At 36.9% G+C, this 72,089-nt stretch overlaps 3 protein-coding genes and 1 long non-coding RNA gene across 5 annotated transcripts; 2 read left to right on the plus strand and 2 right to left on the minus strand.

Annotated features, from left to right (window-relative positions):
* Positions 1-3,191: 3,191 nt before the first annotated feature.
* LOC118433078 lies at positions 3,192-6,399 on the minus strand. Its single transcript, XM_035844655.1, has 7 exons — positions 6,145-6,399; positions 5,926-6,087; positions 5,686-5,850; positions 4,882-5,614; positions 4,382-4,807; positions 4,002-4,277; positions 3,192-3,932 (listed from the first exon to the last, which is right to left on the minus strand). Exons 5-7 carry the CDS (start codon positions 4,489-4,491, stop codon positions 3,488-3,490), a joined length of 831 nt encoding a protein of 276 aa, XP_035700548.1. The 5' UTR covers positions 4,492-4,807; positions 4,882-5,614; positions 5,686-5,850; positions 5,926-6,087; positions 6,145-6,399; the 3' UTR covers positions 3,192-3,487.
* Positions 6,400-12,207: 5,808 nt separating this feature from the next.
* On the plus strand, positions 12,208-15,721 carry LOC118433107. Its single transcript, XR_004833184.1, has 2 exons — positions 12,208-15,445; positions 15,523-15,721. It is a non-coding gene; the product is annotated as an uncharacterized LOC118433107 (long non-coding RNA).
* An 8,567-nt stretch (positions 15,722-24,288) lies between these two features.
* LOC110861413 lies at positions 24,289-25,864 on the minus strand. The gene is made up of 2 exons (XM_022110521.2): positions 25,551-25,864; positions 24,289-24,831 (listed from the first exon to the last, which is right to left on the minus strand). Exons 1-2 carry the CDS (start codon positions 25,793-25,795, stop codon positions 24,399-24,401), a joined length of 678 nt encoding a protein of 225 aa, XP_021966213.1. The 5' UTR covers positions 25,796-25,864; the 3' UTR covers positions 24,289-24,398.
* A 714-nt stretch (positions 25,865-26,578) lies between these two features.
* On the plus strand, positions 26,579-31,990 carry LOC110861412 (plancitoxin-1). Of its 2 annotated transcripts, none has more exons than XM_022110518.2 (6): positions 26,579-26,902; positions 27,307-27,713; positions 28,704-29,096; positions 29,489-29,716; positions 30,158-30,622; positions 31,228-31,990. In XM_022110518.2, the coding sequence occupies exons 1-6, from the start codon at positions 26,699-26,701 to the stop codon at positions 31,391-31,393; spliced, it is 1,863 nt and encodes a 620-aa protein (XP_021966210.2). In that variant the 5' UTR covers positions 26,579-26,698; the 3' UTR covers positions 31,394-31,990. The 2 variants fall into 2 exon arrangements, with proteins under 2 accessions (XP_021966210.2, XP_021966211.2); XM_022110519.2 differs by having other exon boundaries at positions 29,609-29,716.
* Positions 31,991-72,089: the final 40,099 nt, after the last annotated feature.

The raw sequence follows: 72,089 nt of genomic DNA on the forward strand, positions 1-72,089 counted from the left end.
CGGAAGAACAGGATTTAACTAGCTGTGATTCTCCTGATTATAGGTTTCTGGATATCAGTATTTACAATACCAAAGCTGTTGGACAGGGCGATATGACAACCGTCATGCTTCAACTCGCTTTTAATTTGTATTATGAGAAGGTATTAAACATTTATGTGAACGCAGTTATTTTGAATTTTAAAATGTATGGTTCTTTGTAGACGAAGCGAGATTATCTGTCAAAGTAAAGATCTCGAATGAAGAGGGGTCGTCCACAGTGGGAAGAGGTAGTTTATATTTATTAGGACTACTTTCATTTTTAGTGTGGAACATGACGTCTTTTGTTATTTCGAGGTTTTCAACCATCTTGATCAAACAAAGCGGGGCAAGGTGACCATATTCTATTGCGGGTAAGTTTGCGAAAACTTATAAGTTACGAAGATGAAATTAGTGTTAACATTTTTGTATTTTAGGCCATCAGTGCTTGGTAAGAAGCTTAGTTCTATGTGCCTTAGATATGGATTTCATTTTCAAAAAGAAATATTTTAAGTACATTATAAAAACAGTAAATTATCAGTCATGCCAATCATGTATGTGCATAACGACAATAAACATAATTTTATATTTTTAAAAATATGGACAGTGGGTCTAAATAAAGCAACTTCTGCCTAATTTAAGGGATTACAATTAAGTTGCGAGTCGATTTTTAAGTTAATATTGATTTATTAGTTTAAACCAATGAACAATTAAACATAAAAAAATGTTAACATGTAAATTACAATAAATTCTGTAGTATGATCCAGAGGTCAACGCCGCCGATCTCGCGCCGCCGAGCCGCCAGACGCCGACCGTATTTTCCACGCCGCCGCCGCCGATACATCTAATTCCCTATTCCTTTAACATTGAGACGCCCCGCCGCGCCGCGCCGCCGCGCCGAAAAGTCCCTAAAATTGGCGCCGCCGCCGCCGCCAAATTGGTCGGCGTTGACCTCTGGTATGATCTTCTTCGGTAAATGAGGATATCATTGAGTCGAGTATTTATTTTATTTGCGAGCTATCAATTACATACAGTATGAGATAAGGTCTACGTAACTCAAAGGGTACCCTGCCGACTACATCTAAATATGCAACCTTCGACTCACCAATACCCTTATTAATTACCAGACCATGATTCCAGTTCCTTGTCCCTATTTGAAGATGGTCGACATCCTTCCGTGCGGTGGGAGTGGTCGTGATGATGATGATGATGGTTTATTAGTGATGGTGGTGTGGATGAGAAATAAAGTGTGAGTGGAGACTTGGCAACTTATTTTAGAGGAGCACATTTATTTCGGACTGCACTCGTCAGTCGCTACTCCAAGACTGACTCTCTCTCCGATCTCCGCTCTCTCACTTACAATACTTATTCCTTTCTCTCGACTTTTCTAGAACATTCTCTCTCTCTATATGTATTACATGGCTATATATATATTACGGTAGTGGTATGCCTATACGTATACATATGTACATATTTAAGAAGGACCAAGTCCTGATAACAGTTAATCTTCATCAGGCAAAAACTTATATTATATAAGTTTTTATAATATAATAATATTTATTAAATATTATTATACATATGTAAATATTATATACTAGCCCATAAGCCCGTCTTAAAGACGGGCCGCGTTGAAAATGGGCGACCATTTTGCTAAGTAATTTTTTTAACGTTGCTAGGGAATTTTTTTAACGTTGCTAGGGAATTTTTTTAAGGTTGCTAGGGAATTTTTTGTAAGGTTGCTAGGGAATTTTTGGTAAGGTTGCTAAGGAATTTTTTAAGGTTGCTAAGGAATTTTTGGTAAGGTTGCTAAGGAATTTTTTAACGTTGCTAGGGAATTTTTTTAAGGTTGCTAGGGAACTTTTTGTAAGGTTGCTAGGGAACTTTTTGTAAGGTTGCTAGGCAATTTTTGGTAAGGTTGCTAAGGAATTTTTTAAGGTTGCTAAGGAATTTTTTTAGTGTTGCTAAGGTATTTTTTGTAAGGTTGCTAGGGAATTTTTGGTAAGGTTGCTAAGGAATTTTTTAAGGTTGCTAAGGAATTTTTGGTAAGGTTGCTAAGGAATTTTTTAACGTTGCTAGGAAACTTTTTGTAAGGTTGCTAGGCAATTTTTGGTAAGGTTGCTAAGGAATTTTTTAAGGTTGCTAAGGAATTTTTTTAGTGTTGCTAAGGTATTTTCTGTAAGGTTGCTAGGCAATTTTTGGTAAGGTTGCTGAGGAATTTTTTAAGGTTGCTAAGGAATTATTTGAACGTTTCTAAGGAATATTTTTAACATTGCTAAGGAATTTTTTAACGTTGCTAAGGAATTTTCTTGACGTTGCTAAGGAGTTTTTTAACGTTTCTAGGGAATTTTAAAGGTTGCTGGGGAATTTTTTGTAATGTTGCTAGGGAATTTTTTGTAAGGTTGCTAGGCAATTTTTGGTAAGGTTGCTAAGGAATTTTTGTAACGTTTCTAAGGAATGTTTTTAACGTTGCTAAGGAATTTGTTAAGGTTGCTAAGGAATTTTTTTAGTGTTGCTAAGGAATTTTTTTTGATGTTGCTAAGGAATTTTCTTGACGTTGCTAAGGAGTTTTTTAACGTTTCTAGGGAATTTTTTTAACGTTGCTAAGGAATTTTCTTGACGTTGCTAAGGAGTTTTTTAACGTTTCTAGGGAATTTTTTTAACGTTTCTAAGGAATGTTTTTAACATTGCTAAGGAATTTTTCTTGACGTTGCTAAGGAGTTTTTTAACGTTGCTAGGGAATTTTTTTAAGGTTGCTAGGGAATTTTTTGTAAGGTTGCTAGGCAATTTTTGGTAAGGTTGCTAAGGAATGTTTTTAACGTTGCTAAGGAATTTCTTAAGGTTGGTAAGGAATTTTTTTAGTGTTGCTAAGGAATTTTTTAGTGTTGCTAAGGAATTTTTTTAACGCAGCTAACGCATTTTTTAATCAATAAATACTTATCAATAGCACTACGTGAGTAAGTAAGGTCAGAAAGTGCTAAAACTCGACCCTCCCAGTCCGGTAATATTTCCTTGGGAACCATGTCAGTTACACTCTTGAAACTTGGATGAGCACAATTTTACAGGTCAGAGCTTCTAATATTTGCAAAAATGATTTAAAAATTCCAGCTGGGTCGCGCAATATGGGGCGCCAAAATCGGGTAAAACAGAATGGCTCAGCGATAGTATTTCTCCTTCAACTATGCACTTATTTTTTTCCTTTTATTTTCCGAGGTCGGCATAAGCATTGGACAAAAAAAAACAATTATATTTTGACTATCACAGAAGTGAAATATTTCGCGTTTTCAATGTATTTTGTGAAATATTCTAAAATATTTCCTAATGTGTGTTTCCTAATGATGATTTCGTATTTTTCATAAATGTTTTTTTATTAACCTGGAAATTATGTATTTAACTCTATTAAAATTATAAAATATATAATTATGTATGTATGAATGTAAAATAAAACATTTGTTTAATATCCTTATCGGGCACATCACTGCTGAGCACACTGGCCCATGCCATCGTCATCATCTTCTTCCATTAAATTATCGTCAGATTCATCAGTTGAGCCATCGTTAGAATCCATCTCGTCTTCCTCCGCATTAGAAGAATCGTCACTTTCAACGGAATAATTATTGTCTTCCCTTTCCTGCAAAATGTCGAGGTCTCCGTGTTCCTCCCGCACGACGAACTCATTGAAATTCGAAATTCGAAATTCTTCGTTCGGCTCACCATCATCTCTCAGCAGGTGCCAATCCCCACGTCTGGTAAGGACAAATCTTTCTTGATCAATGTTCGCATTGGGAAATCCTATGCTAAGCTTTTGCATAAATAATGTGTATGCAGGATCCTTCCCAGATCTCCCAATTTCCGGGAGTATAATTGTTTTCACGGTAAGGCAAGGTTCCTCTTTCGGAGGTAAAAAGGGGACGAAAGACCTGAAATGGTTCATTTAAGGAAATTAAGAAAGTGATTGATTTAAACGGGAACTATGTAAGGTAGCTCACTCATTCTCAGCCAAACTCAAAGGATACTTGTATTTCAAAAACTTCTTTTCACGATCAAAAATGATGGTTTCCAAAGCGGGGAAGGAAACCCCGATCTTCAGGACCCTCAATTTTGGACAGATGGGATAACCAGTAGTGCGGAAAAAGTTGGCAGGATTCTGAACTCCTAAAGTTAAATGCTCTAAAGTTTCTGAATGTTTCTGTACCAGGTTGAACAATAATTTTGGCGTTCTAGAATTCCCCAAAGGAACAGAGGCATTTGTAATTTCAAGTTTTCTGTAATCAGAAAAAAATTCTTGTTAATTTCGGCTAAAATTATATTCTGCTATTAATCATGGCATTGGACACTATTTTTTAAACAGCTCAGAAACCCTACATACCTCAACTTCTTTTTAAAATTCACTTTCGCAAGTCCCTTAATTAACGAGTCGGGATCCAGAGAAGAGGTGCTTATATTCGTGATCGAGAACGAATCCACGTTTGCCATCATATCCCCATACTTTTACAGTGTTTTGAAGAAAATTGCATTAAAGTTTGTTAGCCGTGCTCCAGTGAATTTTATCCCCTCCAATTTGGGAAACATGAGTAAAATATTTAAAATAAGCTGGGTATATTTCGTCTCGAGTGACATGCCTTGCCCTCTCCCAACTATTAAATCTCTCTCCTCGTACTTGAAGCTTAACTGCTTGACGGATAACAGTTTTAAATCCTTGGTAAACTTTACTGTAGTCGCCCACTCTTCCGAATTAAGTGATGAAGTAATCTCGAGCGAGAGAAAATTCAGGTTTTCCAATTTCGGAAGTATGCTAAAATAAGAATTAATTGTGCAACAATTTAAGTCAAGAACTGTTGTTATTTTTTAACCACACAACAAACTTACCCCATGAAAACGCTCCACAAATCCGCTTTCAGAATTAGCTGTAGTGTTTTCACGGTTTTTCCATAAGTTTGGAAACACCACGTCAAATTTTGCAAATATTTTGTGCGTTCGTAATCCCACATTGTTCCTTCTATCGACTCCCAATCATCCATTCCTGCCTTTATACACTTTGGGATTGGATTGAGATCCAAGGTTACATTTTGAATTTGCAATATTTCTTGAAATGCTTTTAAGGTTGGCCAATGAGGGCACGCTACGCCAGGAATGTCGAAATGTCCCAGACTACAGAAGAATCTGTTGCTTTCTTTTCTCCACTGTTTGCAAACTTGGCGAGCCTTCTTCAAAGCAGGGAGAGAGAGATGGCTAAGGATTTTCGAAAGTATCTGCAATAAATTATCCAAATTACTTAATTATTCGAAATCTCCAGTTAAGACCTCAGTTAGCTCAGGCCAGCAATTAACTATCTATTAAATTGCCCAATTCCAAGTTATAAATTTAACAGTTTTTAATGAAATTTTTATATACACATTTGTAATAAATTTGTGTATTTAAAAAAAATTCGCCACACCAGGTAAAATTATACATTTCTTTTAAGCCTTACGATTGGATTCTGAATCACACTGAGAATAAGAAATTACGAAATATCGCAAATATCCACTTCCTTTTCTTCTTGTCCTGTTGACGGTTTAACATTTGCAATTCCATTGTTTTTTGCAAGTAGGCCGGATGCCCCCTAAAAAAATATAAGTTTGAAATATTATTATAAATCTTGATTCCAGAATATCATTAAACTTTTCCACATACGAAGTACTTAAACATCGAATCCGGAATTGGCCTCCTTTCGCGTTCCCATTGTTTGAACCATGGATCGCGATGGTCTTTTGGGAATGAAATTATGTCCTCATTTGCCAGCCTCCTTTCCTCCCCCTCCATCAATTTCACGCCGTTCACAAATGTTCCCGTGAAACTCTGTGGAAGAAGGATGATTTTAATTTTATAAATTCTCCCTCCATTATTTTCCTCTGGTACTCGTTATATAGTCACCTGCAAATCCTTGACGAAATAGCGTTCCGAATCCTTCAGCCAAATTTCCGCGTGTGGGTTCATTACCATGGCGATATTGTTATCCGACACTTTCACCTTGAGTAAGTTCGCCCTTCCGTGTGAGCAGCAGGCGTCGCGATGAAATTGAGTGGTTACTAAGAGCTGCAAAAAAATTAATTAATTAACAATTTATTGACGACAGTTTTTCTAAGTACTTACCGGCTTATCAGTTGGTAGGACCTGCTCGCTAATTTTTTCCCATCTGCCACCCACGAATTTGTGCTGCCATAATTTCGCAGGTACGGAAAATTGATCCGCATTAATCTCTTTGTCCTTCGACACTCCCCTATTTTTAGAAACTTTGGAATGCATAATTATAATGTTGATGACTAAAACAGTTAATTTTTGTGAAAAAATCTGTGTGCTTTTACTTAATTAATTAATTATGTTTAGTATATAATGTTAAACATATGAGTTGTTGGCAGTCTTGTTTTTTTTCCGTTGGGCATAGGGACCCGCGTCCTCGTTCGCTCCACCTTTCTCCTCACCACCACCATCTCAACGTTCCACTCTATGTATGAAGTTCCATGTAAATTTCCATGCAAGCATCTTCTCTATGAAAAATGCATTATGTACAATACAAACCAGTCAAGTTAAAAAATGCATAGGTTACAAACTGTTACAAAATATGTAATTCATAATGTTGACTATGCATCATATCTATGTACTTAAAATGAGGTTAAGTGAAGTGTAATTTTTAAAATTTGGACGCGACTAAATTCATTTTCGTAAATAAATTTAGCTATAACTGAAGTGACGATCAGTTGTCTGCAGGGTCACATGTACCGCATATGTGATTAATATAAACTATTGATTTTCAATTTGTAAGTTTTATTTTAATTCTCCGTTACTAATTTGTCAATCTCTGTGGAGAAGAGTGCCGAGGCGGAGTGGCGATCGTGCTTCCCTGCTAACCGGCCATCTGAGTGGGCTGAATGGAGGTGCTGGGTTCAATTCCCAGTGCCGGCATTGGGTTTTTTCTCGTTTTTCCCCCTTTGCCAAGCTCAGATACTCTTCTCCCTCCCTGGGTAATGGCCCGTTAGCGGGGTCCAGTGGTTGTACTAAGCCCTTTTTTTTTTAACCTTTTCCTTCGGAATGAAGGATATATCCGTCCTAAAATATTTTGCGTTGCTCCGGAAGGATGGAAATATCCTTCATAAAAAATTAGGTTATTGCGGACCGGAGGATATTTCCATCCTAATTTTTAAGGCGTTGCGACGGAGCAACGGATTTATCCGTTGTCTCATAATTCGGCATAGTTACGGAAGGAAGGAAATATCCGTTCTTCCGGTCATTGACTTTACTGCGGAGTGAAGGATATTTCCTCTCATTGGAAAAATAGTTTTTCCACGGAAGCGACGATATTTCGGTTTCTTCACAAATCCGAAATTTGAGCCCGAGCCAAAATTTAAATATGTACCCAATTTTCGCAATATCTCTGTCTGTCTGGTTATCGAAAACTTTCGTACATTTTATCCCATTGGCTTTAAATTTTGTACTTCAAATATGCAAAATGTAAGTTCAAATTCGAAGATGGGCGAAATTAGTCCACTGATTGATCGGTGGGGGTTATATATAAGGTTGGAACATTATGCGGCCAAATTTCCAAACGTGCTAGAAAGCTGAAATTTTGCATGAATTTTGTAGGTAGCTACATTTTGCTTAGAAGTATGGAGTGAATATAGAAAACCATCATAAGGATATGGGGCGACCCATACCGATTTCTAAAAGTCGTCCAATCGAGTTGTAACTTGGTATGCGGATCGCTTACCATTGTAGGCAAGTAAGGTAAATCCGAATTTCTAAAAATTTCAACCCCAGAAACTCAAGAGGGTGACCCACACCAATTACTAAAAGTTGTTTGATTTAGGAGGGGTGCTTTAGAATTTTGAATTTTTCCGACCAGGGGTGTGGCTCGAAAATTTTTACAATTTCAAAAAAGTTGAGATAGCTATTGGATATGATAGAGCAACTATCTGGGATCACGAAAATGTAAAAAATGTGAAAATCTGAGCAAAATTGGATTTTTGGTGAAGGTTTGAATGAGCAAAAACGGGGCTTTTTTCGCGTTTTTCAGATTTTCAAGGGGGTGTGGCGGGCGCAAATGGGGCCGTGGCATCAAACCGCTTATTGGTTTGAATATACTCCTACAATACTTCAAAATACCAAAATGGTTTTCGATTTGGTGAGTCACATATGTGAAGCACCCCTCCTTAGTTGAAACTCGGTATGATGATTCCACTGGAGGTGTAATCTTGGAATAAACAAATATAGTACACGAATCCAACCATTGACCCACTAATATGACCCCCCACCGGTCCAAATATTTTGATCGAACCCGTATTTGATTCTTCGTCATGTTATAATTGTTCAAAATTTGAAGTAGATAGGATATGTTTTACGAGGGTTGTCGCAATGCGAACGGAAGGACGAGCAACACGGATACATAAGTTCTGGGTCGGGCTAAAATGTTTCCATATTTACGCCATTTTTGTAATGAAATGCTTCCGTGGAAAGGAGCATAAATATTGGAAATATATCCATGGAACGTATAAATAAAATTTAGATTTGTTCCGTAAGAATGCTAAAAAATTACAAAATTCCTACGCCACAAGCTGTGGTTGCGAGGCGTTGCTATTCCGCAGCAACGGGATATTTTAGTGAATTTGTCTACGAAGGAAAAGGTTACATAGGCGGTGCAGGTCGCCTTCAAATTCAAAATTTTCAATATTATACTATATAATTCCTAGTTTCTACTATGATTGGAGCCATCATATTGAATTTCAGCCATGTGAAATACATATTTCCGATTAGTTAGCGTCAAGCTAATGTACCAACCCTAATCCTACAAAACCCCCCACTGGTCAACCACTCGACCTATAATGCCCATCTTCGAAATCGGTGTTATATTGCAAATGTGCACTTTCCACCAAATTTTGTTGAAATCGATCAACGCATTCTCGAGTTATTAAAACACATGCGCACATGATATTGTAATTTTTGTATTCGTTGGCCTGGGACAAATTGGGAACAAAAGTTTGGAACTTAAGATCAGTCGTCACCTTGGTTAGTAATATTTTATATAAGTTCCCCAAAATTTAAATCTTTGCTTTTTTTCAGACAAAAATTTCTGGCGTTGTCAAAACATGAATCCAGGTCTTCTCTCCTATCCCAGGATAGAAGACGAGCAACTAGTCAGAAGTGAAGGAGGAATTGATGAACGTATCGAAAATCTTAACTTATTTATAAATAAATCCGGTAAAATTCAAACCCTGGTCAAAATGGAGGCATTCATCAAGCGGCTGGATGCTAGAAGAAGTACGGCTGGTTGTTGAGATTATTGAAACTTGTAAAAGAAATTTCAAACATACAAAAATGTAATTTGTCTTACCGAATAAAATCATATAGTCTGCTGCATTTTTGTAAAATGGATGAATATTAAATAATGTTAACTTTATTCACATTCAAAGCTTTAGCGACAAGGCGACGTAGAAAACCGGAAATAAAAATTGGATATATATTTAATGATAATTAACTACATACTCTGTAACCCCATATGTCATGACTAATTCCTTTAAATGCATCCGCGCAACATTAATATTCGAGGTAGTCATATAAATGTTGTAGAGTGTAGGACCAACAATTTTTCGATAAAATTGCAAATAAAATTGAGTGTTTTTCCACTTTCTTACACCACTAAACTGCAACATTGCAAAACTCCATTTGTATCTGTGGGAAGAGAAAGTCAAAGGAAAAATAAGGCAACCACAATCAAAACTAAGGATCGAATGAATTGACACTGTCATGCACATAATATGCATGGATGAGCGTCGTACTCAAAACAAAGCCAGTGGGGCAGTCGCCACCACCACCACCAACTCGGACTGTTGAGCATGACCGGCGAGAAATGTCTCGACACTAAATATCAGATGATTAGGCAAATAGTCTGAGATTTAGCAATAAAACCCCCGTCCCAAGAGCGGTTCGGAGCTGATTGACTATACTAAACTTGTACCAGTTACACTAAGAGTCCATAATAAAAACCTCAGTTTTTGCACATTAAAACCCAAGCATTTGTCTCACCTTGCCTCACTTCATTTATCATCCGAAACAAACTTTCCCCAGCCTGGCATACGGCTGCGGAGGTGTGTACTTTCCCCGTGTTCTCTCTTACTCTTTCATCCCACACTCCAGACAACGGGCTAAAGAAAGCGCATAACAACACTACAAAGTATTTATGACCAAAATGGGACGACTTTTCAAGACTTAAGTAGAGCGGAGAAGTTGACCAAAGAAGAATATGCATGGGTCCGGGAAGTAATAATAACTAGGGTATTGGTTGGTGCATGCTAAGCGCTGCATCATTGCGAGATGGGTTTGGACAGACAGACAGATGGACAGAGGTGGGTAAATATATAAGTTCATATAAAATATAATAATATGGTTATCCATCTTTATCTATCTGTTTGTCTGTTAGAACGTATCCCGCAATGCTGGAGAGCTTAGTATTCGAAGGATACTATGTTCGGAGCATTTAAGCGGGATCCAATTGTGCTTTAGTGTTGCTGGCACACCACTTAATAACATTGAAAATTCACTGCTCAAAAAGTATGGCGTGCATATAAAATCGGTCCATGTGAATTACGTAATTTAGTACGAACCGGGTCGAGTTATTCTCGATTCGAGAATCTTGAAGAGGAATGTATTGCAAAATTTAATCTATGCTCCCCAACTTTGGAGCATGTTCGAGATATGTGAAATGTTGTCCTACTGAGAGCCATTTATCCCTGACCTTTGTATGCTAATCACCGCATGATGAGTACCATTGTGAGAATTTTTGGGAGGATGATGTCAGTTATGACTTGGATAGCGATTAAAATTTGTCAGTGAGAATTTTGGCCTATCATGAATGAGGGATGACGCATCCTTGTGCTCTTCCAAAATGAATATTTAGAATATTTAAAATTTAATTATTTACGACCACTCCCCCTTAATAATTGTTATAAATAGTGTCGTATTTTGATCATATATATATTTAAGATAGGCTGATTATGTATTTTTTATAGATATGTCGAAATTTTGTTGCAATTACGACTTTAAAATTCATCGATTCAATAATTAGACATGACTACATATACGCATTACATGACTCGACTAGACAAGACTCGACACGACATGACTCGACTTTGCAGCACAAATGTATATATTCTGTTGCAATAAAATATTTCAATATCTTATCTGTGTGACACAGACTGTGTCAATAAAGGCAATTTCGGCTTATCAGTGTTGGTTGACAGCGGGATTATATTTATTCCACATCATATCTGGAAAAACATATATTCTGCTGCGACTGAATCGATCCCGTACAGTTATTATTTGAGATCGGAGCAATATTCATTGTACTTTTATAATTATGGGACAGTTAATAATTTTGATGACGTTGTGTGCCATAACGTTTCGTGTAAGTCACCAGTTTTCACAAGTTGACCCTAAATTTGTTCCGGCACTACCATGCAACTACTCTGCTTGCTACTTACCCGATTGTCGCTGCAGTTCTGACTTACCTCCAGGAGGGTTATATGGACCTAACCTTCCACAGGTTAGTATACAAGCACATCCTAAATGCAAGTACTCTTTAAAATTAACATGATGCGTAGATGGTGCTATTCACATTCGATGGGGCAATCACACCTACAAACCATCCATTTTTTTACCAAGTTTTCAACAACAGGAGAAACCCAAACGGAGCACCGATGTCGGTCACTTTTTTTGTTACACACGAGTTCACCAACTACTCGTTAGTCCATGATTTATGGGCCAGTGGTACTGTTAATGACTACATTATGTAATCACGTAGTCATGTAATTTACATGACTAGAAAATTAGTTGAAACCCTTACATATTTTTTTCAAAACTTTCATTTTAGGTCACGATATTGCAGCCCATAGTATAACGTACGACCCAAATATGGCATATTGGAGGACGTTGAGCGAGTCTGGGTGGCGGTCTGAAATTGTAGATCAACAGGAGCAAATCGCTCGTTTTGGAAGCCTACCTTCATCACACGTACCCAAATCCATTATAAAAATACAAAATCACTTACTCACCACACACGGTTACTTCCTGAGTTTCGTGTGGTTAATGCCACACTGGACGGGCCGGCGTCCAAAAGCCGGTTTTAACCAGCATTTGGACACTGCGATTTAACAGTCAAAATGGTCAATAGGTTATATAATTAACCAACATTTGACCACTTTTGACCATTTTGACCACTTTTGTCCATTGACCAGTAGTTTTTTTGACGGCTAAAAAGGTTTGGACGTCCAAAAAGAAACCTGCTTACTTTCAGATAAGAGGGATGAGAGCTCCCAACCTTCAAATGGGTGGGAATACCATGTTCACCGCAGTGGGTGGTTCTTTTGAATGGGAAAGCTCGCGACCAACCTTTAACCAAAGGGTGCTTTCACCATTGTAATCCATCATATTTTTAATTTTTCTGGGGAAGCTGTCGGATAAATTTTCCAACACGGTGCGCGAAATATTTTTCCACGTTTTTTGAAATCTTCGAGCTAGGGACACATGATCGCGAGGAATCGGGTCCTCATATGCCGAACTTTTGAGATTAGACCATAGGTTTTCTATAGGGTTCAAATCCGGACTGTTTCCAGCCCAAATACCTTTCCCCCAGGGGGTTAAAGTTGCTCCTTCAAAAATCGCATGGTCACATTTGCAGTATGGGCTGGGACCCCATCCTCCATAAATGTGACTTTGTTCTTATTCGGAAAAAGAGACTTGTTGTCTATAGTTTCGAAATAGATAGGCACTATTTTTTTTTATCGTAATACTCTGACCTTTAAGAATGATATGCACTGTTGCCACTCCTTGAAAAAAATACCTACCAGCAACCATCACTTGGAGTCCTTTTCTTGGTATCCTTGCACCTGGGACTTTGGATCTTTTTTCAGTTATGTACCTGATGTTTGGAGGATTTCCATGTGAGTGGGCGTATATCCTGGTTTCATCGGTGACGAGCATATTTCGACTCCTTTTCCCATCAGTCAAATAACCGATTTCTCCGGCGGTTTATATATATAGGCACCCTGCACGGTGTTAAATTAACACCGGATTATTTGCAGTGTATACAGTTAAAGCAGGGTAAAAAAATTGTGTTATTTTCTACCCTCAAACAACTCTGAGTTTCGCAGCACGTAGATTTCAAATCGAGTTGCATGGTTCTAGGGAGGACAAAAAGTCCTCACATCTTGGGCGAGTGGAGCGTGCACGCGCTCTTACCTACTTTACACGGATTGATGTGAAATTTTAAACTTTGTCCTAGAGATGTGAAATTTGGCATGTACATGCACCAACATATGCTGCATCATAATATAGCATCAATTCCCGTTCCGTTCGCTATAAATTTTTCAGTAAAAATCAAAAACCAAATGTCATCCGGGCTCGAGTGCGGTCGTGACCCTGTACACAGTTAGTGTAGCTCTGCACTCCTCTGCAGAGGCCTATCGCAGGGCTTTAGTTAGCGTGTGGAAGAAATGCATGTGTTGAACGCATCCATTTACATACATAGCAGAGCTCAACCAGCTATCGCAGCCAGAGAGAGAATGGTGAAATACAGAGTTGGTTGGGCTTTTATACCCGCAGCAGTCAATCCTGACTGCTGGCTAAACAAATGTAATCTTAATTCGATAATTGCTTATATGTTAATATATAATTAAATCAAATGATGATGATTCGGGTGGCGTCTGGCCACTCACTAGCCAGTTAATGTCTGTCTCAGTCCTTACACGTATTGTAACCGTGGCCCTGATGTCGAGAGTCCGAACAGCAATACAGTTTCGTATCTAGGTTACTACTGCATCCCTGATTTCCTCTGCTCTGCTCCCTGTATCCGTAAGGACATTGGACCGAGTAGGTAGAGTCGCACAGGGTTTCGATGCACTGCGGGAGGAGGTCTTGACGACAGCACATATTCCGTTCACGACCGCTTGGACAAGCTAAGATTTTTGTAGACAGTAATTTTGAAAATCTTGATAAAGATTGGACAGTTAGCATTTCTACATTTTTAACATTCTTTCAGTACCTCTTGACAGTGGGCAAAATTTACGGAACAAATTTGTAACTTATGTATAACGGGGGGCATAGTCTTTGCATTATTGATATGGATTTTGAAAATTTATTTAGCCCGCCCTCAAGAGCTACGAAGCTTTACGGAAATTCTAAAAGGGTAGAAATGCTGTCTATTATTTATATTTTTTTTATGACAAACTTTTTCTGTCGGTGAACATTTCTGTATAAGATAGCGGACATCTGGCGTATTGTTGACAGTCTGAAAATATGCACCCCTCCGGTGTTCAGCGGGATTGTTGCTGGTCTGAAAAATTAGAACGTACATAAGACCTTAAAAATTGTAAAATTCGTTATTTTTTAAAAATTACTTACCATAAAATCCACCCTGTGACGAGGAGAGTCCATCCCTTCCTGCAAATTGACCATTACCAGAACGACAACAAGTTTTTCGCGACATTCTCCACCCGCACTCGTTCTGTCGTTCCCCTGAGCGAGAGTTCCCCTCTGAGAATCCCGCCGGGCAGGTGGGGTTATCTGCGCCGGTCGTGTTAAAGCTCGTGGGATACTGTCCCTCGGCGCAGCAGTGAAGCTTCTGCTCGTTAGAACCACAGCCAACCGTATCCCGGCTCCATTCCCGGTAGTTATTGGGGCACCTTAAGTTCGCTCCAAACTCACAGGACGTATCGTAGCACGGGGGTAGTTGTCCGGGGCGACAGCAAAGTTTCCGTTCCCGGCCTTGTGTGCAATCTAAAAATATTTAAATGCGGGAATTTTTTTTTGCAATTTTTGAAAATATTTATGGACCAAGTTTTTTTAAATTTCCGTACAACTTTTGTCCGGTGATAGTTCCTGCGAGTGTGTGACGGGGCATCGTGGATACGTGTCACAAATAGTGTACTGACAAGAGTCTCGAAAATCGTGGCTACCTATAAGAAATACTAGGCAAATCTGTATACGTGTATAGGTATTATAGGACGACACTATGAAAAGCTTATACATAATTTTGAAAAAATTAAAAAACAAATTTTTTTTGAAAAATTTGGTAGTAATTAGCTACCATCGTGTTTAAAACAATTTTGGTGTTCAAGTAGGCTATATTCGGTAATAATTTGAGGTGAGAGAGTTTAGGAAATCTTACCCTGGTAATTCTGTTGCTGATTAAAATTTGGATTCTGCGTTGGGTAATTATTATTTTGGGGACAATTTCTGTCGTAATTTTGTTGATTATTTGAAAATGGATTGTTTCTCGGTTGGCTATTAAAGGGATTCTGATTCTGTCGGTTTATATCGTATCCAGATCTGCAACAAGTCCGTGATGGGCGGCGTTTACAGAAATCCAAAACTTTGGGTATCTCGTTGAAAACAAAGGGAGAAAAATGTGAGAGAATTGGAATACACCCAGCGTTGATTTTTAAGCAAAAAACCAAATAATTAACAAGAAACTTGCCATATAAGGCATTTTCACATGCCGAAAGGAGAGAGCGCCAGCAGTGCGCAATCTTAAAGGCCCTGCTCTCTCCCGATGTCGAAAAAACGAGGGATGCGGCGCGAGCGTGACAAAGATGTGGAATCCTTTTTTATTTAAGTACAATCATCCACGTGTGACAACTCTAAATAAATTGGAATTTGAATATTCATTAACAGATCTATCGAACTATGTATTGTATGATACCTACTATTATGAGTTTTTGCTAAGTTTATACATTTTTTTAAAACCTAATTTAATTTACGGGAGTTAGTGACTGAAAAATTGGATCTTTCTTTCTCCTCAGATGGAAAAAGCGTAAATTATAATTAAAAATTCAAATAAAATATTTAAATTGAAATTTAATTTATATTCCAATCGTCAGTTTTAGTTTAGTTATTTGTTTTGAACTCTGTATTAAAATTTTTACCCGTGATTTTATTTATTTATTTTCTCATTTGTACCCAAATTACCTAGAATAGTTCTTTTCCATATCGATTAGAGTGTCAGAAATCAAAGTAATGAATAGCTCCAAGATAAATTTCTTCCTGAAATGATCCTTTGACATTTAATTTGCGGTTGATAATTCGCATGAACATAACCCCAAGACCAAGCAACGATTCCAGATAATGAGTCGTTTCCTCCTGTACAGCCCATATGTTTCCAAACTCCACCACTTCCTACCATGGTGTACATAGCGCAGCATAGTTCGGGAGGGGTAAAGTGACCTTGGTTGATTTCGTAACGAACTATCCCATCAAATGGTTGCATAGTGATTTTCGAGGTACAGTCGAGGAGGAGGATGATGCAAAACAGGTTTCCCCATGGGTGCAAGTGACCAGGAAGGCGAGGTAGACCAGGGCGAGTAGGTAGGTAAGTTTCCTTAAATAGTTGGTCATATCTAAGGAGAAATAAAAGTAGAAATTTTTTTAATTAATTTAAATTAATTAATTAATTTAATTTAATTTAATTAAATAATATTTAATAATAAATAATTAAATCAATAATATGTCATCTCGTCCCCTCACAAAATTTGAAGAACAATTGCTCAATTTAGGACTTAATTTCTAACTACCAGTAAAAAATGTTGGCTACGCAATGTGCGACACTGCGGCTACAATAGAACTTCGCATGATGAATATGGAACTGACTGATAATCAGAAAAATAATATCAGAACCGGAGTAGCGAAGATAATGTCTCAAAATATGCACAAAGAGAAAATAAAACAACGCTGGGAAACATGGATAAAGAATTCCATCAAATCACTGCTAGAAGATGAAACAATCTGTATCACCAAAGCTGACAAAGGAAATTCTGTAGTTATCATGGACAGAAATAAATATATGGAAAAAATGTCAACAATGATTAGAACAGGACCATATACAATTTTAAATCATGACCCAACTCCACTTTATGCCAAACTGGTAGCTGAAAAATGCCAAAGACTCACAGAAATGAAACTTCTGCCAGAAAATTTGCTGGAAAAGAATCCGAGGTCACCAATTATCTATGGAGCCCCAAAAATCCACAAGAAAGATATTCCTCTTCGCCCAATTGTTGACTACAGATGCTCTCCGACGTATAAATTGTCCAAATACCTAGCCAATATTTTAACAAAAGTTGCATCACATCATGAATACACCATCAAAAACTCTACAGAATTTGTTGAAGAACTAAAGAAAAAAAAATCTAGATTTGGTGATAAAAAAGTTTCCTTCGACGTAACATCACTTTTCACGATGGTACCAATTCCAGAGACTCTTGACTACATCAAAGAGAGATTAGAATCATATCCAGACCTTGAAAAATGGACATCTTTACCCATTGATGATATCATGTCACTTTTGAAGTTATGCACATCGTCATCGTATTTCCAGTTTCAAAACAATTACTACAAACAAAACGACGGTACAGCGATGGGATCACCACTTTCTCCAGTCATCGCCGAATTCTTCTTACAAAAATTGGAGTTAACCAAAATCAAAAATAACCGGAGTATTTATTTTTGGAAACGTTATGTGGATGACGTGTTTTGCATAGCTAGAAGCAGAAATCAAGATAAAATCCTGCAAGACATTAATAGTTTTCACCCCTCCATTCAATTCACAGTCGAAGAAGAAATTAACGGAAGACTTCCTTTTCTGGATATAGTAATTTATTCTAAAAATGATTCTTCTTTAGGTCATTTTATACACAGAAAACCAACCCAAACTTGCCAATACCTAAACTTCCGATCATTCCATCCACGAGCGCACAAAATCGGAGTAATCGACACCCTGCTAACTCGAGCCATCAGACTTTCCGATGATGAACACGTGAACGATGAAATTGAGCTGACAAAAATAATTCTAATGAAAAATGAATATCCTCCATCCTTAATCAATGACAGATTAGTAAGAGTGAAGAACAAATGCCTACAAGCTCCTAATAACAAAAAAGATGAAGAAATCAAACCACGTTTCATTCTTCCTTGGGCTGGAGACGTAACATCTAAAATCGCTTCATATTTAAGAAACAAAATGGATGTGGATATTGGCTACCACCCTGGTCCAAAAATAGGATCAATTGTATGCAATGCCAAACAGAAATTTCCAAAACCAAGAGCAGGAGTGTACAGTATACAGTGTAATTCTTGTCCTGCTGTTTATATCGGTGAAACAGAACGAGACTTCATGATTAGGATTGCTGAACATCAAAATGACATCAGAAGAGGAAGCGCAACTTCGCCTGTCGCAATCCATATGTTAGAAAATGACCACCAACTGGACACGAACTCTTTTAAACTCATTGTCCCAGAAAACAGAAAATTCTTCAGAAAGTTTAAAGAAGCTCTGCACATTAAAAACCTACCTAACAAAATTAACATTTCCAACGGACTCAACGTCAACCCAATATGGTGCTCAACACTACTAAATTTTTTATAATTTTACCGTGGCTAAGTAACATAAATTTGTAAATTACTCTTTCCAAAAAACATAATTTGTCAAACGAATGAATGTTTAGATTTTATCCGAAATCTTTGTATCATTTGCCTGATGAAGATGACAGTAGTTCATTGAAAGCTAGCAATTTTCAAAATAAAATCAAAGTAATAATCCCCGATACCGCAGAAATGTCTGATCATAGAAATTTTTAATTGATATTGCAAATTTATTCTAAGGGCATCTCCATTGGAATTATTTTGATTCTTGTAAATTTTAACTTTGAACCTTAGTCACGACCGAAGTGTAAACATTTAAATCTATTAAATCTATTAAATGAAGTTAATAAGTTAGTGGTATATCTGAGGTTTGGATGATGCTTGTTAACCATATCATAAGGTTAATACGCATCTTCAACTTTCTCATAAGATTCCTTACGAGAAAGCTGAAACATGTCAACAGTTGTGACTTAACAAAATAAAAAATGTACAAATGTTCCAAATTTCGCATAAGTTACCGTAATACGTTCTTCTTATAGATTCTCGTTTATTGCTTATGGAAATATTTATTAAAAAAATTTTAATAAAAGTTTTAAATTTTAATTTTAAATTTTAAAATATTTAGAAAATTTAAAATGTTTAATATTTAATTTTCTAAATTCGTGCAAAAACAACTTAGATTCTGTTATACATACTTTAATTGTCTAATACAATTTAATATAATGCAGCAAAAATATTGATACCTTCGAAACCAGATGTTGAAATAAGTTGTTTAATATTTTCAGATATCACGAAATAAATCTTATTGAGGCTCATACTCCGTTATGCGAACTCATTATATACGAGTTTCATTTATTCTGAGCTATTAAATAAATCTCTCAAATTTATGATGGCGTACGATTACTATGAATGGATTGGATTAGAATATATTTTCTTTCCAGAATTGGGCACATATACAAGGCATTATTTAGTTGATTGCAAAAAGGTAATGCTACGCTTGTTAACACCATAATTAATGTAAAACTGTAAAAATTACATTTTAATTTTCTAAACTTTGTCGGTGCTACAGTGTAATTAAAATTAAATTGCAGGATTAGATTTATTAATGTTGATCCTTATGACATTAAAATAGTTTCTTTTGCAGTAGAATATTTAACAATAGTCGTAAATTATATACATCCTTTGACCAAATTTTCATGGCACCGCTTATAAAACCACTAGGCTGGCTTTAATGCACAAAATGCCATTTTTTACAAGGAAAAAAAAAAGAAATAAAAAAAGATAGAGGGTATTCACGGGAGGTATAGTCAAGATTCTGGGGCCACTCCAAGAGCCTGACTTAAGCCGAAAAAAAAGAGTTTAAACTTTATCCGATTTTTTTGCGTCCCGGAGAAAAGATTAATCCTTAATTAATTAATTAAAAATAGGGGTACGGGTGACCTGACAGTTTCAAAGTTTGATATGGACTGAAACTGATACTTCCACAATCTAATATTGAGCCGTTTTACCGCATAACTTATACATTGTCCGCAAATATGTCAGAAACAGGATGAACATTATACACAGCTAACTCGAATGGAAAAGAGACCATTAATATTAACGTGGAATCTAAGACCCTAGTTGGACAAGCAAAAATGGAAAACGGTTATTCTTAAGTAATATTGTAATTAAAAGAAATGAAACTTTGGATTATTTGAATTTTACATGATTCATTTATTTGCATTAATGTATTTTTTGCAAGTTATACATATGTAAAGGGTGTTAATAAAGTCCGATCCCATTTTTCCTATAAAAAAGTGAAGGCTAGTATAAAAAAAACTACCCGTGATACTTACAAAAAATGTTCGACATATTTACCTTAGTATTTGGTCTTGTTACCATTTACTTTAACCATGCCCTCAACTCTTTGTTTAAGGCTCTGTGCTAATTTTTCCAATGTGTCTGTGGGAATCGAATTCCATACATCTTGAACTTTTTTTACTAGCTCTTCCCTCGTCCGGGGTTGTGGTTCTTTGTATACATTTTCCTTAAGTATGGACCACAGGTTCTCCAGGGGATTCAAATCTGGGCTGTTTCCGGGCCACACCCCCTTGCTCCAGACCGTTGAAACTTGCGTCTTGATGAGACTCAAACTCGCTTTTGCTGTATGGGCTGTAGCACCATCCTGCATGAAAACTATTTTTCTTTCATTCGGAAATATTTCCTTGTTCCCCATGCTATCGAAATAGATAGGTAATATTTTTTCCATATAATACTTTGCATTGACTGTTTGGCCTTTTGGTATGATATGTAGAGGAGTCACGCCACGTGCACAAAATCCACCCGCTACCATAACTTTAAGCCCGAATTTTGGGACTGCTCTTGATGGTACATCCGATTTGTTTTCTGTCCTGTAACGAACATTTTGTTGGTTCAATTTTGGATATAGCTCAATAATAGATTCGTCAGTCCAAAGGATGTGACTGCGCAATTCTTCACCAAGTCTTTTTTCACTCAAATGGCCACTTTTCTGAAGGAGTTCTCCAAATTTCAGACGGTCATCGATATTTTTTTGTGACATGAGAGGTTTTTTGGTTAGTTTGTAAGCTGTGTGACCCCACCTCGTAGATTTCACAAATTTTTGCACGGTCACATAGTTAATTTGCTTCTTCTTCTCTTTATAGCGTTTTGAGTCATTTAACTCCCTTGCACAATTACGTAATGAACTACCGGTTTTCTTGTAAAGTCTGTTTTTAATCATTCTCTTTGTGGTAGGTGACACCTTTCTGGGTCGCCCGGGTCGCTTTTTGTCGTGGACAAAATTTTTGTTCTTCCATTTCCAAACAGTTCTGCGGCTGCAGCCCAATTTTTGCACAATTTCTGCAGGTTTAAACCCCTGCTGATGCAATGTTTGTATCTTAACTCTAAGATGCTCATGACTTACACGTTTAGTTGTTCCTCCCATGGTAAAAATTTGAAATAAATAACTTCACTGGTTCAAAAGTTCCAGCTGAATTTGTAACAACCGCGCTCCAAAAAATTCATGGGATCGGACTTTATTAACACCCTTTATGTACTTATGTATCATAGCTTGCAGAAGGATATTTATTAGAATTAAATATGATGACACTGTACAACTCGTTAAATTATTTAATCATCTCTCAACTCCTCCGTCAGATCAATCATATTTTGGTAAAATTTTAATTCATCTGTAACCTTCTGCCAACCTTGGTCAATTTTTGCTTTCAAAATCGCAACAACATTCCTTTCCTCGTTGGGAAGACTTCTATGAAACACTTTTCGAACATACTCTTTATCCAAGACAATCTTGTTTTCTATCACCATGAAATCCATCATTCTCACAAAGTGACCCCATTTGACCAAAATTTCCCAAACATTCTCCCCAGCGGCATCCTCCTCCGCAAAGGCTGCCGTGATATCAATTTCATTCGCAAGTGCGACATTGACCAGACTTCTGACCAAGGGAAAGTCATCCACCCTTGCATTAGCGGCGACATGGAATGGACCCTGATTGTTTCTCATCTTCAGAATTTCTGCTTTCTGGCTGGGTGTTAAACAAGTGTTAAAATGTTCCATTATTCCATCATGCAAAAGAGTGTTTCCCGGTCCCGCGAATTTGATTGCCATTAAAAATGCGGTATTGTCAGAATTATCCGTCCTCTCAAATAAGGCCTCATTCAGTTCCTCCACAGTTAAATTTTTAGTCATCCAGGCCCACAGTGCATTACTGGAAATGGGTGGTGAGTTTCTCTCAGGAATTTCATAAAATATTGCGACTCTTTTAACCCTGTGTTCGTGCAAGCGTCGGTAATAACGTAGGGGATTGCGTATGTAAATAGGGAACGGTGAGAGAATGAGTTTTTAAGAATTGTCTCCAGTATCTTTGGACAATCGGATGTTGCGGTTTGTAATAATGACTGAAGTTCTAATATTGCTCCTTGTCTCGAAGATTGTCAAGTTGTCCTTGTCCAGTCCATTAATAAATGAGTTGAAAAGACTGAAATAATTTGAAATCAGTTGCATAATAAATATAAAAATTACCCAGTAGAACTTGTTCCTTTTCATTTGTAGGTAAGACGATTTCAGTTGTATTTCCGGTACAGGCACTACTCAGGTATAACTCTTTTTTAAGAATATTATCTGGTAATGAAAGTTCGGTTGTGCAGAAACCGTTTAATTTCTCCCATGCCTCGAAATAACCTAGGCGTGCGGCCGTGTTCAAAAGGGAAATTTCACCCTCGGGAAAAATGCAGGTTTCAAGAGGTTCTATCACTCCACGACGTTTTACTTCTTTCAAAATAGAATCTAAAATCAACCCATTCGTCGCCCAGATACAAAACAAAAGCAGGGTAGATCCCCATTTGTTCTCGGAAAAGAATAAGTGCGAGACTTCTTCATCTTCTAAAACTCCTCGAGTCTGAGCTACCAGTGCAGTAAAGGCTTCGTCACGTCCAACGATGGCAGAAAAAGAGGACAGGTAACTGAAATTGTCTTCGTCAAGGCCAAAAGTATGCGTTTTTTCTCATCCAAATCTAAACAGTCGGCGTATTTGAACATAGTATTGACAATGTCGGCACTCTCTGCATCCTTCATTGGTGCCTGTAGAAAACCGCACCTGCTTCCCAACAAATTTTTGAGGGTATCCACCCCCTCATCCAAAATTTTCACACTTTTCACAACAAATTCCAAAATGTTGGCGTTTCCATCTTGATTAATGCGATGAGTAAATGTGCAACCTTCGGACCAAATCCACTGAACGAGTGGATTCTGACAGTTTGGTAACTAAGTTTACGTCAAACTTGCGATTCTAGGATCGGCAAATTTTGGGAGGGCTGGAAATTATTTTTGATTATTTCAGCCAAGAATATATTTAAATTTGCTCAACTGGAATAGTTTATTTTCATTACTTTTATCCTTTTTCCAAATATTTTATCAAAGTTTCCCATTAAATAAAAATTCCCCCAGACTCCCAATTATTTCTTATAGAAAATAAATTAACTGCAAACTTTATTTAACAACCAAAGTTTTCTTATAGAAACTGACGAGTTTTAAATTTCCAAATTTTTACAAAAAAACTCGAAAAATCCAGTTTTTGCATTGGTTGATATAGGGAAAGTTCCAATATTTATAAGGTAAAAGTCCACTTTTTACCAAGGAATTTTTCCAAAAAACAACACTGAAAATTTCATGAATTGAAGTTTTTATAAGTTTCGGTGTCATGGAAATTTTTGTGGGTCCATGAATGTCATGGAATCGGGATTCAAGTGATTGGATATTAATTACATGACTGTCGTGGATACGGGATTAAGAGAAATATACACGATTCCATAACATTCATGGACTTGGGCTCCTAAAGGTTAACCATTTTAACTACTTTGCCCCTTTTGTGATCATACTTATGCAAATTTTCAAACTCTGTCAGCGCAATTATCAAACCTGCACTAAAAAGGTTACCAAATTATTTGAGATTAAAGTTCGGTATTAATTATTAAATTATTGTTCAATCTGTCAAAATTATGACGTGTTATTCATGTCTCGGATCATTGCGTGCCTAATTTGTTGTATAATCTTGATTCTATCCATCTTGGGTTTAAGTAGCAAATTATTTTAAAGATTTTTATTGCAAAAATTATGATCCTCTACTTAAAATAAAGTGATGACTAGTAGAATTTAAGTAAAATAAACTTTTCTCTTATAAACTACAATCGTCATTATAAAAATAAATAAAGTTCTTAATCACTTAATTACCAAGTCGTTTGTAAATGGAAATATTCAATTCAAGTTGAAAACCTTGGATGTAGTTTTTTACGATAGTGAATTACGCAACACATTAAATATCAAAGAATAATCGTCAATAAACATTTATTAATTAAGAATGAATTACAAAATGCATTTTTCAGTGATACATAAATATGTCACTAATTTGAATTTGCGCGCCTTCCCTGTCAACCTGCGGGGCAAGTATTGCTCCCAGTTTTAGGGCACAAACTCATCAAAGTTGAAAACAACATGTTGGACACTCTAAAGTTTTGAAGACCCTGAAGTTCCTTGATAAGGGCGAAGTGGTCGACATCGATAAACATGAGCTGGTCTATGGTCGGTGGGGTTGAGCAGGTAGATATTTCCAAACGGTTCACGACAGGCTTATACGTCACGCACAGGGTCGTGTTTGAAGATAGCACGATGGAAAAATAAAGTTGGGACCCGGTCGGATGTTTGCGCATTGAAGGATCCATTTTGACCGTCCAGAGTTCCGTCAACAGTCCAAGGCAGGTGCTGAGCACGATTTTTTTGTTATATTTGTTTAAGTCCATGCATCTAAACTTCCCCCCAGAAGTTCTATGGGCGGCGGTGTCATTATTTGCAAACTTGCGTGTTCTGAAAAAAATTGAGCTTTTTAAGGCTGTTAAATTCAAATTTGATCATTTTGATATAATATTCACGTCGCAAACCTAAAACCTAATTTTTATCGCCAAGGTTATGCCATAAAATACGATCGTCAAAAGCACTATGAAGTGGTTAACCACTTCATAGCTGAATAGTTTGATAAAAATTTCCATTCAGTACTACTACGTTCCCAATTAACATCCGTTAACGACGGAAGTAAATTTTCACTATTTTCCAGTTTGGAATTTCTGGATTTTTTCATGCAAAACTCAGAAGTTCAATTTTTAACCTTGGTTGATATAGGGAAAGTTCCAAAATTTGTCAGGCAAAATTTCCAAAAAATCCACTTTTCATTATAGAGTTTTTCGCTAAAAACAAAAGAAAAACTCTAAAATAAAAGTTTTGAGTTTTCTCGATGTCATGGGAGCATACGACACAGTCGTATATCGGCGTGAAGGTCGAATACGCCACATAGTCGTAATCCGTTGTCAAGGCCAAATACGACACAGAGTCGTAGCCGGGGCGAAGAGGTCAAAGCACCTTAAGACTTGTGAGACGATTAAAGATGCACATGTAACCGAGCTGAGTATACTACAAAAAGCCGCATGTCGAAATTAAAAAACCTGACGCAGGAAATCATATTTGAATTTACCAATACGAAAACATCATCTTACCAAAAATTTGTGCAATTATTAAATGAATTAACTTGCCTTATCATAGGGCCAAAAAATTCCCACATATACTCATCTTCAATTGTGTTGCCCGTCCCCATCTCCCATGGACCCTCATCATCCACCGGGGCATGAATTACGGGAGCCGGGCCATCCCAGGACGTCATTATTGGTTGAAGAAATCTGCCATTTGCTGCCAGGCGCAGCATTACACGGGCCGGGTCTCCATTAACAATAGTGGCAGCGGTAAAGAGACAAAGTAGAAAATATGTATTTGTTGCCATATTAACAAAGATTTTATTTCACTGGGAAATAATGATCTCGGCCAGAGGGACGAGTTCTAATTGAGCAGGGAAATGATGACTGTTTGTCTTAAATGATAGTTGAATTTGAACTATGGGGACAGGAAATGGGGACAGGATGGAATATGAAGATCTAGTAAAGCAATCAATTTGCACATCCGGTATTTCATAAACAATAAATATCTGGTACCCAAAAAAAGAGTTAATCGCGGGACAAGTTGACTTGAATTACGACCACGACCACATATGCATATTTTATTTTCCAAAACCGGATAAATATTTGGGCACCTAAAGTTTGATAAATGACTTACTAAGAAATTCATAAAATGTGATTCCAGTTTCCGTTAGTGCGCGCTCTAAACGGGCCATCAATTTGCTCATCCGGTATTTCATATAAACAATCTCACACTTGCATATTTATCTGCTACCTAAAAAAGTTAGTCCTTATCGCGGGACAAGTTGACTTGTATAACTAACGGAACTAACTGGAATCACATTTGATGAGTAATAGTAAATCATTTATCAAACTTTCAGTTGCCAAGTATTTATTCGTCTTCCTGTTTTGCAAAATAAAATATATGGCTATCATTTCCTGTCAATATTTTTTTCTGACTTATTCTTTGGTATGCTGTTTGTCCCACTAACGTAACGGTATATCATTAATCTCTGGATATGTGGCAGCTGAATTGATATTGCCGACAATTAATGATGGGTGTTTCCTTTTCCGGCTGAAATCTTGCCTAAATTATATTTCCTCTAGAGGTTTTATAGTGATGTGGTTTACATGGAGCTGGATAGCAAACTTTGGTCAATAAGCCACTCTTTTTGTGCACCATTAAAAAGTTAAAAAATATTTTGAAATTTTGTTTGTATTTATTTCGAAGTATGACGGGAAATATGGCGACGTGCAAAAATTATAAGTCTACTTTTTTAAGAGTTGCGCAAGTGTCACTACTTTTTCTATTATCAAGCGTCAATTCGGCATCAATTAATCAACCTGTGAACAATGACCCGGCAGAGAAAGGAGATGATAACGTTTCTAGACCCCGTCGGCAACTGGATACTCAACAGTTTGGAACGGTTGATCAGGTAAAAGCATAGTTCAAAAAGTTATGAAAAAATTAAAGTGGACGAATAGACAATCGAGACATGATTTTTATTGCGCTCTAACGATTTTGACCTATGTTATCTTAAAAGTTGCGTAATTTTGAGTACATGAAAAATCCGCAATAATACTGGAGCGGGGCGGATGCCGTTTTTGCACTACAAGCCAAAATGTGCGTATTTTTAGATTTTTAAACTTTGAGTGAAACTCGTCTAAATTTGCCCAAACACGGCTGGAAATCGGTCCTAGAATTATTTTGGACAAATATTTGCACACTGTATCGAATTTGGACACCTATTTTGTGTTTGGGCGAATTTTGGGAAATAGTCGCATTTTGTCCCATTCTACCCAAAGTAATTTCATCATTTATTTACTTTGATTTATTTAGTTGCTGCCGTTTCTACAACCACCCATAAAAATTCCACTACCGACCGGCATCTTTCCAGAAACAACTATTCAACAATACGGGGTAGCAAGCTCCAAAATATGTTTGGCATTTGGCTCGAGAATTCTTGACTATGTGGATAGTCAATTCAAAAAATGGCAAAGTCCAACCTGGTATTCATTAACTGGTAACAATCCCGATGAACCGGGGGATGAGGCAAGTGCTTCAAAAAAACCTCGAATTGAAATGGATTTATCCAGTCTGGTAGGTCAAATGCAGCTTCCATCGAGTTCCGGAAGTGCAAATATAGGAACAGATAATGATGCCATTACAAACGCTGTGAGAGACTTGTACGGTCCTAGAATAAATCCTGAGGAAGAAAGGAATCAGACAAAACACTACAATCCGGTGTAAATTGAATACTATTTGTCAGTTTTTGCTTTAGGGACATTACCCTGGCCTTTAGCATTGTAGACTGAACCCCATAGCTTTTGAGGGGAGGAATTTGAGGCAATTTTCAACTTCCCCCAATTTTTGTTATGATTAGTGTTTCTTTTTTGACGTCCAAAACAGTTTTTGGCCGGATAAAACCACTGGTCAATGTCCAAAAGTGGTCAAAATGGTCAAAAGTGGTTAATTGTATATTGATATAACCCATGGTCCACTTTTGACCATTTTTACCATCAAATCTCGGTGTCCAAAAGGTGGTAAAAACCACTTTTTGGACTTTCTTTTTCTTTTCTTTTCAACCTTTATTCGAGTGTAAATGGATATCAGTTTAACAAGAAAACTGGTTTGAAAACCATGACACAAAAATAGCTATAACTCTATAAACTAGACTACATACTAGCATACAATACGCCGGCCTGTCCAGTGCGGTTTTAACCACACGAAACACTAGTTATGATGTCACATGTTGAATATTCACCTCACAGACCTTCGGCAAAGTTTAAGGCTTCAATTAGAATTTAAAAGCTAAGTTGTGGAAGGATTTCTAATTTGAGAATGTTACGCTCCAAATAATTTTGTAACGAATTATTTCCCTGCGGAGTTACTAAGACGCTCTACTATGCTTGTTGGAAATTGTTGCGGAATGATAACAAGAATTTTTAAGAAATTCAAATTTTTCACCGATCTGTACAAATTTGAATTTAGTGGACATACTTGTTACCATTCTGCCATAATTTCTTATCAACACTGTAGAGCATCTAATACCGCACGGTAACAATTCGTTACAAAATTGTTTTGAGTGCAATTTTTAAGTATTTTAAGTTTAAAATTTTGAACTTGAAGTCCGAGATTTTGTAATATTTGCAAAAAAAATTGAACCTACCACAATTAGCTTTAAAATTCCAAAGTGATAAATTCTTGTCAAAATTTTGTAAACATTTTTTTCCCAGGTGTAAGGATAACTTCAACAATTTCGTTGACTGGTTTGTCGTCTACAAGCTTCCAAAAACCATAGAAAAATACAACCAGGGTCATTGGGACGAGTTCAACTCAACCGGTGGCGAATATGTGTACATTACAAGCGAATCGGTTAAAACAGTGAAAAATTTTATTCATTCCGAGTACAAAATAAACGACCATATCAACATGATCGCGTACACGTTGGACCCAATTTATGACATTGAAGATCGACTGGACATATTTTTCGCAATGTACAACGACCAACCACCGATCGGGAGCAGCAGAGATTTCCACGCACATTCGAAAGGCGTTTTAGCACTTGGGATGTTGACCGGGTTTTGGATGCCACATTCCGTACCGAAATTCCCTGCCAGCAGATCCGAGTAATTGGGCCTGATGAATAAAGTTGAACAAATGCTTTTACTTCAAAATTTTCATTGGAAAGGAAATTTTTTTGGCTTCAAATTTTGAAGTAAAAGCATTTGCTCAACTTTATTCATCAGGCCCATTGTGATACCGATATTTTAGAGAGTTAACATTTCTACGTTTTTAGAATTTCCGTAAAATTACGTTTCTCTTGAGAGTGGTCAAAATTTCGATAACAAATTTGTAAATTGTAGCGAGTGGTAGTGTTGACATTTTTAATGGGCATTTTGAAAATTTTCCCCACTATTAAGAGATACGGAGCTTTACGGAAATTCTAAAAACGTAGAAATATACGTCTAGCAACTCTCTATTTTATAAACTTTTTATAATTCCCTCCTAATTTATTTAGGTTTGAATATGGCAGCCCTAAAAATGGGCAGACAATTATGTGCATATCCATAATGACGGGATTGGCAGGGAAACAAATGTTGGACATTATAGAGACAATAAAACCCTACATTTATTTTAGCAGTGCGGACCTATTTGACAATTTTGAAGATCCTGTACCGGTACCGGGTGAAATCATATCTAATCTTGGAGGACATCTTTCTTCCTTTCTTAGTGAAATCAATAATCGGTATAGCAACAAATTTCCTAATTTTTGACGACATAATGCATTTTGTTAAAAACGTATCTTGTCCATCAATTTTAATATGAACATCGACATGCGCTAGATGTTCGATCAAATAAGGAATAATTATTTATATAAATCTTCGACTGTTTAAAATATGTTGGAATTTGGATTGCTGCGGAGCACACGTTTTAGAATCATTTAGAAGCTAGTTGGAATGCGGGGTATTATTTTCGCATTAACACCATTAGCAGATAATAGGGTCTCCCAACTTAGGTGATTTTTTCGCTTTTCCTGATTTTCCCATAACTATTAGCATTGCCAAACCGGAAAAAGCGAAAAAATCGCCTAAGTAGGAAGACCCGAATACACTCTTTATGATTAGCTTTACTCATTTTTATATTATTCCGCAATGCAAAATTGTATCCTTGCATTGTTTTGTTTTAGATCGACGCCCTGCAATTCCATCTCCGAAACTATCATGTCCATCCATCGAATGCCGTTTGACGTGGTGGCCCATTCTCGGGATTTTAACGTCAACATTTTCGACCACCTGTTGTACAATTATGAGGATAATTTCATAACTCAGACTTGGCGGAGAACTAGAACTCTGGCACCCGAAATCAGCTTGATACCTCCGAGAGACAACTCCAGTAATAAAATGGTGGTCAACATTTGCGAAATTGGGCTCGACTATTCTTTAGAAGAAACTGGGGTTGGGTTATTTGTCGATTATAAGACCCTAGCCGTACGAATATTCAGATGGGGATACACCAAGGATCATTCGAAATGGGCGGTCGCGGTGGAGCAAGAGATTTTCTGTGCGGGAGATTTGAATAGGGATGAACCTCAAAATAAGAGGGGAGGGTCACTCGTTTGTTTCCGGGAAAAGACAGTGGCCGAGTCGTTCAGGTGACACGTTATTCATATTTAGCATCAGTGTTCCGGGTGGCTTTAATTCTTATGGTTAAAACCGGTTGTGACCGGCCATTTAGGCCGGCTGAAAGTGAAGGCTATTAGGGCCGGTCAAAACTTCGCCAATATGAAATACAATTGGTTCTTATTGCGTTCCCCTAGGTGGCGTATTTTTGACCACTTTAAGCCGGCCAAGAGGTAGTTTTATCCGGCAGAATCGGAACACTGCACTCAAAATAATTTTGAGACAAAAATTATTACCTCGATGGCGTAGTACCTACAAGGCCGGAGACAAGTGACGCTACCGGGACGAAGACGAAATTGTATACGTGTAGTAACAAAGTCGTATCCGGATAGTGATAGTTTCTTACTGCGCAATTATAAAGTTACTATCGTACAGTAAGAAACTATCACTATCCCGATTCAAATTTGTTACTACACGTATACAATTTCGTCTTCGTCCCGGTAGCGTCGCTTGTCTCCAGCCTTGTAGGAACTACGCCATCGAGGTAATAATTTTTGTCTCAAAATTATTTTGAGTGTGTTTATCGTAGGTTAATTCCTGCAAGTGCAATTTAAAAGGAAAATACTTATTTTTATAGATATACGGTAATGTCCATTGCAAAGTTTAGTGCTTGTAAGGCTGGAAGGTGTCCGACGCCTTGGAGTTTAATGTTCTACGAGGAATTGGTCGATGTACATGCTACGTTCGATCATTGGTGTGACCGCACTTTGCAGGGTGAGATGAGGGATGGTGAGCTGGAGTGAAAATTTTGCTTTCGTTTTTTTTCACGGCGGTTGATTCAATAACCAAATATATTGCAAATATTGTGTATTTATAAACTTTATATGGATGATGTTGAATGTAAGCATAATATGTAAAACAAGATACAATTAATAAAATATCTCAATATCTAGTTAATACATAGTTAATTAAAAGTTAATTCTTGGAAGGACTACTGCTTCCAAAAAGTATAAATCCACTCAACAGGTATACTGGAATGAATATCAACCAGATATGGTCTTCGACTCTCCTCCCATTACTACCCTACCCCCAGTGATCGTTGCCCCCAGTGATTATTTACAATCAATTGTGTTTTCAAAAAGATGTCTACGGTGTGTATGGAAATTATTGCGAGTCAAATTAAGAGCGTAATAAACTGTCAATTAATTCCAAATCCCTTCGTCTTGGAATAAAAACCTTTTTATATTTTAATACCTTAATATTTAGTGTGTCTACCACCAAATTTCTGCATTTCTGCTATTCGGGGTTTAAAAGATTTTGACAGCTTCCCCAAGAAGTCTGGCGAGAGCATAGGCGTAGCCACGGCATGGGCAGGGTGGGCATGCAATGCAAATGCCCACCCTGGAAAATTCATACGTTCCTCAAAGTTTCAATAAGAGTTTTAACTCGATTTAAATTTCAAAATATTCCGCAATATTCTTTATTTTCGTACCGTAGACCTTTCCCCATCTCGATTTCCTTCTTGCTAGTCTAAATTGATAGTTAGTTTTACATAACTTAAAATTTGTCATAGAATATGAGCTTGTAAAATTGCGTGTTCGCGAAATATTTGGCTAGAACGGCAGGAAAATGGGCAATTTTGGAATTGTTGTAATGATTTAACATAATCAACAACTTTTGTAATGATTAAATGAAGTTTATTAATTTTATCTTTCCAAATTACCCATATGTCGTACTATTATTACTTACTATACGTATGTATGAAATGTATGCATGCAGGTGCTTAAATTTTCGTAACTTCTTGCTAGTCGCCAGCATGCAAAACCAAGTGCAAGAATTTTCCATTTTTTCACAAATTATTACATTGTCAAAAGTTTCTTCAATTCAAATATTGTTGTTTTCTAAATTGAAATAAAATTTACAAGTTAGATTTATTGTACATAAATAGTGTGCAGTGCACACAGGTTTTTAAGTCTTATTGAAACAAATTTTTCAGGCCAAAAAAAGGCCATGTTCATTTGCGCCTACGTATTTTCATACAAAATTGTAAGTTTAAATTTTCGAAAATTTTTGTCATTAAAAAATAGAAAACTTGCAAGTTTGTAAACATGTTTACGAAGAACAGAACTTTTAAACTTAGGAGTAGCAAGTCAGAGGTTGTCAATGCTAGATTTTGGTGCCTTTTGGATATGTTGTAGTACTATATGAGTGTACGAGAAGTGAAGAATGGTTTTACTCCATGGCCCCATTTGTGCCCGCCACACCCCCTCAAAGGTACGCGAAATGCTGAACTTGCCGCACTAAAACCTTCGCCAAGAAGCCAATTTTGCTTGGATTTAAAAAAAAATTACATATTCTTGATCTCAGATAGTTGCTTAATCATGCTCAATAGCAAAATCAACTTTTTTGAAATTTTTACTATTTTCGAAAATTACCTGAGCAAGGGCTTGACTTGAGTAAATGTAAAATCAGTGTTTTAAATTTTACCACTTGGTTTGATTTTTACCATCACAGTGGTAAAAAGTGGTAAAAAGTGGTATAAACTGGTAACAAGTGGTAAAAACTCAGGATTGGTTGCTTTAAGCCGTGGGAAGTTCAAACTAAATGGTATTTTGAATAATACGTAAATAGTTAATAGTTTAGCATAATATTTCTCATCTTTCCTAGCATTTCTCTCTTATGTAATCAAACATAAATTACAAATAACACATATTTTATTTAGTTCCCATCAGAAATGCATATTTTTTGTTACGCGTTTGTTCATAACATTTTTTGACTTTCTTGTAAACTAAACCGTGACATTTAAAACAAACCGAAATTCATTGCCTTCGTGCGACAATTGACAGAACCCAGGGTTTTTTAAAAATATTTCGCTTGAAAACCGTTTAAAATATGTACTTAAGTCTGTTTTTCATTTAATTTTTTTAAATTCTTACTAATGACTTATGAGTTTTATAATTGTGACCAATGAAAGCACTCAGGTTCATAAGAAATGGTGGTACTACCTGGAGTAGTGTGCATTTTGGTGTGCACTTGGTTATAATTATCAAGTTTAACAAAGATTACAGATATGTAAGTACATATGTATTCAGTGTGTCCATGTATTAATCTAATAATTATTGGTTGCAATTTTTTGTTAAATTCGTATGGCAAAATTAGTCTCACAATACCCCAAAATGTTTATACCACTTGATACCACTTTTAGCTCGGTGGTAAATACCGGTAAATACCAGTTTTTACCAGTGGTAAATACCACTTGGTAAATACCACTTTAAACACTGTGTAAAATATCTTGTAATAAAACCCTTCTTCACTTTTCACACACACATATGGTACTATGTACAACATATCCAAAAGGCATCAAGATCTGCGATTCTGTCGGTCAAGGGTTGTCCTCCTTAGTGAAGGTTGACAACATGCGACCTTCCACTCCTTAGAAGGTCGCAATTAAGTTTAAACGAACAAGATTCAAGTTTAGAAAATTATGTACATTTACATAATTTGCACAATTTGCAAAAATAGTTAGCAAATATTCCCATCGCTTTCTGGTGATGAGTATGAAATTACGGCCAGAAATATAAATAATTTATAAATATTTCATCTTTCCGAAGGCTAAACATATTTTAAACATCTATGTTAACAGCATTTGAAAAACTGCCCCTTTTGGTGCACTTCTTGTCAATAATTTTGCAAAAAGGTGATTTTGCAACGTATGATCTATGACAAAGTTTAAGTCACACTAAATTGTCTACCAATTAAGACTACACGGCAATTAGCCTATAGTGTGCTACCGCCGCTGGCCTGGCTATATTTTTCAATGAGTAATCCGATCAACCCACAAAGTGCTTATGTACACAGACTGTAAGGGAGGAAGTCGAGATGTGAATGATCTACATCATGTGAAAGTAAGTACTTTGGGCTTTCTTGAGTGTGTAATTTTTATCATTACAAATAACCAAGCTTTTGCATGTCGTAATGATTATCAAATAAACAATAAAGTGAAAAGATGCACACCCGACGCAGTTATATATTTAGTTACAAACTTGTACAATGAGAAGTAGATATTGCTGATTCTCAAGACCAAAATGTAACATATTCTACTCCATGCTTTCTAATTTATAGAAACCGTATTTAAATACATAATATGTACATATATAGTTAGGTGTATTTAAGGGAAATAATTAAGGTATATATATATATATATTTCGAACAAAGTGCCCACCCTGGAAAAAATCCGTGGCTGCGCCTAAGGGCGAGAGAGAATCCCAATTTTTTGGAAATCGCGTAATTAAAGTCTGTCAAACCTTGGCATTTGTGTCATAGTATGCCGAAATTTTGAGAATAGTTCAAAGATTCTCGATTAGGTTCAAATCCGGACTGTTTCCTGGCCAGGCACCCTTCACCCAGACATTTGAAACAGCCTCCTCCAAAATGCTGATTTTAGTTTTGGCAGTAGGGCTGGAGCACCATCCTGTAAGTAATTTATTTTTTTATTAAAAAATTTCCGCACGCACTTACAATCGGAAACACAAAAATACGGGTACGTTTATTTTCCAGGAATAAACTAAACTTGGTCCCATCAAGATCGAGGTGCAACACGTCACGAAATCGTATTATAATTAATTTTACAGATCAAGTTTACCAATCTTGTCGAAAATGCTGTACCGCTTGCTTCTCCGCATGGCATGGACAATGTCGGTATCGTAGTAAACGTGCACAATGGAAATTTCCGTTTTGCTTTTAAGAAACAAGATAAAAATCTTGATAATTTAGTCAAAATTGATTCACCACTTACTCCTCATGCCAATTGTATTTATAGTTATATTCTTTTGCAAGGCTTTCTTCAATTGGGCTCCAATTTATTCCCGTCTTGTAATTGGTATCCATACAATTAGGGACGCATTTCGGGCACTCCTTTGTCATGCCGGCTTTATACATCGCCCCTAAATGTATATTTTTAGTTTTCTTAATATTACCAGCTTGGTAACGATTCTGATTACCTTCTTTTTCATGAGCACACGTAGTATTCTGCCGGTTGCATAAAACTCTTCCAGGAAATCCTTCAAGCTGAATAAAACTTTTAAATTGTGGATGGATTTATATATATAAACATTTATGTGCCTACCAGGAGTATCCAGCATGCTTCAATTGCACGTTTTATATATCTTCTTCGAAATACACTCGGGCAAACAGTTTTTTCTTGAGTATTTCTGATATTTCTGATCCATCCCGGCTTTAGCTACCTCATCACTGAACAAGCATTTCCGCTCACTCTACATTAACAAAGACGAATTATGTCGTCAAGTGGCCTGAGATTCGATAAATCAAGAGACAACTTTGTATAATTAGTTAACTGCTAACCACATCGACTTTTTTAATTTCTGCATCTGCAAGTAAAACCTCAGGTAAGATGGCGACGGAAATATCGCTACCGAATGGCAAAAGCTTCCCAAATTGCTTGATCTGGGGTTCATCAGAAGGTCGGTTTACTGTCAACTGGATTAATGCGTAACATAATTATTGATAGGCTACAGTAAAACATTGTGAAGTAAAGTACGTTCAAGATAATCATGGGAAAAATCGCTGTTGTATAAAGTCACTTTTTGATGCTCTAACGGGTTGATTGAAAATTATCGAAGAATCGTAATAAGCATTTCCTTGAAAATCTAAATTTCATGGAAAATTTTGTTTCCCATTCCATTATAATTTATTTTTAATATGCGTGAGCATCATAATATCTCCTTGCAATAACGATTTTTACTAATTTATTTACCATGTACCATAAATCCATTCCCATCGGAATGTGCACAAGTCGTATAAGTAAACTTGTCGTGTTTTATAACAAATCGGAGTCCGGATGGTCGGCCGGGTGCATTTTGTCTCCAGGGTATTGAAACATTTTTGTCAGTAGTATGTTAAGTATGACACTTTCGTCATCCCAGTTCACTTTTTTCCAGTGATCGATCTCTTTCTGCGAGTTACTCACGACAGACTGTAGGGTTTTTAAGCTAGATAAAAGCAAGACCGATTTCAAATAACCTTTGCATACATTGAGAAATTTGTTACCCATGTAGGGGTAACTTGATGGGCCTTTTATTTTTTGTAAACATTGCGAAGATTTGTATAAAATTCTAGAAGTCAGAAATTTGTGATTTGCCAAGTTAGGAATATTCTATGGCTAACCTTCGGGTAGCTTCGCTTGGAATTCCGTTGAAGACGCAGCTGCTCCCCCACTCGGTCAGATGCTGGCGAAATATAGATCCACAATCTAACTTCACCATCGAGAAAGCAGCCATCCAAGAGTTCAGAGCAGTCGATCATTCCCTAGTAATTGATAAGTAAATTACGAAGGGTTTGCAGAATCACAGGTTTTTGTAACTTACCTTCTTTATAATGGGTACAACATGCACAGCTATTCCAGGATGGGTGGAATTATCACGTGTTACTTCCGATAAAGTCCTATAGCTTTCATATTGTGGATTTACATTTTGGTGATGTTAGGCAAATCAAGAAGACAATCATGGCTGGATGCAACATCTTTTTCGCAGCACTGTTCATCAGCTTTGTTCTCATAAGAACCTCGAATACTATGCCAAAGGAAACGAACAGATGGGGTCTAGTCCCGCGAGAAAGTATAGGTAAACCAACAGGCTGTCAATGCCCCCCCATCGAGAAAAATACCGACACTGGCAAGATTTTTTGTGGCCACGCTATGAAACCAATACCTGGAAATAGTAGCAACCAGTGTTACCCGAATGCTAGATACTTTTGTCGAAATGGAGCTGTGGATGGAATTGTACATGTGGATTGTGGAACCACAGCAAAGTGCGTACAAGAGGACGAATGTAAGGAATGCAAACCCATCAAGAAGTACAAAAACGAATGTAGCTTTTCAATCAAACGATAACAAACAAAACAAGGAACATATTTTAAGAATACAATAATTAATTGTGGATAAAGGTTATATCACCCAACCATAAATCAAAAGAACCCAACCATAATTAGTTTTTTCACCAATACTTTTTTCACCAAAATCCGACGAAAATTTACCCAACCGTGTTATTTCTTGCTATCATTTGTTATTGACAAAAATATTATTTTTGTATAGAAAAGTACCAAAATTGATTGTAAAAAAATCCATTTGCTGCCAAATAAAGTATTGGTATATTTATCAATTTTGGTTGGGTTCTTTTGATTTATGGTTGGGTGGTTTTACCCTCACCCGTGTCTCGCGTTTGTGAAATGAATTTGAAATAAAATAACAGAGATGGTTATCGTTAGAGATGGACCCAATCTGTCACCACTTTGTTTAAATTTGTCACCAGCAGTGACAATGATGACAACAACTGCGGTTAGTCACATACATGCAGCTAAAAGCAAATTTATTCGACCAAGATTTTTCCTAACTTCAATTGATTATTTCGACATAAGTAATTACTGGAGCCATACCAATTTTCCATACGTTGTATATAATCTATTGGGCTTGACTGTGTCAACAAAGGTTTTGTATACGAAACAACATTTGCTTGATCAGGCCAGCGAGATTTGCCAATTCCCATTTATTAGCCCGAGCAAGGGCTTATGGAACCGGTGTGTCGGTCTTTGTGTCTGTGCGCACGATAATTCTCTTTAAAATTACTCGATCGACTTGAAATTTTCCACAAATGTATACAAGGTCAAAAGTAAGGAAGAGTTCAAAGATGAGCAAAATCGGTCAAGTGGTTGACCGGTGGGGGTCATTTAGATAGTGGGGGTATTACATATGCACAAATTTTCAAAATTGGCAGAAAATGCTGAAATTTGATACAGAGGATACTGATGGCTTCTCATAAAAGTAAAATCACAAATTATGGAAATATAAGGGACCCTATGGGATGACCCATACCGATTTTCAAATTTTGTGGTATTGAGCTGAAATTTCGCATAGTTGTAGTAAACCACTCCCTAATAGTAATTATGAAGTGAAACAGGAAAATTCATCAACCATGTGTGCCACCGGGATAACCCATACCAATTTATGTAAATGGTGGTAATTAGGTTAGAAGAGAAGTGAATTAATTAACTAGAACTAATAAATTTGGTACATGATGACTTTTAATGCGAGAATATTAGCTAAATTGGAAAATTAAGCCGGAGAGAATATGAAATTAGAATGCCAAAATGTTTCTATAAAAAGACCAAGAAAGGCCATCACCTATTTTTAAATTCAGAAATTTGCTAAGTTAAAATTTTATGCAAATTAATCTGGTAGTGTCATAAAATAGAGTCCAACCCTTGCTAGGGCTAAATTAAGTCTGCACTGTAGGTTTTATAGATTAGAAACAACCGTCCATAAATCACGAACTTGACATAAACTAAAATGCTTCAGATAAGTATTAAATTAAAGATAATTTTATGCAGGTTGATCCGAGATATAAAAAACTTGATAAAAAATTGCATCACATTTACCATTTTCTCATAAATATTTACCTCATCAATATATGGATCCCACTCCGTGCAATTTGTCGAAATCCGGGCAGCGTTTGAAACATTTTGACCTTGACCCATCTTGACTCCTCGTCAGGCTGACATTTCATTAACCGCTCAAAACAAGAATAAAATTTTTTGGCACATTTTCCCAAGACGTAGCCAACTCCGCGTCGAAAGGTATGAGTCACTCAAAGTCACACAAAGTTAAATAAACTATAGAACAAAAATAGAAGGAAATGAAAAGGTTTGCAAATTCTAAGGAAAAATTTCTGAAAACGGAATAAAATCGATAGCGTTTCGTTATAAATTTGCTAGTTTTAGCATTAGATGCAAATTTTACTGAAAATTTTCAAAATTATTCCATAAAACTTTATACAAATATAATTTATCAGAATTGACGATTAAAAATGATACACCACAATGTACACATGTAAGAAGTTAACAGAAAAACGTATTTAACATTAGATTTTGAGACACAAAATAAGCCCCGAGCAGATCCCACATACCCAGAAATTTTCTGAAATTCCGCCCCTATATGAGTGAGGGAAACGGGGCGGATACGGACTCGATTTCGAGGCATTTTATATAATTTTGAATTGGGGCCCGGGAATCTTAAAGGAATATTTATTTATTTTCTTTACATTCTTCATGAAAAATTCTTCCAATGAAGTTCCATATGTACAAAATTCCCAGCTTACTTTACTCACTAACATTTTCAAAGATTTCTACTTCTCCAAATGTAACTCACTTTCAAGTCATTTAAAATAATTAATTGAATCTTAATTAATAAGTTTTTTAATATCGAAAACGCACTTAATTTCTCTACAAAAAAGTCTACTGATCCACTTAACCTAAAACTTCTAACTTCACCCACATCCACGCCCGTACCACGTTCACCCAATGATATTTGGCTTATCAATGACTTGAACATTAATTGAAGAAATGTTAATTTAATCTATCAATTAAGAATCTTCACTTGTATTAATTTACACCAGCAACGGAGATTGGCCATGTAAAGTGATACCATGAAAAGCACAACTAGGACAAATAGTATCCAAAAGTAAGAAGGTGAGGAGGCGATGTATCGATTAAAAACTGTCCCATGACGACGTATAATAAGAACAAAGGCGTTTATGCAGAACAAAGGGATTTTTAATCAAAGCGGTGACGCATCTCGGACGCTTACCTACATACAACCTTTCATTAAGGGATCAGCCAGAAAAGATGCCACGCAAAAAGGGATCGGGGTTTCATTTCCCTTAAATGGGGCACCGTTAATCAATGATGAGGAATGACTTTAAATTTGTGTATTAAAAACCTTCATCATTCATGGATGGCTCTTGACTTAGGTTACCCATTCTATTAGGGGACCATACATAAAATAAGTCATGCAAAAAAAGCAAGATTTCTAAACTATGGAAGGTTAATATGCAAATCATGTCCAGGAAAATTGGAGCGATAGTGTGGGAAAATGTGCGTCTTAAAAAATATGGTTCTCGAGTAAGATTATTTTTGGAAGGACCCTATCTCATTAAATGTACGGATTCATGCAAACATTTTTAACTTCCATTTATTCCCCACAACCTTGCATGAGAAATATCGCCCAGAAAGTATTTTCGTATGTTACACATTGGACTTGAAATCCAGCACACAATTGAATCATTACAAAATCACGATTATCAAACTAATTTAAAAAATAATTGCATCTAAATGTGTCTTTTGTTTTGAGCAAACAAACAGAAACAAAACAAGTATTATCATATACATATTTTACGCTGGAAATGTTTGTCTGCAACGGAAGTGAAAGTAGATTTTCTGTGACGGAAGTGAAAGTGGAGAAAGTGATTGGCTTATTAACTCCCTTTAGGGAAAGTCGATAAGTCACTTCAGACATATCAATTCGGACTGATTTTGAACGCTGAACACGAATTTGATACTCAATTTGACCTTCGACACCCCCGTGACCGTCAGATGGTTTCAGCTTATAAAATCACAAGTACCGCCCAGCGGGAGATCGGCTTATTCGCTAGTTAAACAATATATGGCTTTGATGAATGGTTTATTCATAGTTTGAAAGGAAAACAAAAACAAAAAATTGAAAATTCGCCATAATTTCGCCAAAAATTGAAATTTCCAAAAAGCGATTTGGTGTGATATTTTACACCCCATAAAGAATTAGTATAAAATTTATGAGTACGATCTGAGGTTTTTGATGATGCGCTATCCCTCATCAGTACTTGAAAAAAATGGAGCCCTCTGTGTTTTGTTTTGAGCAAACAAACAGAAACAAAACAAACGCAAAGTAAACTAAATTGTCCCATAAAGGCCCCAATTACCCGTGGTCAGACAAATCGGCTAGAAATCACCAAAGTACCGCCCCACAGTTATAAACCAACCGCCCAGGACACAAGGAAACATCTTTATACTGCCGCCCGATAACCGCCACAAAATTATAAAACAACCGCCCAGGACACCACGAAACAGCATTGCAAAGCACCACCAAATTGACGCCCCGTGATAATTGCCCGAGTCCAACTTTAAACTACTCAATCAATCAAACTGACGCCCAGGATTCCGCCAAAAACCGCCCCAAATACATCAAGTACACCCTCCTCTTTTCAATAAGTCTGACGCTCAGAGTAGTAGCGCGCAGGAACCGCCCCAGCCTCCAACTATATAATACACTACCAACAAGTATACCCTGCTCTTCTCGACACGACTGACTGACGCCTCGAGTACGAGCCCAGAATAGCTCTCCAGCATCAAACTATATACCCCGCGCTCTCTTTTCTCAATTCAACTAGTGTCCCGACTACTTTACGATGGAACAAGGTGGGCCGGATGCAGCTCATGATGAAACGGTAATTCATTAATTATTTTATTGCATCAATTTAATTAAATATCCTCTCTTTTTTTAACAGGAATTGAAAAAGGTACTGGCAAAGGCCCAATGTGTGAAACACATTACTGCCAAGTTGAAGATAATCATGGGTACCGTCAAGCTCGACTTTTCGGGGCAGCACACGGGGCGCGCCATCTCGAAAGCAATAATTGAAGCAGTCCTGGACTTGTGTGCAAAGCATGGGCCAGACAAGTGGCCATTCATTTTTGAAAAAAATTGTTGACTGAACAACAACCAATTATGAGCACTGTACGTTTTTTTTTACTGAAAAAATTTTTTGTTTAATGCATAAATAGTCAGTCAAACTTTTTTGTCTTTTATACTTTATACGCAGTTTTTGAATAAATTTAACGCCACGGTCTCAGTTGTTCCACCTGGCGCAGCCTCACTAACATCCCTCCGTACAATGTTGGTCTTGCCTGGCATAAAGGAGGTTCTTGGCGCGTTAATGTGCAAGCTTTATGGTAATTATTTTCGTATCCCGTATCCTTTTTGTATCCCGGTAATTAATTAAAGCATTTTTTACATGCATATAGATGCCTTTTTGGATAAGGAGATGATGCAACAACCCACTGATGTACCTGGCCTAGCAGCAGCAGCAGCTGAAAACCCCAACACGGTGGACCAGCAACAACATCAGGAGGAGGTTCAACCCGCAGTAGCAATAGCGGCATCATCATTATCATCATCATCCGGACGATCTGTAGTAGAGCTTCAAGAGTCTTGTTTGCTCCTACAGCAAAAATTGGAAATTATCAAACAAACCAAAGAGGCTGTGATTCAAGAACAGCTGGCCCTGTCAAAGCTCCCTGCAAGCATCATGACCAAGACGCACCCGGATACGGATGAGCAAACATCTCGTCTAGATGTGATGGCCGCCGCGGAAGCTGCGACGGTTGGTGGTGGTGGTGGTGGTGAAGCTACTACTGCTGCTGAGCTGCTTGTTGTTGGTATGCTCCTCTCTCATTGTATTGTTGTCTAGTTTGGCATTACCCTCATCATCTCTATATTTGATTATTATTTGCACTTGTGTGAAGTTAGAAAATTTCAATTTGGACAATAGCATGGGTCGTGAGACTGCCGACCATGTGTTTTCTGATGCGGATGCGATTACCAGTATTTTGGAAACAGACATCCAACCAACTTCTCCCCATTTGGACACACCGAGTGTTTCAACCCGAGAATCAGCTCTGGGTTCAGTTCTAATATCTGGTAAATAAACATTATATTTAAACGATATTTAAATGATTATCACAAAGGTTAAAGAGACATTCGTTGATTTTTATTTTTTTGATTAAAAACAATTTGCAGATCTCGACTGTTCCCCCGACGTTAGTGATGCCGAAACTGATGAAGTAAGAAATACGATTCATACATTCGCGTTGTCAGATATGCGAGGCGAGGAGGTAGATAACGGAGCGAGTGAGAATGATGATGTACTCCAGACTGACTAATGATTTAAATCGAAAATATATATTTTTTTACTACTGCATTTGACTACCATGTGTGATACTCTCTAGTAAGTTGTACTGTTGGACTTTTTTCTAGTATCGTATAGAATTTGAATAAATAAACTTTTTTGATACTGACAAACTTACGATATTTTATTGTACACCATTATCTGGTTATTATGATACCTTTATTAAACTTAATAATGTTTACACATTAACAATTTTTTTACAATAAGGGAAAACGCATAAAAGTTGATTTAAATTTGTTTTAGAGAGAAATTAAATTATTTAAAATGAATACCCAGTCGCATCAATCTCGCTAAAAGTTACAAGTTCCATGTGATTAAATAGTTGCCCCGTTTGGCAGAGCGGGCATTTGAATCGATGTCCAATAAAGATGTCTCTAATTATACAAGAGCAGCAAACAAAAGTCTCACTGGAACAATCGCATTTAAGACATGTATTTTTGTGGTGGCAACATAGTTGGCAATAGTAGGGCTTTTCACGACGTCTGTCAGGGGGCTCCACCACCTGATCCTCCTCTCCCTGGTCTGCCACCACCACACAATGGGGCCGCCCAATGGTGGAAAATGCCATAAATTCTTAGATTACCTTTTTTGAAATATTTGTGCCTAATGGGTGGGTGGGGGTCCGAAAATGCGAATATTATAGTTCTAGTGCGACCACACCCTCTGTGGGGGGAGTTATCCCCACACGATGGGGTGTGGCTTTGAAAATTATTGCATTCGATATATCTTTGAAAGCTAACCCAAATTCATATAAATTATACCAGCGTACGATGCTCCAGAGCAAAGTTATCGGCGTTCAAGCATCGAAATCTTGAGTTTTGCGCCGACTTTGCGACCTTGTGGCGCAGTGCGCGACCGCACCTATGGGTTCGTAGATATCTCATAGGACTGTACCCAATTTGGGCTGTCAACCCGAGAAAGCCATTTGATGAGGACACGTCCCGTTTTCCGACAGGATTTTTTTGAAAATCGTCAAATATATAGCCGAAATAGCCTGAATTTACACACTAAAAATACCCAAAAGAATCTCATCATTGAAAAAAATGGGAAAATGATACCCTATTTTTCAAAACGTGTTAAGAAATGGGAAGAAAGGCTATTTAGTGATTCACTTACTGCAGAAAAAATAAAACGACATTGTTTTCCCATTTTTTTCAATGATGAGATTCTTTTGGGTATTTTTTAGTGTGTCAATTCAGACTATTTCGGCTATATATTTGACGATTTTCAAAAAAATCCTGCCGGAAAACGGGACGTGTCCTCATCAAATGGCTTTCTCGGGTTGACAGCCCAAATTGGGTACAGTCCTATGAGATATCTACGAACCCATAGATGCGGTCGCGCACTGCGCCACAAGGCCGCAAAGTCGGCGCAAAACTCAAGATTTCGATGTTTGAACGCCGATAACTTTGCTCTGGAGCATCGTACGCTGGTGTAATTTATATGAATTTGGGTTAGCTTTCAAAGATCTATCGAATGCAATAATTTTCAAAGCCACACCCCCTCGTGTGGGGAAAACTCCCCCCACAGAGGGTGTGGTCGCACTAGAACTATAATATTCGCATTTTCGGACCCCCACCCACGCATTAGGCACAAATATTTCAAAAAAAGTAATCCAAGAATTTATGGAATTTTCCACCATTGGGCGGCCCCATTGTGCACCACTGCTGCTGCTGCCGCTTCCCATCCATTTGGCAACGGGGATATAGACATGTTGTTGCTGCTGTTGCTGCTGCTTCTGCGACAGGGGTCGTTGGACGTTTCCAGAGGAGTTGTTGTTTGAACCAAGGGCCTCCTCGTCGTCCCTTCTTCTCTTGACCATAGTCTAGGCAATCCCATTGTTTAAAAATAAACCAAGTCTCTACAAAATTTTTTGTATAATAAACTAAACAACCTATTATAACCTACCTTACCTCGTCTTCATCATCATCCGTGCGGCGGCGGTTGGCTGAACTGTAGGGGCTCAAGAGTTTTTGTTGAGCAACAAGTTGACTTCATCCTCGTGGAGCGCCAGATTAAAAATCCAGTGGGAGGATGGGCCGACGGCTAGCGTAACTAGACTATTACATCCCGTTACAAACCTAACAAATACGACACTTTTTTATATATTGTATTCACTCTTTATTATGGCATAATTACAAACGTCAACTTACACAAACTCATTTAAAAGTATAGTTTTGGTTTGCTCAAGATTCTCATCGTTGATTATGTAAATCGGCAGCCCAGGCGGGAGTCGGCTACAAGTATAGACAATCTCATCATCCGTCCCCTCGATCCATACTTGCTCTTGGTCTCTAAAGTTTCTCACAGTCAAAATCCCGCCATCATCAGCCCTCACAAACTGGTAGAACCGATAAAGGTTGTCCCCCACCTTCTTTACAATGATGAATAATCCAGGCTTAGCTGAAACGATTATTATATATAATAAAGTGCGGCAATGCACGATACATAAGTATCGCAATAATGCTGAGAATGCATCACAAAATAAAACAAATAATTCTCCGAGTCATATTTTAATAATGCCCAAACATCAATTAATTAATGATAAAATAACTTTTTGTACTTCTGTCACGTAACTACCTATTTTTTGATTTTTTTATTGTTTCCCCAAATTTTCGTAATTTTGTGTACATTAAGAATCTGCAATAATATTGGGGGGGTAGGCCAGCAGTTTTCGAGATAATAGCTGAAATATGCGAAGTTTTTGCGAATTTTGATATTTTTGATTTTTGACTCTAAATCGTCAAAAATGGCTCAAATATTGCTGGAAATAATTTTAAAAATTATTTTGCACCCGAATTTGGCCACTGCCTCGAATTCGGGCCCCATTTTCCAATTTGCAGGATTTTGCAAAATAATTGCATTTCTCGTATTAGTTATTAGTTATTAAGTAGCGCAAGCTACTTTATGCGATCGGTTAGTTAGTCTGTCCGTCCGTCTGTCCGTCAACACTATAACTCGAGAACGCATCAAGATAATCGAAATCGGTTTGCGGCATCATACATATGACCCCAGGGGGAGGATCCTGGAAACTTTTGGACCACACCCCCTAGGCGTCAGGGGGTGCGGTCGCAGTGTGATCGGGGCAAAATGAGATTTATAGCGAAAATTAATCTATGGATGAAATCCATTTAAATTAAGTGTATCTAAGTGGTGCCACACCCCCTCGGCGTCAGGGGGTGCGGTCTCGGTGTGATCGGGGCAAAATGAGATTTATAGCGAAAATTAATCTATGGATGAAATCCAGTTAAATTAAATTGTTTTTGGCTTAATTTCGGCATTTTTTGGGCGATATTCATGAAATTTAGGCAAAACATGTTTTTCTGTGTTGTCGACGTGTCGCAGTATAGAGCATGTGGTCAATTAATTAATCAATCATTAATCAATTAATTAATCAATCAATCAATCAATCAGTAATTAATTAATTTAATTAATTTGAGCTTTATAGCGCAAATTAATTCTCAGCATTCTCAGCATTCTCAGCATTATTGCGCTACTTATGTATCGTGCTTTGCCGCACTTTATTAGAATATATGTATACCATCTAATTGTCAATTTTTCATCTCCCAACGATTTTCAAGTTTGGTAGCTTAAAATTTTCGTAATTTTGTGTACATTAAGAATCTGCAATAATATTGGGGGGGGGGGGGTAGGCCAGCAGTTTTCGAGATAATAGCCGAAATATGCGACTTTTTTGCGAATTTTGGTATTTCTGATTTTTGACTCAAAATCGTCAAAAATGGGTCAAATATTGCTGGAAATAATTTTAAAAATTATTTTGCACCCGAATTTGGCCACTGCCTCGAATTCGGGCCCCCATTTTCCAATTTGCAGGATTTTGCAAAATAATTGCATCTCTCGTCTTAATTAGTACACGATCGAATTGCGGAATTTATTAAACGTTATTGACGTATTGTTCAATGATAGACGTAATAAATGATAATCAGGATGAGCTGCTGTCAATTTGAACAGTAACTGATGACGACTTCTTGTTAATAATTCAAAATTTTGTAAACAACTCAAACTTTGTTAATAAGTAATAAGACCTTTGGAATGATTCAAGTTACCAATGACTGCGTGAATTTCCTAATTGTTGTATTTTTATCACATCAGCTTTCTTCTTGAAAGAACTAAAGAAAATTTCGTATCAAGTGTTTCTTTTGAATGTTATGCTTTTATTTCTAAATGGTTTAATTGAAATAAAATCATTTAGCCAATTCACGCAGTCATTGGTAACTTCGTGCTGCAATATTTTCAAGCATAATCTACACAAGTTTAAAATCGAGGATGGAAATGCGATAGAAATTTCTACCCAATTATTAATATAATTCAAGATGGTTGCAATCGTGTAAAAAACTTGTATAAATTTATTTCTTCGTACAATTTTCAAATATTTGGTTGCAACTGCTTATTGAAATTTGTATGGAAGTATGCAATTCACGTGGATGTTTGTAATCCATAAAAATCCAAAAAATCACAAAAGATTTTTCACCAAGTTTGTGTTGAAAAATCTTTTGTAAATAAATATAATAAGTTTTGGTTTTAAACTGCAAGACTTCGGGGATATTTTAATCCACCAGACGTTTAACTGAAATCACATAACTAAATAAACTGAAATTCCATAACCTGAATTCACAGTGCTTTAATTAAATTAAAAAACTGTAAAACTGAAATCTGCCAGACTTTACATAGTTATACATTTTATTCATTTAAAAAAATAATGGTTAGAAAATTTAGGAAAACATGAATTTTTTTGTGAAATTCATAAGGGAGTGTCCATAAATCACGTGATCGGTGGAAGGGGGGGTATGAAAATTATCACCTCATATCACCTAGGGGGGTGATCCTCTGAGAGCACGTGACAATTTTTTAGTGCCAAGATAAGGTGGGTCGTCGAATGTGGTTCTTGTCCCTGACTGACTTCCGGTACCTCATAATTTGATCGTTTCGAGCAATCTTAAGTGCGTAGAAGTTAATGAGGATTTGCACACGTGAAGAAAGTGTTTAAGGAACATTGTCAGAAAAAATCTGTACCGACAACACAATAACAAAAGGGTTTCGATATTCTGTGCGCGGGGGAGAAGATATTTTAGCGTAGCGTCCCTCGCCGTATAAGTATTTCTAATTTCACTTCAAGATCATTATGAACGGTGCTACACAATACAAATATTTGTACCAGACTTCCATTTTCCATTTGTACCAAATGGATAAAGTTCAACTTTAGGCAACAAATTTGTAGTTTAAAACAATATACAACTAAAATGCTTGTCATCATCCATCAGTCAACCACTACACCGATTTTCCCATCTTTCGCTTCTTGTCCAAGGTTTGCCAAGACAAATCATGAATTTCGTGATTTGTCTTGATCAGCTAATCCGTTTTGGCAATTTTATGATGCCGACGTGCGGCGTGCGTGCGGCGTGCGGCGTGCCAGGTACCCGGGCAGGCCTTCTTGCTTTTTAAAGGAGCTCGATTCTTGTCGGTGCTCCAGTTGACTCACTACAAAAACAGCGGTTGGGTCTGTAATTCTTGTAAAACAATGAATACGAATAATATAAATATTTCCACAAATACTAATATTACATTGTTTGAGGAATTGACTAATCTGCGAGACGGGTCCCTATCCAGAGACCACCCGGATACAATTTGCTTGAGTGTCACAAATAGCTCACCAAGAGGGAGCCGTTTTCTAAAGGTGTTTTCGTTCTTAGGGTACGTAACGCAAATTTTTGGTTTTTTGGACACCCACCCACCCCCTTCAACATGTGTCACATAGGCACGATATCATTGGGCCCTGACCCCCCACCCACTCTTTGTGTTACGAAGTTTACGAACGTCCCCTTAATTGTAGCGTTGATTGATTCAAGCCCATAATTCCTTCAAGTTTTATACGAGCTTTGGCTGCGTCATAATTTTCGAATGTTTCAAGTTTTTCCCAATTGTTTTTAGCTTGTCGTCGCCATTTGGTGGGTAGTGGCATCGCCTCATCGCCTTCAAAATCATTAGATTCGCCTTCGTAATAACTCAAAGTATTTAAATCCGTGACCATTTCAGTTAAAAATCAGTTTTACTGAGCGAAGTGTGAGAGATATATCCTGCCAGTAATCACAATATCTCAATGTCTATCTCAATATCTGTCACAATATCTGCATATCAGTAATAACAGAAGTTATGAAAATACTGGTTGGTCGGATTCAGTTATACGGAAGCCTTCATGGTATTAAAAGTACGGGAAATTCAGGTTATGGAATTTCAGTTTATTTAGTTATGTGATTTCAGTTAAAAGTCTGGCCCATTAAATGAGACCCCAAGACTTCGACGCCTCAGAATAATTTTGATTAAACTGTACATACTTAATATTTTTAAGATTTCTTCTTTCGTTTCGACAAAATGTCATAAAAAATCTTTATTAAATACAAATTGCAAAGTTTTTGGGAAATACAAATTCCAGCTCAACGTCCAAATTTTGACTTTTTTATTCTAATTATTTTCACAATTTTAAAAAGAAACTATGTAAAAAATTGTTTTCTTCTCAACGGAATTAGTTTAAAACTGGATTCATCATTCTTCTACGTACCTAAAATTTAAATTAGTATCATTGCAAATTCTCATTTTGTATTGGAGTCTCGTAATTTTACACGATTTTACCAAAATTGTGTTGACTTGTGTTGGAAACTTACTAACTTAGGGGCAATTCACGAACTCGTTAGTAACTTTCTAAAATCCATAAGTTTTATAAAATAATTTTACAAACTTGTGCAAAAAAAGACTTACTTAATCTGAGTAAGTTTACAAAAAATTTTAGCCTAATTTTCCTTTGAAATATCTATTTGGAAAATTTTGGAAAAAATTGTAAGCTTTGATATAATTTAAGGGTTTTACAATGATACCAAGGCCTGAATTGTGCAAATTTTTGCAAATGGCTAAACCGATAACAAATTATTCAATCTTAAACTCAGAAAATTAATGGAAATGGAAGACTTGTTGACGATACTAACAGCTATCAGGATACCAGTTAGCTCGTGGTCCCTCTCGTGCAACAATTTTACTAAATATATGGGGTGACTATTAATGGGCCCTGAAATTGTCTTAAATTCTCCAGTAAAAATGTCTTAATTCGGCTTATCTTAATTTACCCCGAGATTAGGAAAAGGTAGCCTTTAAGCTATCTTAATGAGCCATGATTTAATTTACATATGCTTAGATGATGAATCATGCCAAAGTTAAATTGGAAAAGTAAACTGAATGAGTGATAGTCTGAGGCAAACTTCCACCATTGAACCAACGAAATAATTCTACTTATTTTCAAATTCGAAACAATTTCAAGACATGGATAACAACGGTGCAGATTTGGATTATCGATCTGAATCAAGTGAGTCTGAAGAAGATAGTCAACCTCCTCCTTTGAAAAAACTAAAAAGGGTCCCAAATGACTGGGAAAAAGTAGAAGTATTTGAAACTTTTGAGTCGGCTAAGTGCAAAATCAAATCGGAAAGGAAATTTGTGTACAAAAGTTCCACTGACATATGCAATGGGAAGAAAATGTATTACAATTGTGCAATCCAACGCTGTCCGGCTAAAATTCATTTGTATCTTCCAGGTGGAGTCTTTTTTTAAAGATTTTAAATAAATTTGTATAATGCATTTGCTACGTGTTGAAAATTATAATTCTCATTTCACACAAACAATAGGCGACAACCTCACCGCTATTTTGTACAAAAATGGAAAAGATCACGACCATGAGCACGCATCTACACATGGAATAAATCACGAAATAAACACAACAATAGATGCAATTCTTGCGGAAGGAACTCAAATGCCTAAACACATTATTAAGAAGTTGCGTGAAATGGGACTAGATCCACCTAGCAGAAAGCAAATAACAAATAGAATTTTTTACATAAATTCGTTTGGTTTAGGCGTCGCTAGTGGAGAAACTTCCGAAGATTTTGTAGTAATGTTTCGTTTCTTAAAAGGGGAGAACGAGGATTACATGCCTAACTAACTTCTGGCGGATTGTGCTGAAGCAATCACTAATGGATTTCGGACGGCTTTGTCTGAAGAGTTTAAAAGAAGTCACTGTTGGTTTCATGTGAAACAAAACGTGAAGAAAAATTTGTCAAATAAAATACCTCCAGACGATATCAAGAGCATTATAGAAGACATTGACTTCCTCCAGTTGGCAGACAACGAGGACGAATTTGAAGTGGCAAAGAAGCTGTGGAACAAGAATTCGACTAAGGAATTTTGTGACTATTTCCACAACAATTACCTAGACCAACGGTCCGGATGGTATGAGGTCTATGCCCCGGGATTTCCAAGCACAAATAATGGCCTTGAGTCTCTTAATTCTACAATTAAAAAAGAAAACACTCTTCGGAGTAAATTGCCACTGGGAGATTTTTTCTCTACTATGGAACAGATAGTCTCCGGCTGGTCACAAGACAGGAATTCTGTAGTACCCTCCTACACTATCTTCTCATTGTCACCGTCACACACCCTTAAAATTCAAACTAAATCTTTCATGTGGAGCATCGACAAAACACGTGCACCAGTCAAAACCAGAGCAAGAGGAGACGGTTTAATTGACTACTATGTCACTCCTACCGGTCATGATCCCTTAAAAAAGGAAGACGTTGATGGGTACATTAAGAAATTGGAGAGAAAGTCGTGGACAAAATTTGACACATACCGAAAATGTAAAAATAGTCTCTGGCAGGTGACGTACACTACTTCAAATTGGATGACCTCACAATGTACATGTCCATCTTTTAAAAAAGATGGAATATGCAAACATATTATGGGAATAGCTATAATACGCAAAGATTTTATTGTTGAAGACGAAGAAAAGGCGATTCCAATTGGTGGGAAGAGACAAAGGGGTCGACCAGCAAAAGCTGAAAAGGCATTATTGACTGATTGAGTTATTTGCGGTTTGTAAATTTATCCGTTTCTACGTGCTTAAAAAATAAACTCCAGATTTTATTACTGGGCTGTATTAAGACCAAACTGCATTTAAAAATTTTAATCTCGGGGTAAATTAAGATAAGCCGAATTAAGACATTTTTACTGGAGGATTTAAGATAATTTTGGGGCCCATTAAATAAAACCCAAATATATGGGGGTGCATCCATAAAAGCAAAAACCTGTTTTTTTCATGGATTTGAATCCGTAAAATTTTTTTTTATTTTTTTAATTACGGGGGAAATGGAAAAATATGGAAGGAAAAGATCCCCACGGGATCGGTGTTTTTTTTAGGGATTACGATCCCTCTGTTTCTCTGACAAAGTGAGACAGATTTGGAAACCACGTGTTGTGCGTGCAATGTTAAAATCACATAACCCACGTGTCTAGTTAAAGGCAAGAAACCTAAATAAATTTATATACAGAAGTATGCATTTATTTGTGAAGAAATGTAACACGGTTTTCACATTTTATGCAAAATGTGCTGAAAATAAATTATCAAAATTAAGTTTTAACGGTATGTGATGACATGATGCATGCATCGTCCTACATCGTTGGTTCTTGTTCGTGTAACTATTATTTTTTAGGAAAAATCAAAAATTCATATTCTTCATGTAACGTAAAGTTTTCCATTTTCAATTGAAAATGCAGTTTCAAACCTTCGCAAAATATTCCGTCTATGATGATGATGTAGTGTCACTGTTTATGGAAATATACACTGTGCTCAATAATCAACACAAATTTGATGTGTATCCCAATCTTATGTTGGAGCGAATTTTTGCCACTGAGCTTTGCTTTGCTAATTAATACGTGGTTTTGCAACGTTGCCGAATTTTATGATTTATTCACAATAATCAAACATTCAAAATACTAATAACAAAATTTTTATTAGGTATTTATATATTTAATGAATACCCTCGTTCTTTAAAGAGTAATAAGAAAAATAAATTAGTATTTATTGATCGATGATTTCGTCGATACAATCATCCCAAAAGAAATAAACTTTTACATCGACAATAGCAGGATATGATTATACGTTAGATAAATAAAACTGACAATACATATTCCCTTCTTACCCAACTCAATATTAACAGTATACAAAACAAGTCATCAAAATATTTTCGAGAAACATGGCGATCCCCTACTTTACCCAATTTTTTCACATCCTCCAACTCTTTCAACATTGCAAGATCAATTTACTCTTCATGGCAAACACTACAAGCACCCTCCCACAAGTATCTTTCCCCCAAATCCCTCTCCAATTATATGTACAAAGTCATAGTGTTCACGAAAAAGATCTTAGTTTCGAAATCGTTCTCGCAAAACTTGAAATCTTCACGCAAAATTCTGCTCAAGCCAATTTACGCTTTCTAAAACCATCCTGCCTCGTCTCCTCTGTCTATTTACATTCCGACTTTGACATTTACATGCATCGCAACGCACTCAAGACCTATTTCCGCAGTACTATGCCAAATTTCAATAACGGAACTACCAAACCACCGACCCGATACTACAACAGGATAAAATACCTCCTACTATTCTCCCCCATTAGTGGCGAATCAATTAAAACTCATTTTGATCTGAAGTGGCTAAACTCCTTGTACGAGGCGACCCACCTCTTCCAGTTCGGGATCGATTCAACCTTCCAAGTTATTAAATCGTCCACACATTTGTGCATTATCTGCACCTACATTCGCGAATCTGATTCCTTCTCGGGGAGAGAGGTGCCTTTGAAACTTATCCCACTAGCAAACCTGGGGGCTACTACCTTACAAGATTTCGAGCACCCAAGTTACTCCCACAACTATAAATGGATAGTTGGCCTGACCTGCTATGATAAACTAAGGGGGAATATCGTAACAAATTCACGATTTCAAAGCCTGCGCGGAATAACACAACTTGCTAAACTGTATCGAGAAAAGGGAGAATCTGATCTGTACCGGATAGTGTTGAGTGGTCTGATTTCGTCCCATTTAAACCTAACAGATATTGACGCCGATCCCCGCGGCGAGGACAATTACCGTCCCCACTTTTGCACTAATCGACTTAGCGATGTTTCACACGGATTTTGCAACCAACTAAAGAACCACGCGTGTCACTTTTTCCCATTCGATTACAAAAGTTATTCCTTCATGACGTGTTCACCAATAGGGAAGCATTGGCTCCAATTTTCCTCCTTATTCAAACCCTTCACTTTTGGTGTTTGGTTAGCCTTACTTTCCGCAATTTCTGCCTGCTCCTTTTGCATCTGGACTGTCCGCCTACTGAAGGACAATGATCACAAAGTGTACAAAAGTTTGGAAATATTTTTCCGCATTATTCTCGAAAACTCGCCATCCTTTGAAGAATCCCTTGGAGATAGTCTTAAATTTATCCTAGTCCCGTGGCTATTTACCGGTATCGTCTTATCAAACGGGTACAAGGGCATTGTAACTAATTACACTACCGCCCCTACGGAACAAGACTTGCCGCAAACGTTTCATCAGCTTAAAAGCGCAACATTTTCCATCATCACGGCAGGCTTAGTGCGGCTGGGTACCACTCCTATGGACCCCGTAGTTATATCTGATACCGCAATGAAGCCCTTAATTGAAGGCTTCACGAGCAGCTTGCACGCTTGGCTATTGGACAACATACTGGGAGCCCCTGGATCCACGACGTTTTGTCACAATATAATCTACCAAGGCGGGGTTGTCTACTTTGGCCCGTATTTGTGTTTACAATGCTTATCTATCGAGATGGCGAAGAAGCTCGGTCTCAAAAGGAGGGGAGATAGACCCTGGCTGCTCGACATGTGCGGGGAAGTCATAAAACAAGAAGTCTACGCAAGCTTTTTATCCCAACTTTTCCTTAAAGGTAAGTATCAAGCTTGACGCACCATTAAATAACGGCAAATAAATAAATATTTTTTTTCCTTTCTTAGAATTCAACCGGAACAAGAACCATGTTTTCCAATACCTCCTCGAAAATTCGAATCGGGTCGAAACTACAACAGCAGTCAATATTCTCGCAGATTGCCAGAGTTCTGCGTTCGTCGCTGGGTTGAAGGAAATCAGCGAGTTTATTTTGTTCATGAGTGACAAACCTAAAAAAAGTGCGGATATTTCGAGATTTGTATCACAAAGTGTTGCCTCTAACATTTTATCGGTTTTCGTCCTGCTTTTGGGAGGACTTGCGATTTCTATGGGGGTATTTGTTAGAGAAATTTTGCCTGATTATGAAACACTAAAATCACGGGGAAGGCTAGCTGTTCGATGGGGGTGTACGAAACTCGAGATTGTTGGCAGCTCATGTAGCTTTCTGTAAATTTCTGTACTATTTTCACTATCGCACAAATAATTAAAAACAGTCAATGCAAATTTAATATTAAAAAACGACGAAACCAAATGGGACGTCCTATCAACTGGAATATCATAATGAAGAGGTTATCATGACATATCCGGAAACGTCCGTGGCGATCAAATTTATGTATCTCAACCCAAACTAAGTTTCAAGTAAAGAAATTAATAATGCTGTAAACACTCTGCCCTTAAATTGTAATGATTTTAGGTTTAAATATAAAACAATAAACTTTCCTCCGGGTTCGTGTTTGGTTAAGATAAATAAATTTCAGTCTAGAAACAAAACTTACTGTTGCTACTTTGAAAATTCACAGCAACTATCAGATATAAGTTTTTACTCAATATGTGATCCATTTATTCATGCTACGACAACGTCCTTAGTCTGTTTGGCAAAGTTGTTTGTAGTGAATTGTTCATGAAAGCGAAAACAATGGTATGGGTAAAAAATAGTGGAAACAGAAAAAATTTGTTTTTAATTTATTCATTATAGTTAAGTTGTGTTCGCAGAGTTGAAAGAAAGCCTTGTAACATATTATTTATTTAAAAAAAAGCTAAACGACGGGCGCTTCACAAAAAAATCCCTATCTGAAAATCAAATTAAAACGTAGAAAATCAAATTAAATCGTAGAAAATCAAATTAAATCGTAGAAAATCAAATTAAATCGTAGAAAATCAAATTAAATCGTAGAAAATCAAATTAAATCGTAGAAAATCAAATTAAATCGTAGAAAATCAAATTAAATCGTAGAAAATCAAATTAAATCGTAGAAAATCAAATTAAATCTTAGAAAATCAAATTAAATCGTAGAAAATCAAATTAAATCGTAGAAAATCAAATTAAATCGTAGAAAATCAAATTAAATCGTAGAAAATCAGATTAAATCGTAGAAAATCAAATTAAATCGTAGAAAAAAAATATGGGTAGACAGCAGGGGGCACTACAAATAGTCCACCTCCTCCTACTCCTTTCCTGGAGGAAGTGTTCCCAAAATCGACGCCACATTCCCTCGTTGTGCGGCGAGAGAAACTCGTTGGCGGGGAAAATTGACCGCATTGAGCTGTCCAGTGTTGGAAGAAATCCTTTGCCCGATTTGTTCGATGAGGGCGAGTCCTTCCTGCCCCCAAACTCCAGACGTTTCCAAAGCAACCAGGACAAAAGTGTACCGGTCCATAAGGCATATTCTTCTTCTTGGCGTCCTCCGCCTTGCTGGCTGCAGCGCCCTGATGGCGCACAGTGTCTGGAAGGTGGCTTGGGGCGAAAGTGTCCGCGCACGTAAAATCCCACACGAGAGACCTCCCCCTCGCCCAAGGCACAAGCGTCATCCCGTCAGGACGCTTGCCGTCCGTGGTGGAGCACCCCGCAGGCTCCCTGATGCAGGGTACCTCCGCTGATCGGAGGGCCCTCGCGATAACGCCGTTGGCGGCCTCGTGGCGGGACCAACGACCTGCACTCCGACGACAAGAGAGGCCGTGTAGACCACGGGAGGAAACTGGAGCCCCGCACGGACATTTGTGCGGCTGGCAAATGTCGCAGCCTAGGCGGAGAGCGACGGAGACACGGAAGGTCTCGTTGGGAAGGAGAGTGCCTAGTTGAGGAGATGGGAGGGCGTTGAGCCACACTCCTGCGTATTTGTTGCGGAGGGAGCGTAGTCGGGCAGTATCCTCCGGGATCACTGCCAAATCGGAGAGTTGGGACAGAGTCTTGTCCAGAATGGGGCGTTCCCACGCGGCTTGGACTCCTCTGACGGTTTCAGGTGGGAGGTCCGTCAGGCCGAGATCCGTCCATCTCTGAACCCCCTCAGCCATGGCGATGTCGTTGCCATGGAGATAGCCGGGAAGGAGACGTTCTACGTGGGGCAGGACGCTGTGGGCGGACGCAAAAAAACACGGTATCGCCACATCCACAGCGTGCCTGACCCCTTCCTTCACGGGTAGGGAGGACTGCATCCACGCAGCCTCCGAGAGAGTAAAGTTGAGGATCCCTTCCAGCGCGTCCTTTAGAGTGGTGTCGTAGTGGATGAGGTCATCCATCTTTCTCCATGACGGGGCGCAGCGGAGAAAGTAGATGAGTCGAGGGATGGAGATCGACGCACGGAGTAAGAAAAAGGCCGAGTGGGTCGAGAGGCCGAGGAGTCGTTGGGAAAAAGTTGCAAGTTGTTGGGTCTTGGTTGCCAGGACAACCTCCGCTTCATTGGTGAGAGGGGAGCCTAGCAACATCGCAGAATCGGGGGCATTAGCTGGATTCCGGGAGCAACTTGCTGGAATTTAAGGAGGATGTCGATGGCTTCCTCCCTCTCCGCCCCCAGGATCCCCACTTCACATTTTTGGGTGTTGAGGTGGAGACCCACTCCGCCGCTCATCCTAGCAACCGTTGCTAATGCGGCCAAAACTTTCTCCGGTAAGTCGCCCATGGCCCATCGTCGAGGTACCATAAGTTAAGCTCCGTTTCCACTGCCTCGACGATGAGGTTGACCACGAGGGAGAAGAGGGCGGGGCCCATAGGGTCCCCTTGTTGGCAACCGAGTAAGGACGGGATGGAAATTGTCCCATAGTAGAGCGATGAGGGACTGGCGTAGCACTGGGCCACGAAGGGAAAAACGGACGGGAACATGTCACGGACCACGTTGAGAAGCGTGTCCCTCCTAATTTCGTTGAAGGCGTTCCTGAAGTCAATTTTCAGGAACGCCTTTGGAGAGGTGCGGGCGTGGTTGTAGTAGATCCGGGCTGTGTGGGCGACGATCTCCGCCCCACCCTTGATGCCCACTCCGAGTTGGTGGGGAGAAAAATGTTGAATTAATTGTGGGGTAATTCTCCCCACGACGATCTTCGCGGCCAGGCGCCGCCACGTAGTCCCCACGGCGATGGGGCGAATCCCCCCCCCCCCGACTTCTTCTTCAACGCCGTGAGAGACGCTCCAAAAAAGAAGGGGCAAAAAGTTGAAGGGACTCCACCGGCGAGAATCTTGTTAATTAAAGCCCGCATGGCTTCAGCGAGTTGGTCGCCTTCCTCCCCTTGAACACACCCCAAAAGGTCCTTCAAGATCTGGGGTCTCATCTCGTCTAGACCCCCAGCCGACCCTGGCGGAAACGAAGAGATAGCCTTGCACAATTCTTCGTCCAGCACTGGGGCAATGACGGGTCCTCAAGTGCTGGTGGGAAATTGATTGGTAGAGGGTGACCCGGGTGTTTGCCAAGCAGCGCGGCGAGGGTTTCGTCGTTGGACGGTGCGCTGGTGTCGTCGGAACAGGCGAGGCGGATTGCTCCCTTGATGTCGCCGTCGGCGAGTTTCGCCTCCACTTTCTTCGCCGTCATGTCTAGTGGAGGTTTATTGGTGGGCGCGGTGGGAAGGCGCGAGGGATTGACAAGCCGGCCTCCCACCCGGCTGTATTATTTTTAACCCAAGTAGTCAAGTTCTTGACGCGGTCCGACTTCTGGGGAACGGGGAGAGTCGCATAAGGGAAAAGGAGCAGCTTTCCCCAACTTTCTTCGTCGTTCGACTCCGTAACTTGCTCCAGAATCTTGGTGAGACACTGCGCCACAGGTCTCCTCGCAACTCGCGGGACTCTTCGCAAGGTAGGGGTGGTGGTCTTGAGGCGAGCGAGGATTTCGCCCCAATCGAATTGTTGTTGTTGTTGAGGCAAAGGAGGAGGTGCATCCGCCCACTGGATATCCGCGTAGCAGTAGTGGGACTCTCCTCTGGCTCCAACGCGACGGGTCGTGGAGTCGGGGAACAATTGTTTAATATATTTGCCGAGGGTGGCCTCGGTCACTCCACCCTCTCCACTCTAAGCGACAAAAATCGAGTAGCGCGTAAAGACGTCCGTCTTTTTCAGCCGAACTTGAGGTTGGGTGTTGGGGTCGACACCCACGAAGGACGTGAGGACCCATTCCCGGGCGGCCGCGTAGGTATCATTTTTTTTAACACCGGGGGAAGCGGGAGCGACAGACGATCGGCATGGACGGGGGACGCTGAGTGACGGGTCTGAAGGGGGTTCGACGTCGGAAGTTGGGGCCGGTGTTGCCACTTCACTCGAAGGAGGCTCCTCTCCGCCCAGTCCAACAGCAGAGAGACCCAGACTGAAGATTGATTTTCGCGGTCGGCCGCGTGGACGTGGCGCAGGTGAGGAGTCGTCCCGCGGCGGCTGCGACGAAGGGGGATCGGGGTTTTGTTTTGTTGTGGACATGGCTGTAAAGGGCCTTGAGCGCGCAGAGGGACCAATTAGTCCCACCCAAGGAAACAAAAACAATTAGTAGGATCCTCTATTCCCAGCCGATTGAGCAAAAACGAAAAGATTTGAAATTTTATAAATATCTCGCCTGATTTAGGCATTCAAAATGTTTGAGAGAGGCCAACCCCAGCAGAAAGTGGTCGCTCGAACTCCGCGCCGCTTCTGGGGGCGCAGGGACCTCCCCCCCACACGATTTGAATCGTGGGTGGTCCTTCCCGGTCAGCACAGGTCGAAAAACCACCAGAAACAGAAGAAAAAGGAGCTTAGCAACCGGTTGCTAAGGGGGTCGGGGCGAAGTGATCCATGTTGGGAAGAATGGGCACGCAAAAAAAATTCCGGGTGTGGTTCCCAGCGACGAGAAACACTTCACTACCCACTAGGGGCCTAAAGGGACTAGCTCGGTGAAAATTTAAAATAGGGGTGACCCTAGTCGTCAGATTTTTTAAAATTTCAAAATCATATAAATGGAGGAGAAGCAGATGATGTGTGCTCTCCTCGAGCAAAAAAATATGAGGAAACCATGGTGACAGAGAAATAATAGTATGAGGATGCAATGGTATAACTTATTAAAAATAACTGTCCTACAAGCTTGAAAAATTCGGCATCTTGGTAACAGGTGGCTTAAAATCAAAGAATATAGAGCAAATTTGGAAAAAAACTTCAATACGTAATGCCATTCGGGTCGTCCGTACTGATGTCTCTGGCACCTCTAATTGAACTGAAATTTTGTAATGTGATAGGTACCAAGTTTTTCAGAAAGCAATACAATTTTTCCTGTTATCAATTTTTCATCGTACCATTGTACTTATTGTGCCCGCTACCATCATAAAGGACTTGTAATTAGCAATTCCAAATCAAACAGAATTACAAGCTGTAAAATTTGAGAATAGGCATAATTTATTACTTAAAATTGTGGATCTAGAGACATGGAACAAGTAGAAAATTTATTCGACTATGTAAAATAAGCATGAATTTTAATTACTTTAGACAAAACTTGGTTGTTTTGGTGTTTAACACGAAAGCAATTCGGCCATAAATAATGCATGAACATTGACATCAGAAGTTTTAGCCCCTGCACGGTAACTCTTTACATGAGTCAAACCAGAAGATGTGAACCAATCCTGTTCGCATGGATATCACCAAATTTCATTTAAAAAATTCTTAATTCACTTTTGGGTGGAGGGATCAATGTCTCACAAAAATTTTAGAATTAAATGCAACCACACCCCCTTCAAAAATTGGGGAAGAAAATCGGGGAAAATGAGAAATCTAATGTACACTTGGTACAAAAAGAACTAGACCCCAATTTGCATTTGACATTTTACTTGTCACATGAATACGAACATTTTGATGTACCAAGAGTTTCAAAATTCGAAAATTCGCGGTTTTTTTACCTACACATAAATCCTTAAAAAAGTCATGGTTCCGGTCATTTCGCGGCTGACAACCTGATGCCAGATTTTTCTACCTCAGAAGAGCTACATTTTCAGGTTTTGTTGTCCGCCGCGAAATGACCGGAACCATGACTTTTTTGAGGTCAAAGTTTTTATGGGAGCCATCTTTATGGCAAGAGCCGTAACTAACTTTTGGCCAATAATACAGAGGGTTAGACAAGATTATTGAAACGAATAGCAATACAATAAATAATAATAATATTAATACACAAGTGTCATAGTCAAAAATTTCGAAACTTAAAACGTAAGCTTATCTGAATTTATAATGACGATATTCACTCGCAAATTAACACAATTAGGCTTATCAATGTACTTATCAATTTTTCAGATAAGCAAATTCCGTTCATCCAAATCGCTCCAAATTTAAAACTTAAGCTCATCTGAATTTATAATGACGATATTCACTCGCAAATTAACACAATTAGGCTTATCAATGTACTTATCAATTTTTCAGATAAGCAAATTCCGTTCATCCAAATCGCTCCAAATTTAAAACTTAAGCTCATCTGAATTTATAATGACGATATTCACTCGCAAATTAACACAATTAGGCTTATCAATGTACTTATCAATTTTTCAGATAAGCAAATTCCGTTCATCCAAATCGCTCCAAATTTAAAACTTAAGCTCATCTGAATTTATAATGACGATATTCACTCGCAAATTAACACAATTAGGCTTATCAATGTACTTATCAATTTTTCAGATAAGCAAATTCCGTTCATCCAAATCGCTCCAAATTTAAAACTTAAGCTCATCTGAATTTATAATGACGATATTCACTCGCAAATTAACACAATTAGGCTTATCAATGTACTTATCAATTTTTCAGATAAGCAAATTCCGTTCATCCAAATCGCTCCAAATTTAAAACTTAAGCTCATCTGAATTTATAATGACGATATTCACTCGCAAATTAACACAATTAGGCTTATCAATGTACTTATCAATTTTTCAGATAAGCAAATTCCGTTCATCCAAATCGCTCCAAATTTAAAACTTAAGCTCATCTGAATTTATAATGACGATATTCACTCGCAAATTAAACAAAGCTATAATACTATCAATTCAATAACAAATCCGTTCACCAAATCGCTCCAAATTAAAACTAACTATCGAATTTATAATGACGATATTCACTCGCAAATTAACACAATTAGGCTTATCAATGTACTTATCAATTTTTCAGATAAGCAAATTCCGTTCATCCAAATCGCTCCAAATTTAAAACTTAAGCTCATCTGAATTTATAATGACGATATTCACTCGCAAATTAACACAATTAGGCTTATCAATGTACTTATCAATTTTTCAGATAAGCAAATTCCGTTCATCCAAATCGCTCCAAATTTAAAACTTAAGCTCATCTGAATTTATAATGACGATATTCACTCGCAAATTAACACAATTAGGCTTATCAATGTACTTATCAATTTTTCAGATAAGCAAATTCCGTTCATCCAAATCGCTCCAAATTTAAAACTTAAGCTCATCTGAATTTATAATGACGATATTCACTCGCAAATTAACACAATTAGGCTTATCAATGTACTTATCAATTTTTCAGATAAGCAAATTCCGTTCATCCAAATCGCTCCAAATTTAAAACTTAAGCTCATCTGAATTTATAATGACGATATTCACTCGCAAATTAACACAATTAGGCTTATCAATGTACTTATCAATTTTTCAGATAAGCAAATTCCGTTCATCCAAATCGCTCCAAATTTAAAACTTAAGCTCATCTGAATTTATAATGACGATATTCACTCGCAAATTAACACAATTAGGCTTATCAATGTACTTATCAATTTTTCAGATAAGCAAATTCCGTTCATCCAAATCGCTCCAAATTTAAAACTTAAGCTCATCTGAATTTATAATGACGATATTCACTCGCAAATTAACACAATTAGGCTTATCAATGTACTTATCAATTTTTCAGATAAGCAAATTCCGTTCATCCAAATCGCTCCAAATTTAAAACTTAAGCTCATCTGAATTTATAATGACGATATTCACTCGCAAATTAACACAATTAGGCTTATCAATGTACTTATCAATTTTTCAGATAAGCAAATTCCGTTCATCCAAATCGCTCCAAATTTAAAACTTAAGCTCATCTGAATTTATAATGACGATATTCACTCGCAAATTAACACAATTAGGCTTATCAATGTACTTATCAATTTTTCAGATAAGCAAATTCCGTTCATCCAAATCGCTCCAAATTTAAAACTTAAGCTCATCTGAATTTATAATGACGATATTCACTCGCAAATTAACACAATTAGGCTTATCAATGTACTTATCAATTTTTCAGATAAGCAAATTCCGTTCATCCAAATCGCTCCAAATTTAAAACTTAAGCTCATCTGAATTTATAATGACGATATTCACTCGCAAATTAACACAATTAGGCTTATCAATGTACTTATCAATTTTTCAGATAAGCAAATTCCGTTCATCCAAATCGCTCCAAATTTAAAACTTAAGCTCATCTGAATTTATAATGACGATATTCACTCGCAAATTAACACAATTAGGCTTATCAATGTACTTATCAATTTTTCAGATAAGCAAATTCCGTTCATCCAAATCGCTCCAAATTTAAAACTTAAGCTCATCTGAATTTATAATGACGATATTCACTCGCAAATTAACACAATTAGGCTTATCAATGTACTTATCAATTTTTCAGATAAGCAAATTCCGTTCATCCAAATCGCTCCAAATTTAAAACTTAAGCTCATCTGAATTTATAATGACGATATTCACTCGCAAATTAACACAATTAGGCTTATCAATGTACTTATCAATTTTTCAGATAAGCAAATTCCGTTCATCCAAATCGCTCCAAATTTAAAACTTAAGCTCATCTGAATTTATAATGACGATATTCACTCGCAAATTAACACAATTAGGCTTATCAATGTACTTATCAATTTTTCAGATAAGCAAATTCCGTTCATCCAAATCGCTCCAAATTTAAAACTTAAGCTCATCTGAATTTATAATGACGATATTCACTCGCAAATTAACACAATTAGGCTTATCAATGTACTTATCAATTTTTCAGATAAGCAAATTCCGTTCATCCAAATCGCTCCAAATTTAAAACTTAAGCTCATCTGAATTTATAATGACGATATTCACTCGCAAATTAACACAATTAGGCTTATCAATGTACTTATCAATTTTTCAGATAAGCAAATTCCGTTCATCCAAATCGCTCCAAATTTAAAACTTAAGCTCATCTGAATTTATAATGACGATATTCACTCGCAAATTAACACAATTAGGCTTATCAATGTACTTATCAATTTTTCAGATAAGCAAATTCCGTTCATCCAAATCGCTCCAAATTTAAAACTTAAGCTCATCTGAATTTATAATGACGATATTCACTCGCAAATTAACACAATTAGGCTTATCAATGTACTTATCAATTTTTCAGATAAGCAAATTCCGTTCATCCAAATCGCTCCAAATTTAAAACTTAAGCTCATCTGAATTTATAATGACGATATTCACTCGCAAATTAACACAATTAGGCTTATCAATGTACTTATCAATTTTTCAGATAAGCAAATTCCGTTCATCCAAATCGCTCCAAATTTAAAACTTAAGCTCATCTGAATTTATAATGACGATATTCACTCGCAAATTAACACAATTAGGCTTATCAATGTACTTATCAATTTTTCAGATAAGCAAATTCCGTTCATCCAAATCGCTCCAAATTTAAAACTTAAGCTCATCTGAATTTATAATGACGATATTCACTCGCAAATTAACACAATTAGGCTTATCAATGTACTTATCAATTTTTCAGATAAGCAAATTCCGTTCATCCAAATCGCTCCAAATTTAAAACTTAAGCTCATCTGAATTTATAATGACGATATTCACTCGCAAATTAACACAATTAGGCTTATCAATGTACTTATCAATTTTTCAGATAAGCAAATTCCGTTCATCCAAATCGCTCCAAATTTAAAACTTAAGCTCATCTGAATTTATAATGACGATATTCACTCGCAAATTAACACAATTAGGCTTATCAATGTACTTATCAATTTTTCAGATAAGCAAATTCCGTTCATCCAAATCGCTCCAAATTTAAAACTTAAGCTCATCTGAATTTATAATGACGATATTCACTCGCAAATTAACACAATTAGGCTTATCAATGTACTTATCAATTTTTCAGATAAGCAAATTCCGTTCATCCAAATCGCTCCAAATTTAAAACTTAAGCTCATCTGAATTTATAATGACGATATTCACTCGCAAATTAACACAATTAGGCTTATCAATGTACTTATCAATTTTTCAGATAAGCAAATTCCGTTCATCCAAATCGCTCCAAATTTAAAACTTAAGCTCATCTGAATTTATAATGACGATATTCACTCGCAAATTAACACAATTAGGCTTATCAATGTACTTATCAATTTTTCAGATAAGCAAATTCCGTTCATCCAAATCGCTCCAAATTTAAAACTTAAGCTCATCTGAATTTATAATGACGATATTCACTCGCAAATTAACACAATTAGGCTTATCAATGTACTTATCAATTTTTCAGATAAGCAAATTCCGTTCATCCAAATCGCTCCAAATTTAAAACTTAAGCTCATCTGAATTTATAATGACGATATTCACTCGCAAATTAACACAATTAGGCTTATCAATGTACTTATCAATTTTTCAGATAAGCAAATTCCGTTCATCCAAATCGCTCCAAATTTAAAACTTAAGCTCATCTGAATTTATAATGACGATATTCACTCGCAAATTAACACAATTAGGCTTATCAATGTACTTATCAATTTTTCAGATAAGCAAATTCCGTTCATCCAAATCGCTCCAAATTTAAAACTTAAGCTCATCTGAATTTATAATGACGATATTCACTCGCAAATTAACACAATTAGGCTTATCAATGTACTTATCAATTTTTCAGATAAGCAAATTCCGTTCATCCAAATCGCTCCAAATTTAAAACTTAAGCTCATCTGAATTTATAATGACGATATTCACTCGCAAATTAACACAATTAGGCTTATCAATGTACTTATCAATTTTTCAGATAAGCAAATTCCGTTCATCCAAATCGCTCCAAATTTAAAACTTAAGCTCATCTGAATTTATAATGACGATATTCACTCGCAAATTAACACAATTAGGCTTATCAATGTACTTATCAATTTTTCAGATAAGCAAATTCCGTTCATCCAAATCGCTCCAAATTTAAAACTTAAGCTCATCTGAATTTATAATGACGATATTCACTCGCAAATTAACACAATTAGGCTTATCAATGTACTTATCAATTTTTCAGATAAGCAAATTCCGTTCATCCAAATCGCTCCAAATTTAAAACTTAAGCTCATCTGAATTTATAATGACGATATTCACTCGCAAATTAACACAATTAGGCTTATCAATGTACTTATCAATTTTTCAGATAAGCAAATTCCGTTCATCCAAATCGCTCCAAATTTAAAACTTAAGCTCATCTGAATTTATAATGACGATATTCACTCGCAAATTAACACAATTAGGCTTATCAATGTACTTATCAATTTTTCAGATAAGCAAATTCCGTTCATCCAAATCGCTCCAAATTTAAAACTTAAGCTCATCTGAATTTATAATGACGATATTCACTCGCAAATTAACACAATTAGGCTTATCAATGTACTTATCAATTTTTCAGATAAGCAAATTCCGTTCATCCAAATCGCTCCAAATTTAAAACTTAAGCTCATCTGAATTTATAATGACGATATTCACTCGCAAATTAACACAATTAGGCTTATCAATGTACTTATCAATTTTTCAGATAAGCAAATTCCGTTCATCCAAATCGCTCCAAATTTAAAACTTAAGCTCATCTGAATTTATAATGACGATATTCACTCGCAAATTAACACAATTAGGCTTATCAATGTACTTATCAATTTTTCAGATAAGCAAATTCCGTTCATCCAAATCGCTCCAAATTTAAAACTTAAGCTCATCTGAATTTATAATGACGATATTCACTCGCAAATTAACACAATTAGGCTTATCAATGTACTTATCAATTTTTCAGATAAGCAAATTCCGTTCATCCAAATCGCTCCAAATTTAAAACTTAAGCTCATCTGAATTTATAATGACGATATTCACTCGCAAATTAACACAATTAGGCTTATCAATGTACTTATCAATTTTTCAGATAAGCAAATTCCGTTCATCCAAATCGCTCCAAATTTAAAACTTAAGCTCATCTGAATTTATAATGACGATATTCACTCGCAAATTAACACAATTAGGCTTATCAATGTACTTATCAATTTTTCAGATAAGCAAATTCCGTTCATCCAAATCGCTCCAAATTTAAAACTTAAGCTCATCTGAATTTATAATGACGATATTCACTCGCAAATTAACACAATTAGGCTTATCAATGTACTTATCAATTTTTCAGATAAGCAAATTCCGTTCATCCAAATCGCTCCAAATTTAAAACTTAAGCTCATCTGAATTTATAATGACGATATTCACTCGCAAATTAACACAATTAGGCTTATCAATGTACTTATCAATTTTTCAGATAAGCAAATTCCGTTCATCCAAATCGCTCCAAATTTAAAACTTAAGCTCATCTGAATTTATAATGACGATATTCACTCGCAAATTAACACAATTAGGCTTATCAATGTACTTATCAATTTTTCAGATAAGCAAATTCCGTTCATCCAAATCGCTCCAAATTTAAAACTTAAGCTCATCTGAATTTATAATGACGATATTCACTCGCAAATTAACACAATTAGGCTTATCAATGTACTTATCAATTTTTCAGATAAGCAAATTCCGTTCATCCAAATCGCTCCAAATTTAAAACTTAAGCTCATCTGAATTTATAATGACGATATTCACTCGCAAATTAACACAATTAGGCTTATCAATGTACTTATCAATTTTTCAGATAAGCAAATTCCGTTCATCCAAATCGCTCCAAATTTAAAACTTAAGCTCATCTGAATTTATAATGACGATATTCACTCGCAAATTAACACAATTAGGCTTATCAATGTACTTATCAATTTTTCAGATAAGCAAATTCCGTTCATCCAAATCGCTCCAAATTTAAAACTTAAGCTCATCTGAATTTATAATGACGATATTCACTCGCAAATTAACACAATTAGGCTTATCAATGTACTTATCAATTTTTCAGATAAGCAAATTCCGTTCATCCAAATCGCTCCAAATTTAAAACTTAAGCTCATCTGAATTTATAATGACGATATTCACTCGCAAATTAACACAATTAGGCTTATCAATGTACTTATCAATTTTTCAGATAAGCAAATTCCGTTCATCCAAATCGCTCCAAATTTAAAACTTAAGCTCATCTGAATTTATAATGACGATATTCACTCGCAAATTAACACAATTAGGCTTATCAATGTACTTATCAATTTTTCAGATAAGCAAATTCCGTTCATCCAAATCGCTCCAAATTTAAAACTTAAGCTCATCTGAATTTATAATGACGATATTCACTCGCAAATTAACACAATTAGGCTTATCAATGTACTTATCAATTTTTCAGATAAGCAAATTCCGTTCATCCAAATCGCTCCAAATTTAAAACTTAAGCTCATCTGAATTTATAATGACGATATTCACTCGCAAATTAACACAATTAGGCTTATCAATGTACTTATCAATTTTTCAGATAAGCAAATTCCGTTCATCCAAATCGCTCCAAATTTAAAACTTAAGCTCATCTGAATTTATAATGACGATATTCACTCGCAAATTAACACAATTAGGCTTATCAATGTACTTATCAATTTTTCAGATAAGCAAATTCCGTTCATCCAAATCGCTCCAAATTTAAAACTTAAGCTCATCTGAATTTATAATGACGATATTCACTCGCAAATTAACACAATTAGGCTTATCAATGTACTTATCAATTTTTCAGATAAGCAAATTCCGTTCATCCAAATCGCTCCAAATTTAAAACTTAAGCTCATCTGAATTTATAATGACGATATTCACTCGCAAATTAACACAATTAGGCTTATCAATGTACTTATCAATTTTTCAGATAAGCAAATTCCGTTCATCCAAATCGCTCCAAATTTAAAACTTAAGCTCATCTGAATTTATAATGACGATATTCACTCGCAAATTAACACAATTAGGCTTATCAATGTACTTATCAATTTTTCAGATAAGCAAATTCCGTTCATCCAAATCGCTCCAAATTTAAAACTTAAGCTCATCTGAATTTATAATGACGATATTCACTCGCAAATTAACACAATTAGGCTTATCAATGTACTTATCAATTTTTCAGATAAGCAAATTCCGTTCATCCAAATCGCTCCAAATTTAAAACTTAAGCTCATCTGAATTTATAATGACGATATTCACTCGCAAATTAACACAATTAGGCTTATCAATGTACTTATCAATTTTTCAGATAAGCAAATTCCGTTCATCCAAATCGCTCCAAATTTAAAACTTAAGCTCATCTGAATTTATAATGACGATATTCACTCGCAAATTAACACAATTAGGCTTATCAATGTACTTATCAATTTTTCAGATAAGCAAATTCCGTTCATCCAAATCGCTCCAAATTTAAAACTTAAGCTCATCTGAATTTATAATGACGATATTCACTCGCAAATTAACACAATTAGGCTTATCAATGTACTTATCAATTTTTCAGATAAGCAAATTCCGTTCATCCAAATCGCTCCAAATTTAAAACTTAAGCTCATCTGAATTTATAATGACGATATTCACTCGCAAATTAACACAATTAGGCTTATCAATGTACTTATCAATTTTTCAGATAAGCAAATTCCGTTCATCCAAATCGCTCCAAATTTAAAACTTAAGCTCATCTGAATTTATAATGACGATATTCACTCGCAAATTAACACAATTAGGCTTATCAATGTACTTATCAATTTTTCAGATAAGCAAATTCCGTTCATCCAAATCGCTCCAAATTTAAAACTTAAGCTCATCTGAATTTATAATGACGATATTCACTCGCAAATTAACACAATTAGGCTTATCAATGTACTTATCAATTTTTCAGATAAGCAAATTCCGTTCATCCAAATCGCTCCAAATTTAAAACTTAAGCTCATCTGAATTTATAATGACGATATTCACTCGCAAATTAACACAATTAGGCTTATCAATGTACTTATCAATTTTTCAGATAAGCAAATTCCGTTCATCCAAATCGCTCCAAATTTAAAACTTAAGCTCATCTGAATTTATAATGACGATATTCACTCGCAAATTAACACAATTAGGCTTATCAATGTACTTATCAATTTTTCAGATAAGCAAATTCCGTTCATCCAAATCGCTCCAAATTTAAAACTTAAGCTCATCTGAATTTATAATGACGATATTCACTCGCAAATTAACACAATTAGGCTTATCAATGTACTTATCAATTTTTCAGATAAGCAAATTCCGTTCATCCAAATCGCTCCAAATTTAAAACTTAAGCTCATCTGAATTTATAATGACGATATTCACTCGCAAATTAACACAATTAGGCTTATCAATGTACTTATCAATTTTTCAGATAAGCAAATTCCGTTCATCCAAATCGCTCCAAATTTAAAACTTAAGCTCATCTGAATTTATAATGACGATATTCACTCGCAAATTAACACAATTAGGCTTATCAATGTACTTATCAATTTTTCAGATAAGCAAATTCCGTTCATCCAAATCGCTCCAAATTTAAAACTTAAGCTCATCTGAATTTATAATGACGATATTCACTCGCAAATTAACACAATTAGGCTTATCAATGTACTTATCAATTTTTCAGATAAGCAAATTCCGTTCATCCAAATCGCTCCAAATTTAAAACTTAAGCTCATCTGAATTTATAATGACGATATTCACTCGCAAATTAACACAATTAGGCTTATCAATGTACTTATCAATTTTTCAGATAAGCAAATTCCGTTCATCCAAATCGCTCCAAATTTAAAACTTAAGCTCATCTGAATTTATAATGACGATATTCACTCGCAAATTAACACAATTAGGCTTATCAATGTACTTATCAATTTTTCAGATAAGCAAATTCCGTTCATCCAAATCGCTCCAAATTTAAAACTTAAGCTCATCTGAATTTATAATGACGATATTCACTCGCAAATTAACACAATTAGGCTTATCAATGTACTTATCAATTTTTCAGATAAGCAAATTCCGTTCATCCAAATCGCTCCAAATTTAAAACTTAAGCTCATCTGAATTTATAATGACGATATTCACTCGCAAATTAACACAATTAGGCTTATCAATGTACTTATCAATTTTTCAGATAAGCAAATTCCGTTCATCCAAATCGCTCCAAATTTAAAACTTAAGCTCATCTGAATTTATAATGACGATATTCACTCGCAAATTAACACAATTAGGCTTATCAATGTACTTATCAATTTTTCAGATAAGCAAATTCCGTTCATCCAAATCGCTCCAAATTTAAAACTTAAGCTCATCTGAATTTATAATGACGATATTCACTCGCAAATTAACACAATTAGGCTTATCAATGTACTTATCAATTTTTCAGATAAGCAAATTCCGTTCATCCA

Source organism: Folsomia candida, unplaced genomic scaffold, assembly GCF_002217175.1.
Source record: "Folsomia candida strain VU population unplaced genomic scaffold, ASM221717v1 Fcan01_Sc041, whole genome shotgun sequence".
Lineage (NCBI taxonomy): Eukaryota > Metazoa > Arthropoda > Collembola > Entomobryomorpha > Isotomidae > Folsomia > Folsomia candida.

Excerpts from the sequence above, each read along its gene's own strand:
- LOC110861413 (XM_022110521.2), bottom strand. The coding sequence starts at position 25,795 with ATGGCAACAAATACATATTTTCTACTTTGTCTCTTTACCGCTGCCACT. Across the intron at positions 24,832-25,550 it reads TTTTTTGGCCCTATGATAAG|AACACGCAAGTTTGCAAATA; the intron begins GCAAGTTAATTC and ends AATTTTTTTCAG.
- LOC118433078 (XM_035844655.1), bottom strand. The coding sequence starts at position 4,491 with ATGATGGCAAACGTGGATTCGTTCTCGATCACGAATATAAGCACCTCT. Across the intron at positions 4,278-4,381 it reads AATTTTAAAAAGAAGTTGAG|AAAACTTGAAATTACAAATG; the intron begins GTATGTAGGGTT and ends TTCTGATTACAG. Across the intron at positions 3,933-4,001 it reads TTGAGTTTGGCTGAGAATGA|GTCTTTCGTCCCCTTTTTAC; the intron begins GTGAGCTACCTT and ends GAACCATTTCAG.
- LOC110861412 (XM_022110518.2), top strand. The coding sequence starts at position 26,699 with ATGACGGGAAATATGGCGACGTGCAAAAATTATAAGTCTACTTTTTTA. Across the intron at positions 29,717-30,157 it reads CTTAGTGAAATCAATAATCG|ATCGACGCCCTGCAATTCCA; the intron begins GTATAGCAACAA and ends GTTTTGTTTTAG. Across the intron at positions 30,623-31,227 it reads ACAGTGGCCGAGTCGTTCAG|ATATACGGTAATGTCCATTG; the intron begins GTGACACGTTAT and ends TTATTTTTATAG.